At 39.5% G+C, this 63,454-nt stretch overlaps 1 protein-coding gene across 1 annotated transcript; it reads right to left on the minus strand.

Annotated features, from left to right (window-relative positions):
• Positions 1–55,794: 55,794 nt before the first annotated feature.
• Positions 55,795–60,354, minus strand: LOC149259473 (uncharacterized). The gene is made up of 2 exons (XM_089418331.1): positions 59,428–60,354; positions 55,795–56,959 (listed from the first exon to the last, which is right to left on the minus strand). The coding sequence occupies exons 1-2, from the start codon at positions 60,045–60,047 to the stop codon at positions 56,248–56,250; spliced, it is 1,332 nt and encodes a 443-aa protein (XP_089274457.1). The 5' UTR covers positions 60,048–60,354; the 3' UTR covers positions 55,795–56,247.
• Between the last annotated feature and the right edge of the window lie 3,100 nt (positions 60,355–63,454).

Below are 63,454 nucleotides of genomic sequence, written 5' to 3' on the forward strand. Positions count from 1 at the left end.
ATGGTAGATAAGGTCGCCGAATTGCTCCGTGAATACTAGGATTTATTCCCTACCAAGTTTACAGAGTTAAAGGGGATAATAGGGGACCTGGGCGTTATGAAGATCATGTTAAAACCCGACGCAAAGACGGTTAAGCAAAGACCTTACCATCTCAATTTGAAGTATAAGGAGAAGGTCTGCTTAGAGTTAGATAAGATGCTTGTGGCAGGCATCATTGAGGCCGTAGAAGAATCTGATTGGGTGAGCCCAATGGTGGTACAAGAAAAGAAGCAAAATGATGAAATAAGGATATGCGTAGATCTCAGGAAGTTGAATGACGCTTGTGTGCATGATCCTTTCCTGACTCCGTTCATTGATCAAGTATTGGATAATGTAGGAGGCCAAGAAGCGTAATCCTTCATTGATGGGTTTTCTGGGTACCATGAAATCAAAATCGCGCCTGAAGATAGAAGCAAAATGACCTTCGCGACTGAATGGGGATTTTTTCAGTACATTGTAATGCCTTTCAGATTAAAGAATGCGCCTGCGATTTTTTCGCGCGTAGTCATTACTGCATTCAAAAACTTCATTCATAAGTTTCTGGAGGTGTACTTTAATGAATGGACTGTGTTTGGGTTGGTAAAACACCATGTGGCTAGTTTGCGCTTAATGCTAGATACTTGTTGAAGGTACCAGATTGCGCTCAATCTGAAGAAATGTCTGTTTTGTGTTCCTTTTGGGACTCTGCTGGGTCATGTGGTTTGTAGACAGGGACTGATGGTAGATCCTGCGAAGATCGTAGTGATACTTAACTTGGAGGCACCGAGGAGTGTGAAACAGCTACGTGCAACCTTGGGACATACTGGGTACTATAGGAAGTTTATCAAGGGCTATGCCTAGATCACCGCGCATATGGAGAAGCTGTTGAAAAAGGATGTCACGTTCTGTTGGAACGAGGACTGTCAGAAAATCTTGGATGTGCTGAAGGGAAAAATGGTCACCGCGTCGATTTTAGTCTTCCCGGATTGGAAGAAGAAGTTTCATGTACATGTAGACGCATCATGTATAACACTGGGAGAAGTAGTGACACAGGCCAGCGGAGGAGAATCAGACCATCCTATAGCGTTCACAAGTAGGAGGTTATCCAAGGCTGAGAAGAACTATTCCACCATTGAGTGCGAAGGATTAGCCATGGTATAGGTGCTCCAGAAGTTTAGACATTATTTGCTGGGTGGACATTTTAAGATGTATACAGAACATTCTACGTTGAAATACCTGGTCAATAAGGCTGTGTTGGGGGGGAGAATCTATAGGTGGTTGTTATTGTTCCAGGAGTATGATTTTTAAGTTATTGTGAATCCTGGATGACTAAACGCGGGACTAGACCATCTGTCATGCATCGAAACGTGGGAAAAGCCCACTAATTTTGAGGAGGGATTGCCTGACACGCAGCTCTTTACAGTGCTCGTTGTGGATGGTCACTTTGAAGACATCATACACTTCCTAATGACAGGAACTGCCCCGGAAGGCTACACCGTCTAGCAGAAAAAGGAATTAGTGGTGCGCACAACAGACTTTTCTGTCATTGCCAGACATCTGTACAAAATGGGGTTTGATGAAGTATTACGATGATATGTACCAGAGTTTTAAAGGAGCAGTACCCTCGCGGATGCTCATGGGGGCGCCGCGGGAGGGCATTACGTAGGAAGGGTGAATGCACAGAAGATTCTACGCGCAAGATTGTGGTGGCCAACCCTCCATCAGGATTCAAAAGCTTACTGCAAGGCATGCGACATGTGTCAAAGGACTAGCATGCTATCACGAAGAGATGAGCTGCCTCTGAACCCATAGATGATGTTACAACCTTTCGAGAAATGGGCAATAGATTTTGTGGGACCCATTTAGCCTCAAGGAAAGAAGACAGGAGCCGGTACATTATCACCGTGACTGAGTATTTGACTCGATGGGCAGAGGCACAGCCTGTGAAGGACTGAATAGGTGCGACCGCTGTGAAGTTTCTCTTTGAGTATGTACAAATGCGATTTGCGTGTCCAAATTTTTTGATGAGTGATCACAGTACGCACTTTCTGAATGAAATAATCAGCGTGCTGACAGGAATTTTAGGTATATCACCAAAAAAACATGCCTTATCACCCAATAGGCTAATGGGATGGTGGAAGCATTCAATAAGGTACTGGAGAATGCACTAGCCAAGGTTTGAAACGCTCAGCAAATTGATTGGGACTTGCGCATACCCATAGTACTATGGGCCTATCAAACGACATGAAAAAAGTTGATTGGACAGACACCCTTTAGGCTTGTATATGGTGTTGAAGCAGTGATTCCCATGGAATACATTATGCCTAGTCTACGCATAGTGGCACTCACGGGTATGACAGATCGTGGAGCCCTAGAAGAGAGGCTCGCGCAACTTGCTGAGCTTGAGGAAGAAAGATTTTTGGCTGGATTTCACCAACAGGTCCAAAAGCAGCACGAAAAAGCATGGCATGATCGGCACATTAAACTGCGCACCTTTAAGGTAAATGATCTGGTTTTGTTATATGACAACAAGTTTGATAAATTTTTAGGGAAATTTAGAATGCACTGGCTAGGGCCCTATGTCATTAAGGAGATTACTGATGGTGGAGTAGTTCAGTTGGTTAAATTGAATGGAGATCCCTTCCCAGGAAAGGTGAATGGCAGCTGATTGAAGCCATACACCGGTGATCCAACCAGGTGACTATATGAAGGTAGCATAGTCTTAGCACTCCAGGTAGTTGAAAGGAGGTGCGGGACTATAAACTATGCTGCCCGGGTTGGGTAACTGCGCGATTGGAGGATTGTGCAGAAGAAGGAGATGTCAAAGGGTTCAAAACAGCGTGGAGTGAGCTGCGCTACCTGGGGAGAAATCGCGCAGGTTAGCCCAGAAGTGACCATTAAAGTCATTTTTCATGATTTGACAATAAGAATGCTACCAAATGGAGCAGGTGATTGGCATTTAAGACAAAATTTATGGGTAAGATCCTTGGAAATCTGCCGCTAATCCGGCATTAATGAACCAAATGTGGGGGGAACGGTCGGATTTGAATTCAAAATGGCATATAAATTACAGGTGGAGGCCCAACGAAAAACACTTGGCATTTTGAACATTGAGTTGGTGAGCTCTCAGATGTGCATGATCTGCACATTCTTCGAAGAATTGCTTGACTACCCAGTGTTTGATCGATTTCCAGAGTCCAACCATAATTTCATCTGTGATTTTATCCCAGGATCCAAAGCTATGGATGTCGAAGCAGTGATAGCTGAGGGGGCTATGTCGGAGGTTGTTATGGAAGCAGAAGGAGCTGCTCCAGAGGTTGTAGAAGTAGTAGCTAAAGTACCAAGGTCACCACAGACACCTAGGCCGAAGCCTACCCCAACCAAGGAGAGTGTGAAGGATAAGAAGGGCAAGCAGGCTACGATACTGATGCACGTGTCGCCTAGAAGAAACCCACAGAAGGACAAGCCCACCGCATAGGAAAAGGGAAAAACCATTAACTTGGAGCCGGAGGAGGAAGAGATTGAGGACATCCCGATGGATGATGAGGATTTGGGGGTGGAAGTGGAGGACATTGAAGTCGAGGGTTCTGACCCTATCACTAAGTTGCCCGAATACGTCCCTCCGCGCAAAGGCAAGACCAAGGTGCCGAAGGACATCGACGAAAGCAAGGTCGCCCTACACATACCTCTACTGTCGGATGAGATTGTCTTTGAAGGACCGTGCTTGGGGCAGGTTCCGCTATTGAAACTAGAAGATTGGGACTTAAATGACACTAAGAAGTTCCCGCACATGGCGACATAAAGGCTAATGCACAGCGTTGTTCACACAACCACCGGGATGGCTGCATTGGAATCAAGAAAGTGGCTCATGGGAGTAGACAAGGTAGGTTTGCTCAACCTGCTATGGGTGCCACACTACAATCGCACACCCATTACAGTATTGGTCATCAAGAAGCTACTATGCGTGGTGCACAATGGGTGTTTGTGGCTGGAGGAGCCAATACCTATCACTGACAGGTTGATCCATAGGATCATGCGACTGCCCTATATAAGGGAAAATCTGTCCATGATGTTTGACAAAAAAGGTGGCGAGCAGTCCCTCGCGGAGGCCATGAAGGAGAAATTCAATATCGTGAAGTAGATGGAAGGCTATGCCATCTCGATTATCTGCAATCCTACGATCAAGGTGGCCACTCAGATCTTGGCAGGAAAAGTTATGCGGAAGTGTCGCGCAGATGAAGTTCCGACACTGGTCATTGCTCTAGCAGCCCAATGCGCCGAAGGAGTCCAGTTTAATTGGGCATGCTCTCTCTGCGGTGAGTTCCTTGTGAACTATCGCGAGACACAAGAGCTCAGTAAGACCTTCCACTATGTGTGGCTCTTGCTGTCCATTGTGCTGGTAGCTTGGGAGCTGTTGGAAGACAGTCAATTCCCCTTGGTCACACCGGATCTGCCAAAAGCAGCGAAGTACGCTTCGCTGTGGGTGACCAAGGATGCTCAGTGCATCAAGGATAGAAAGATCTTCTAGATCTTGATGGAAATGAATATACACCTGGCTATCAATTGCAAACTGCGATTGTCGCCTACTGTGTTTTCCAAATTGTAGGAGTGCATGGAGTTCAAGGTCGAATTTCAACATGTCATGATCAGGGCACGAAATGACCCTAAGCAGAAGTGGCATGACTTGCCTTACTTAGAAACGGACGATGCGATTGATGCAGTTCTTGATTTCTTGCTGATAGAGTGGCACAATACCTCAGACTCGGCGGTGGGATTGAGCAAGTCCACCATGTAACACAAAAAGGAGGAGGCCAAGCTCAAGATGCCGCAGCTAGCCGAGAAGAGGAAGAAGGAGGTTGCTGACAAGGACCAGGTAGAGCATGATGCCGCACAGCAGGAGGGAAAGCAGACAGGCGAAATAGAGCATGACTCTGACAAAGGTGTGAGGTCGCCTTCGCCCGAAACAGAGGAAGAAATGGACGAGCAAACACAGCAGCATGGAGCGACCCGAAGACATCGTCGTACCACATAAAACGTCCAAGAGAACAAGAAAAAGTGGGGTCGTGGAAGAAATCTAAGGTGAGTAAGATGTCATTGGACCCAATCACCCTAACAGAGGGAGATTTGAATGACATTGGATACATAGTGCAGGATGTCACCGTGGAGTTACTGCAGTAGTTCAAGCAACAACAATAACAAATATTGGGGGCCATCCAGATGGGTTTGCATGAGCTACAAATCCATGCATCACAGGCTGGCGTGGTGCCCACTAGCCTCACCATTGGTACTTCAGAAGCCGCCAAGATGCTGCGTGCGAAGGACTCCTGAGCGATAGTGTTGACGGATGGAGCATTGACCATAGAAAATGAAGCTAACAGTCCTGCTGTCAGTGCCCTCAAGGGAGTGGGGTTGAACTTGGCAGTGCTTCCTGGCGAGGTGCTCCACCTACTGTAGGATGGGGTGATCACGGAGATGAGGGCTCGCGAACTACGTGCTTTGCAGGTAATCAGTGAGCAGAAGATTAATAATGTAAAAATGGCCATACAACGAGACACCACCCTCACTTCCATGGTAGAACTTACTAACACAAATCAAAGAATGATTAAGGCTATGAAGGAAGCCTACTGAATGGTCCCCGAATTGGCCATTCTTGAGGATGCAGAGGTAGATGAATAGGCCTACAATATTGCTACAAGGGTGCGCGATGCTCGCATAGAGTTGGCTAAGGTTCAACTGGAGCTGAACCTACAGATTGTAGATTTGCAGTTGAAGGCCCAACCTTCAACTCTGTCGGAAGTAAAGGAGCAGCGCGCAACCGCTGTCACAGAGGTGATAGCGGTAGTAGACAGTGCAGTAGCAGACTACACATGGCTATTTGAACAGTCGTTCGAGGTCCTGACGAGTCTGCAGGAGGATCCTAATGTACAACGGCTGGAGATAGAGGTATGAGAACTGCAACAACACTATGACGAAGTAAAAGGTACAACGTGCACTGTCGCTCTCACACAGAGACTGGCGAAGCTGCAGGAGGCCAAAACATTGAAGGAACAGGTAGATGCAGCGCAACACAAAGAGGCAGTGTTGAAGGCGTGCTTGAAGCCTTGGTTGGAAAAATCTTATTCGATCACAACCTCCATTGAAGGCAAGCTTGCTAATCTGCAAGCGACTTAGCAGAAGCTTCAGGCTGACAGTTCAGGACCAGTGACAGAGCAATTGGTTGAAGAAGTGAAGCAAGCAGCCGCACAGTGCACCGTTGAGGTTGTCGTCATATAGGTCGAGCTGGGAGGTCTTCACGCCAAGATATTTGCGCTCGCAGAGTGACTCGAGGGCGAGTCACCATGTTTGTGTTGGGGGCCTATTGGGAACGAGTTCCCCCAAGAGCAGTTTTGGGGCTAAAAGCCCATATTTTGGGACAATTTTGTAATAAAATTGTAAAGTCTCCGCATTTTGTGGTTTCGGAGCGCGAAGGTATCAAGATTCATAAAGGGTTGTCCACCCTTATTTTGTAAAGTGTCAAGTCGAATGTAAAGATCTACCCATGGTCCGTGGACCATGGGATTGTATAAAAAAGAGCTAAGTAAGTAAGCTCTAGGGAGAGAGGGAAGAAAAGCATTGGAGTTTTGGTAGAGAAGTCTAAGTGTTTTCGGGTCTTAGCGTAAGTAGAGGCTCTGTAGCTGAGTGCACATAGGCCTAGGGTGGAAGTCCGTAGTTGAGTGCGTGGACCCTTGCAGCTGTGTGCGCAGGGCAGATAGAGTCTGTATTAAACTGGAAGATATCAATAAAGAGAAGTATTATGCAATTACTGTGTATTTAGTCTCTGTTAATGCATCTGATTATATTGCATTTTGGGTTTAATTTACAATGTTTATTTGATGCACGAATATATGTGATTATATTTGTTAATTGAATGCAAGTAAAGATATTAATTTACGTGACGCTAACTGTGATTGATTAGTAAGATAAGTAAAACACTTGAGATAACTTGGGAACCTATACAATACATTTTCATAGCTGCGTGAAAGTACCTGAACCACGAGTTAGGGTTGTGGGAATGTCAATCATACACCTTCGTGGAGGTACTGAAGGGTGGAGTAAAGGGTAGACTGATAGAGCCCTAAGGCTTAGTGACTTGCGTGAAAGTAGGGGCAGAGGGTATAAACAAACATCACCTCCATCTCAAGGTGTGAAAACTTGGTTCCAGAATCCCCCATACTGCTTCGGGTGAGACTTCGGTCCGCGCTCCACGAGCTGATGCCGAAAGGGCGAGTAGTGTAGGGATTTGTTTAGCTAACTAACGCTGAACCTGGGTTAGGGCCCACAAAGCTAACAACGACAGTGAAAGCACTTGATTCTAGACAAGTCTTTCTTCTTTCCCCCTTGAGAAGATTTTGTTTTGGGTTGTGATTTCTTCCCTTTCCCCTTCTTTGCCTTTCCATCCAAGGCATAGTTCTCCTCATCCTCTCTCTTGGATGAAGTCTCATCTTTGGTATTATGCCTTATTTCCTCCTGTACCAGGTTGGACCATAAGTGCTCCCAACTTGGTAGTTTATCCCTACCATTTACCAAATCTTGATAGCTATGCCAACTCTTGGGAAGGCCCAAAAGGGATAGAGCTACCAAGTCTTCTTCAGGGACATTAACATCGACCCCACCAAGTTCATCACGACATTGTGTAAAATTGCTCAGACACTACAGAATATTGTCATTCTTCTACATCTTGATACTTCGAAGCTTGTCCTTGAGTGCCATCTTCTTGTGGTCACTACTATTCTCAAACAATTCTGTTAGTGCTTTCCAAATTTCGAACAAATTCTATTTTCCATGGAGATTCGAGACAATATGATCCTCTACTCCCTCAAATATGATTCTCCTTGCCTTGGCCACATCTTTCTTCCACCGAGAAAGGTTCCGATCATTAGATGCTTGGGGTTTTGCAACATCTGTCTTGATGTATTCTAACAACCCATTGTCATCCAATACTACCTCCATGCGGTCCTTCCATGCAACAAATTTTGAGGTGCCTTCCAAGGCATACTCTAGCCTTAGTCCATTGAAATCCATCTTCTCGGTCCTGAAGAAAACCTGTAACATTGATCTTCAAATTCGAACCTGCTGCAATGACAATTTCGAAATCTCTGCTCTACAGTGATTCCAACTTCGATACCATGTAGCAATTAATGTGTAGATTCAAAATTGCTCATGAAATTAACTAAATCACAAGTCTTGAAGCTACTCTACTGATTTTTAGAATTTAATTCACCATCTAGAACAAAAATCATAGACATGCAAAAGGAAACATCACACATGCAAAAAGATTTATCTAGGGGAAAGCAACTACTCAAAACCCCTTACTATTTGTATTGCATTAATTAGAGAATAGAGATGAAATACATATGCTTGCTCAAGCCTGAGAAAAACCTGCAAGTGTATAGTCTATCCCTCTGCCTAACTCACTGACTCTGACCAACACTTAGCCAATTTTCAATCCCTCCAAGCTCCTATTTCCTTGTGTTATTCCTCTGAGAAATTGGCCCTTATTATTTAGTAATTTCCCACTATTGAATTTCACAATTCCTCTAGGTCCTTCCTTTGACTACATGCACCACTTGTACGCATTGGAATATGCGACAACTAATAGTACACTACCTTGGAATATCCATCTCAATTGGGTAACTCGAAATTCTCTGCATGAAAAAATTATTTTGGGCTGATTGATCAGTTAACTGGTTGATCACTAAGTGTGGTTGAAGTTCCACGTCCACAACTCTGACAGTTGGAACTAGTTTAGCTGAGAATAACTCAAATTAACTAAAATAGATTGCTAAAAATTAGAAATCAAACATACTGAATTGAACTAAGGCATCCCCAACTCGAATTAACTGAGTGGAAAGTGCCATGTCACCTAAGTTAACTACCTTCAATATTTCTGCTGAAATAGAAATTCAAATTTTCTCTAGTTTGAACAAGGCAAAGTCAAACTGAGATTTTCTTGCTGCATTTTCAACATTCTCACTTCTTAGTGTAACTTCCTTCCTTGTGCCATAGTGCATTACATAGCCTCAAACTGCACTAATTTATTGTGTTGTGCGCCAAGTTATTTTTTCTTTCTAATTCATCTGTTATAATGAGTAACTTTGATCTTCTAGGTTTAGTTGATATGTATTGTTTTAGCATATCCTCATCTAAATAAATGGCTCCTCCAAAGAGAAGACCTAGAAAAGAACCTGTAGAGGAAGAATCATAAGAAAGTGCCGCAACTTTAGTGCCAACATATGCAGATATAAGGTGCTTTATTGATAAGTCTATTTCCTTCGGTTGGTTGGAGATATATCATGGATTCATAAGGAGAGAATACCCTGAAGCAGAAGAAGATATCAATGTGTATCAAAACACTAGAAGATCATGGTTACATAATATGGATTCTCACTTAACAATGCTCCCATGTGGGGAAGCTATTGAGTGTATAATCAAATGCACTTACATCCGAGACCTGACTATCAGAGACAACCATATCAGTGACATTACTTCACTTACTTACCTCAAATATATGAATATTATAAATTTCCTAAACATCAAGTTCCCTTCACAGTGAGCTGGTATAACAAGTTCAATTTGAATAGCAAAGATATTTTAAAGAGTTGGTGGAAAGACCCAAACAAATTTAGAAGTAGGTCAAATGGGATATAAAACAAAGTTACTCATAAAAGACTATCAGATGGTTACAACCATGTTCTATAGAATTTATTGCAAATCCATAACAAAGTTATTCAAGGAGAGTTGGATTTCACTTATGTATACATACGCCCATGATGGAGTCGTATTAACTAGGCCGAAATCATTGCATATTCCATGAGGCCAAGGTGACATAGGCTCAAAATATAATAGATGGGAAGAAACCATAATTATACATGGCTTCATACTTACTTGAATGTATATGTGTCAGATGCAAGTTCAAAATGATGGCATGGAGGTGGACTCTCACCCTCGACATTCAACCAGTGCATATTTATTGCAAGGAATTGCAGGATAGCCTACACACAACATAATACATGAGAATAGTCGAAGATTTTCTTTCATCGCTATTCCACAATCTATTTGACCTTGATTCAACTTGTATGTCAGATTGTGATAAATAAGCATTGCAATAAGTTGCTAATAGTTTCACCCCATCGGACTTAACATACATTAGAGTTTTCGGGAAGCCACCACACCAGCTCCAACTATTTGTGACATATAAGGTAATTTTGCAAGAGGTTACATATCAGATAACCACAACAGTTGGTGGGATGCTAGCATGGTTGAAGAAGGCACCATGGCCTACATACCCATTCTATCTAGGCATGTACAATATAAAGAATTTCAAAGAGGCACATGCAGAAGCTGCAAACCTAGAGCATTTCAAATTTGAAGAGATTGACTTCCATAGATATGACCCAAGGGGTGTGGTCACAACACATTTCTCCCAATGTAAGTGCTAGTTTATTTACTCATCACAAACCAAGCAAGATGAAGAAAAAATAAAAAAATTCTATAATGTTGTACAAGCCCTCAGAAACATAAGTGGTTCTAAACCTACAATAGGATAACCTTCCATGTAAAGGAAAAGAAAGTTGCACAAAATATGGAAAGAGAAAAGGAATTAGTTGAGAAAGAGAAGGAGAAAAATCTCAAAGGGTATATGAGACTAAAGAAAGAGAGAGAAAGAAGAAAGAGAAGGAAGAGATAGAATAGAAAGCAAGGGAAGACATAGAAAGGTTACAAAAGTAAGAAGAAGAAAATAAGAAATAATAAGAGGAGTGGATCAAAAGGGGGATATTAGAGAAACAAACCCATGATGAGGTAAGATTGAAAGAACAACAAGAAAAGGAAGCCAAAAATACAGACACTGACGGTTTTACCAACATGGATATTGATCCATCGACCTTGGTTTCCATGCCATTTATAAGAGTCCATTTTCCAATTAGAGAGATGGGCATCACTATAGGTGATGAAAATCAAGTTATGAACTTAGCAAGCTTATGCTTTGACATAAATACAAATCAGATTGTCCAATAAAGGAGGAGATATTTGGTCACGAAACTAGCAAATCCTATCTCGGTGACCATGAAGAGGAATATAGTGTCCAACACCTTAGACAATCCATTGGCCATAACCTCAACATGGGTAGTCTTTTCCTCAAAAATGGAAAATAATATTGAACATTTGTTAGAAAAGGTGAAAGAACAAGACAAAAGCCTAAAAAAGGCACATCGGGAGATTGAAAAACTAAGAAAGTAAAATCAAGCTTTATTGGACTCAGTGCTTATGAAAAAGAGTATCAGAGTGCAACATTAGAGGCAAATAAATCATTGGATTACATTGTAAAGCAGTTATACTAGGAGCTCGGGACAATCTAGAAGATGGATTCCATACTCATCTCGATTCAAAATGTGGTCAAAGGGAAATGTGTGCAACTTAAGGATACCTTAGAAGTCATTGATATAATGCATGATTGGAGTACAAATGATCAAGATTTATGTAGGAAGGAAATGAAATACATATTTAAACAAAAACACAAAGCTACAACAAAAGTTGAACTTCAATTAATTAATAATAGATATTTAAAATTTTTTACATGCAGGATGGAAATAAATTAGCTCAAGCGATGGTAGATTATCTTTGAGATGAGATGTGACAACTACATGCATTTTGAAATGTGTTACAATGAGGCTCAAAGGAATTTTTATCATTGAGAAACAATGGAAACCCTAAACATCCAGAAACCTAACCATAGTAGATGAAGGGGAAAAAGTTTATGGGTCGCGTTAGGATTAGTTGGAATGCCAACTTCTCAAGGTCGTAATTTGGGCATATGATCTTTGTTTGGCACACAAGATACCTTGTTAGAAAAATCCATCCAAGGAAACAACTTTTTTTGGCAAGTGCCTACCTACTAGTTTATGGGCTTGGCATATTTTCCAAAAAAATGCAGTTTAGGGCCTTAAAACTACTCCAGAAGTTTAGGACCTGAAAAACTGCAAAAAATATAACATTGTGCTAGAATTAAAGAAACTTAAAGGAAACAATGTTGGGGGTCTAAGTGGAATAGGCAGGTGGCCACCAATATCCAGTTGGATCAACAAAACACCCTAAATCACCTGAGACTTTACTAAGAAAAGATGAACTAAGACTAGAAAGAGATAAAGCATAGATTAGGCTTGCCATCTGAGCTCAAGAAAAGCTCAAAAAATATGTGATGAAGAATATGGGAACTTATTAAAAAAACCACATCATGATTGAGATACTAATTAAAGCTCACAGATTAGTCTCCATAAGAGCTCGAGGAGAAGTGAGACTTGAGCAAGAAATTGAATATGAGATACAAGAAATGATGCATGCACCGCAATTGGAAATCACAAAAACGGACACGAAGCTAGCCAAAGAGGCATTGGAATAACACTTGGTCGAGCCCAAGAATTTGTGCACCATGCTTACTTCATTATTCCACAAAATCCAAGCTAACCTAAAGATAGTGGTGTTGAATACCTATGAATATGAATTCATCAATGAAATGTTGATCTGAAGGAAAGTTTTATCTATTGAAACATACTACAAGGCTTGACACACCCATATGACTCAAGGTTACAAGTTCCAGTGCAAGCCTTGTCAATTTTTGGGTTAAGCTCATGATAGGTGTTTATTTTATTTATTTTGAATTTTGATGTAATTATGTAAAATAAAACAAAATTAGAAAATAAAGTAAATTAGAAATTAGACATGAGGGTAGGTGAAGAGTCATGGAAGGTGAAAAGTCACCTTACTTTGTATAAATGTAACCCTCTTGTAAAGAGAAATGATCTTTTAGCTTTTGAAATCTTTGATAATTTTGAAAGGGAGAATCTTGTAACCACCTTGAAGATTAAGTTTCAACTTTATGCACTCCCACTATTGGGATTCTTGAAGATACTTTGCAACTTGGAATTGAATGATTAAGCTCTAACACTTAGAAGCCCGAAGGGACATGGCAAGGATTTTCTACCATGTGTTATAAACTATTGTAATATTTTTCTTCATTGCTATATGGTAATATATGATTTCTATAATTTTGTGGCTGGTTAACAAACTATTTCGTCACCTGTAACTTTTATCATTCCAAGAACTTCTTGCTGATTTTTACATATGTTAATACTAGTTGTTGATTGCGAATTGTTTTACAATAATAACTAGTATAATTTAGTCTTCATGTATCTTAATTAGAGATTGATACCACTCTTTCTTTGAGATTCTTATTATAAACATGTTGTAACATTCTTTGTACAATATCATTTAAAGTATTCTCATTAAAGTTGATTTCCCTTACATTTCATCAAGGGCTTTATTTGGGTTTCCCTTTCATATCATTCATCCAAAATCCAACTTTCACAAAAACATAAGATGGTAGCTGAGCCAATAATCCTGATCGGACTCTCATCCCAAATAGTGTGAATCCTAATTGGGGCATCATACCAGAGAGATCCCCTTAGGATTGTAAGCAATGCATTCAACCCTTTCAATTGCCTTTTTAGCACTAGAAGGAGGGAAACCATTGTATGGATAGTAGGTTTCCTCATCTTTATCATTCTCAAGTTTCAGGTCAAGAGAGTAATCAACACATTTCCTCTCAAGATAACCCTGAGGTTATTGAAAATTCCAATCCCAAAGACTTTCCTCATCCAAAGAGAATTGAACATTTATATGTGGTCTTAGAGACAACTTCAGATCTCTTAGACCTTTTACTCGTGCTTACACAAAACAAATCGATAAGATTCTCGTTGCTGGTATGCTACCTCATAGATGTGTTGTGAGAAGCTGAATAAATTCTCAAGGTATGTTAGTGGATTATGTTGAAGATTTGGTTGATTTGTCTCTAGTAGATCTAGTGGAATCTATTGAACAACCTCGTTTATTTTCTCCTCCTAATGAGGAAGACAAAAAGTCACAAGGTGGTAATCACTTTGAAAGTGAAGCAGAGCATAACAAATCAGATAGTGAAGAACATCCGGATAAAATGAAGGCTAGTAATCAACTCACATGGATGGATCGCCTTGCATATTCAAAGTATTCTACATGAATTGCCTCAGCATCTTGAAAAGCTTCTTCCAAAGTTTGATCAAGATAAATCTATCACTCCAGAAGATCATATTCAAAATTTTTACTTGGCCTTGCATTTAATGAATGTCCAAAACAAAGATGTGGCATGTCGATTATTTCTGTTTACATTTGAGAATAAGGATGCCTCTTGGTATTACAATCTTCCTGCAAGCTCTATTGCTAATTGGGATCAATTCCAAAGGGTGTTTATGAGAAACATTTGAGAGGAGAAAATACCCACCACATTATTAAGAGAATTGTTCTCCTTGAACATGGACAAGAAATAAAAGGTTAAGATTTCAACCAATGCTTTACAACCATCTTGAAATTTTTTCCACAAATTATATCCCTCAAGATGCAACAATTGTAGAATATTACACCTCAATCATTATTTCCTTTGTAGCAATGTTTGTTAAAAGGGAAAATAAGGCTCAATAGCAGAGAACTTTACCAAAGCATTGGAAGTAAAAAAAAAAAAGGTCTCTATTGGCATTCACCACTTGCAAGAAGAATCAAAGAGTAGCAGGAAGAAGCATCAACCAACCACAAGTAAAGTCTCTGAGAAAGAAACCCATTATCTAGAAAGTGTGGTTAAAATGGTAAAAAGGTTAACCAATGAAGTGGTATATTTGAAAAGAAGTGTTGAAGAAATTTCTACAAGTAATCGATATATTAGACTATTTCACAAATGTAACAACAACCTTGTGACTAAATTAGTTGAAACCTCAAATGTCAACTTGAATGTTGAACAAATTGGCATGGATAACTTTTGTTCATACCATCAAGCCGGTCACTCAGAGAAGTCATATCCCAAATGGATAAATTCTATGAGATTTATAATCAATTCATTGTTAAAGCAACAATTCCTTGAATATCAAACATAACATACACTAGAAGAAGAATCCCCTCCAGTAGATGATGAATCCACTATAGGGTCGGTCGTGTTTCTATATTATGTGGTGGTTGATAGTGAAACATAGATGGTAGGAGAAGTATCACTATTGCTTGGAGAGACTCAACCAACTAAAGTTGCGAAGTCTTATAACTTGCGAATTAAACGACCGATGCCTGGCCCTAGTCCTCAAGAGAAGAATAAAGCATTGCTTAGGAAAATCCTTCCTCCTTGGACTAAAAATAAAAATTAAACTTCTTAGCACTCAATCAAAAAAGAGCATAAAGGGGAATAATAAAGCAAGTGCAAGAGCACTCGAACAAATCGTGAAGCCTAATCCAACTCCATATCCAACTAGTGCGACCAAGGTGTTGTAGTGGCTACAACCACCCTCCAAAATTTTTCCTTAGCCTGTTTTGGAGCCTCCCTACCAACCTTACACAACACTTTGTCTTGCTTCGTCAAGTACTCAAGCTTCAAGTGTTTTCCTCACACAAAGGCAGCTTGTTGATCACATTTGATCCATTCCCCTCACAGGCTGCTCACTCGGACTTGGTCCAGCTGCAGGCTGAGCAACTTCCCCTTGAAAATTGTGCATTTCTGGAGGGAAACCAGACTTCCCTCTAGGAATTGCGCAATCCTCTTTGACAGCCTGCTGGGCTCCAGGATTGTGTAATCCTGCCAGCCAACCCTCCCAGCAGGATTTGTGAAAATTTTCCCAGCAGCAGGTTGTTTAGCCCAGGATTTGCACAAATCTGGGTAGTAGTCAGCTGCTATGCCCAGAAATTGCGCAAAATCTCCTGGGCATCCAGCCCAACTCCTAGATAGAAATGCGCATTTTTATCCAGCCGTCAAGCAGTCTCTTGCATGTGCAACTGAGTTGACTGGTTCCCTCTGGGACTAAGAAAAATAGACTTGCATGCATGGGTTGCTTCTCCCAAGGTAGCATCCAAAGGCATCCCTTGTTTCAGGGATCTATGTTTAGCAATTGGAGGTTACATGCAAGGAGAAATTCTAAAACCTCCCACCAAGTGTCACTTCCCCTAGATTCATGGCATGCACGTCACAACCTCGATGTTATCAAAACTCATCAACTAGATGCTACAGAGCTCATTCCTCACATCAACCTTGCAGCTTTGACATCCCACATTACATCTAGGAGCAGTCGGCACATTCAACTCAACTGTTTTGGGGTAAGCCCATTTCCCATGCCTTGTGCTGCATTTCTGTCGCTTTTTGTGTTTTCGCTTGTGGGATTACTGTTTGCTTGATTTCTTTGAGTGCTTGTTGTTGTTTAAATATATATTAACTTGTCCTAGATATGTTTTAGTTTTTGTTGCTATCTCACTACTGCCGCATGCATGAAATTGTTTTGCACAAATGTTTGCCCAACTGGAGAACTGCCTTACCCACATGCATGTTGATCTGTTTGTTGAATATTTCATTCATGTTTTTCATGTATTGTTAATCCATTTTGGTATCACTTAGTGTTTCCATGCATTCACTGACTTACTTTCTTTCAGTCTCCCGTCCGCGAGTCGGGCCAACCTTGGTCCGGGCTCTGCCTTCACCAAGGCTGCATTGCGTAATCTGGGAAAGGAAGGCTCACCTTCCTCTCTAGATTTGCACATTCTCGCCCGACAATGGCCTCCAGGACTGTTTTGCGCATTTTTGGAGGACAGTCGCTGCTTGGCCCAAGAAATTGTGCAAATTTGTCCCTGGGCCAGCAATCCTTCCGAGCTGGAGTTGCGCAATGCGCAATCCGAATAGTCAACAGCGAGACTGGACTATGCATTGCACAATTACAGTAGTCATTTAGTCTCTCAGCAACCTGGACTGTGCCTTGTGCAGTCTTTGCATTGGTCTCCCGGCCAAAATTGCGGAACCTTCATGATCATTCACCCAGGTATGTTGCAATTCAGTTCTCATGTTCATTTTGGTTTTTGACTGATAGATTGCTTGTTATGAGTGTTTCCATGTCTCCAGGAATTGCAAGTGTTCATTTGCTTCTCAATAGTACAGGTACAATGGTTTCCAAGAAAGTAGGGTTGAAGACATCATTCAGATCACGCCTGGAGATGCAGTCAATCAAGTGTCTATGAGCTTGCCTACTCACGAAGACATCAAGATGTTCGTAGATAAGGACATCAAGCAGCAACATCACAATAAGTAGCATCATGAACAACAGCTGAAGGCAACATATCTAATGCAGCGAATGAAGTGAACGTAGCGAATGCAGCCAATGCAAGAGGAAGGTTGTTGACAACACAGAGGCAGAGCAAAGTTGCAAGATCAAGCAGATCCACTGATAGTGAAAGAATCTTTGGAGACTCAGGCTATGAGGTGACAACGCGACGTGAAGGTCGTGCAAAGAAAGAGAATGGAACAAAGAAGGAGTGCATGTGTTGAAGCAGCAACTCAATGAAGAACATGAAGCTGCATAGACATACGAATGAGGTGCAGCGGGATCAGGAACATCAGTGAGCACAACGTGCACTCACGGATGAAACTGCACTCGTACAAGTTTAAGATCCATTCTAGAAGCTAACACGGAGTAGACATGGTGAGCAGTGTTTTTGATCACATGCAAGAGATTCAAAAACATGCATGTCATTGAGTGCATGCATGCAACCCAATCCATTCAGCACACTCACCAAGGCAAAGACAAGAAGCAAGTCCAACTGGAGCTGAGCATGTACTTAGGAAATTTGATGCACATGACCACCAACACACACTTGAAGATTAGCATGGACACTATGGATCATTGTGTTGCTAGTTTAGCTGCACCCAAGAAGACCATGCGCATGTTAGCAGACGAGCAAGACGAAGGAGCCGAACCAATGCACCGGTTGCAATGGAGGCAAGAGTTTGCTTCAGCTAGATGTCACCATGAGGTGCATGCACACCATCATGGACGACCAAGATTGGCATCATCTCACCACCTTCACCCTCAGAAGCATGTCAAAGTGTTGGTCTCATCACAGCGAACCGAGTGTCAGTGATGTCTTGCAAGGCTTGCTCAAGCCATGTTGTCTCACATGAGTACATGTGCATTGTAATGTTGAGTCATGTCAAGTGTAAGTCAAGTGTCAACAATTGGATGTAACAATCATAGAGTAGGTGAAGATTCATGAGGGTAGTTGAACTGTCACAAAGGGGAATGTCAAGGGTCACCCCACCCTTTGCTATACATAGTCCCTCTTAACTCATTGTAAGGGCTTTTGGTAAGCCAAGCTTCTACTAACACTATTTTGAAGAAGGCTTAAACAGTATTGTAACACGCCTTGGCTTCTCCACTGCACGGAGCTAGCACATCTCTTTGGAGGAGAAGGCGGATGTGGATGTAACATTCCACTGTTGGGGCTAGCAGGTTTACATGGATGTATTGTATGATTGTGACTTACACTTCTTTATATAACAAGAGCCAGAAAATTTTCATGCATATGTTGTTATTGTAGTTGGACTACTCCAATTGCTTTAATGATATGTGTTGTTTAACTTATGTACTTGTGTATGAACTGGTTCACATGCAATTATATGAATCTTGTTGTTAATGTGTTGCATATGTTTTTAATTCTATCACTTTTTGTGTCGAGTGCTCTGCTGGACATCAGACAAACCTTTCACTTGAACCTTTCTATAACAACCACCACACTTGTCTCAGACTGATCCGTGAGTGTTATACGTGTTATCTTACCTTGTATGATGTGAATGTCGCATCTGAGGTGACTGCTCTACCGGAAGCTGTGCATGTCCTTTGTGTTGTGTGTTCCTAGCCGAGTTGGGACTGATCCCTTTCAACCTGGAACTCACATTCACCTCCTTCCCCCTTCGAATTGTTGGAACCTCTCATACACCTTCCTTAACTCACTGCATCAGTCACACCCTTGCCATTGACAGAGTTATTCCACTTTCCTTTGTGCGACATCGCGGTCAAGGCATTACCTTACGACCCAATGTTGGGACTCCTACACCAAACGGTCTGAGGTCTAATTGGGACTTCTTATCGGGGATATCCCCTTGACATATTGGCAGGTCCAACACTGTCAACATTTCTGGCGCTAGAAAGAGGGCCTGATGACAAGCTGTGTCCTCTCATCCAGTTTTGAACCTTTTCATATCTTTCATGGAGACTCACATTCTTCTTCCCTTGAGGTGTTTTTTGAATCGTGAAGATGTCTCCATCTCGGGGAAGCTTTTCAATCTCTTGCTCACTCACACGTATGATGGTGAAGGCGAAGTGGCCTGGCCTGAGCACTTACATAACTTTCTTTCCATGATTCATGAGGAAGATGAGTTTACTGATGAATATGCCGGTTTGCTACTTGCATTCACACTTCGCGAATCTCCATTTTGTTGGTTGCTCAGCCTACCAGCTGACACTGTGCACTCATTTGAGCACTTTTGTGATCTTATTGAAGACATGTTCTATAATTTTGATTCAAACCATCTTGACCAGAAACTGCTACAGCAATGGAGGGCTTCGCATGATTCTGTTATTGATTTTTGGCAGCACATCCGTGACTTGTAGTTTCAAGCTCCGAGGAGCTAGATGAAGTTTGCCTATCTCTGGGACTTATTCAAGTATTGTCTTAAGAAATTTTCCCATCCCAAGAGAAATCTTGAGATCAATCCCCGCTCAACCTTCTTCACTGATGGAACTGTGCAATCCCATGTGGGAATAGGCACTGTCTCAACTAACTGTTCGCATCCCTCCCATTCAAGAGTTCCACCATTGCCCAGTGATGTTGAGGATCATACTTGTACGCCTATTCAACCTTTACACTCGCCCAACATCACTCCACTCAATTTTCGCGTAGATTTGGTTGTGATTCCCTCGAGTTCTCATATGCATTCTTTTTTTTGACCTCTGTCTTCGCACCTGCGTTCCTCCGGATGATGTTGTCTTGTGTTCATCCATTTTGGACTCTTCACTTGTTATGAATGAGGAACAACCCACTGACAGAGTTGGTTTTGCACAACCAACATGCGTTGTCATCAATGAAGACTAGGAGTGGGAGCTTGAGCATCAAAAATCGACGAAGGATGGCTCCCTTCCATCCGAGCCCCCTCTGTTCTTTCCTAACATCGTTGGTGAATCTGCCATCCATGATTTTGCATGTGTGTCTTCATCCACGGATGCACCCATTGTTGATCTTTCGTAGGACACACTGTATGTTAGCCCATCTTCCAACATTGGAGAGGACCAATCATTCACTAAAAATCCACTTGATCTTTCATCTGCTCTTTTTAGAAACGCAGAGGGTGAACATCCTTCCTTCTCATCTACCCCTCTGTGTGATTCGTGAAATCACGAGGATGTCGACCAACATCCTGAATTTTCTGATCTTGGTTGTCATGATCCCTTCACCTCATCATTTGATCACGATGTTGATCCACTCGTTGTTAATCCATCTAGGCCATTGGTCTATGAAGATCCATCAGTCAACGAAGTCCAAACCCCATAGACCATTGAGGCACTTCAGCCTGAACTGATGGTTATGTCAGGCACTCGCTGTCCTGAGGTTGGTTTCACTTCTGATCAGGAAATTGTTCAAACACTTAAGGATCCTCATCACTCATCTATATGCACTCAAGATCAATCTAACACTTAGATTTTACTTCCTCCACTCAAACTACATGATCCCATTGCTTATGCATTGGAGGAGTCTTACATTGCAAGCACTCATGCGCGACACAATTTATCTTTATTTCTTTCATTTGCTTGCATGTCACAGTCAAGAGTGTTCTTTTGCTTCAAAGTGCACATAGTGTCACACAACACCATGATAAGTCCATGGACTACCCGTCATGCACGTGCACTCACTTATGCCCCGTGGGCACTTTGAAACACAAAGTGTGGTTGTCTCCATTGTTATTACTTTCTTGTTTGTTGGTCCGCACAACTGGGTTACTCACGGACCAAGCCTTCACCAACATGGGTTTACCAATGCGCCATTGGTTGCATTGGAAATATCACTTCACGTGATCAGGCCCATGCACCGTTAGTGTAGGAGTAGGAGTAGTGTTTGCTTTCATTTGTTTGCTTGCATGCTTGTTTTCTTACATGCTTTGTTTTCTTGTTTGTTTGCTTGCTTGTTTGTTTACTTGCTTCACTTTCATTTTTGCTTCTGCTCTTGCTTTGCTTTGTTGATTGTTAGTTCGTTCATTTTTTTCGTTCATAGGTTAGTTTTGCATGAAACCATGTATGACTCTTGAAGCAAGCTGGGTAAAGTACAAGAGGGCTTGTACAACTATCACTACTTGGTTATCTATCATATTGCCTCTGTATGATGAGTTTGTTACTTTTAGTCCATGATACGTTGAAGGAAAATACGCACTGTTCAAAGTGAACCTTGGTGTAAATACAACGCTTGCGTGCTAACTAGTGTCACCTTCTCTAGTCGATTGTTTTTTTTGGGGTAACCCTAGTCAGCTCAGTCAAGTAGAGTAAGGTGAGGGGGGAAACCTTAACAAGCACGTCAGAGATATAATAAACTACTTCTCTGCTGGAAAAACATCTTCTGCTCTCAATAAGTTGGGATCCCTCTACCGCCTCTGAAATGAATAAGTGAAATGCACAGTGAAAATGAAAAAATGAAAAGTAAAAAAAAAATTCAAAATGAAAAATGAATAAGGCGAAAGAAGAGAAAGGCTTCCTACACAGGGAGGTGTTGCAAGTAACTCAGTCAGGGTACTGACCAAGCTCATTGGCAGCAGATCCATGCTTGTGTTCCTATGTGACTCCACTGGGGTACTGTCCAGGCCTACTAACAGCGGAGTAACACCAGAGATGAAACTAAGACTCTGACGACTATACTGCTTGTGCACCTATATACCCCTCAACCCCAATCGAAACAACTAGGTTGCCTTGGCTTGGAATGTGTGTCAATTGACTAAGAGTCTGGTAGATGCTACATCTTACAATCAAAATAGTGTGAATCCAAGATGAGCTGAGGGCTTAACAATACTTCTGGAGGTGTTAGACTTGCTTTTCACGAACAAGGTCCATTCAGAGAGTTGTAGTTCTACCAGTGTGTCGCCAAGTGTTGTAGCAGCTACAACCACCCTCCAAAATTTTTCTTTAGCCTTTTTTGGAGCCTCCCTACCAACCTTACACAACACTTTGTCTTGCTTCGTCAAGTACTCAAGCTTCAAGTGATTTCCTTGCACAAAGGCAACGTGTCGATCACAGTTGATCCATTCCCCTCACAGGTTGCACACTCGGACTTGGTCTAGTTGCAGGTTGAGCAGCTTCCCCTTGAATATTGCGCATTTCTGGAGGGCATTCATTATTCCCTCCAGGAATTGCACAATCCTCTCTAATAGCCTGCTGGGCTCTAGGATTGCGCAATCCTGCCAACCAACCCTCCTAGTAGGATTTGCGAAAATTTTCCCATCAGCAAGCTGTTCAACCCAAGATTTGTGCAAATTTGGGTAGCAGTCAGCTGCTCTGCCAGGAATTGGCAAATCTCCTGGGCAGCCAGCCCAGCTCCCAGCCAGAAATGTGCATTTTTCTCCAGTAGTTGAGCAGTCTCTTGCATGTGCAGTGGAGTTGATTCGTTCCCTCTGGGACTGAGCAAAGCAGACTTGCATGCATGGGATGCTTCTCCCAAGGTAGCATGCAAAGGCATCCCTTGTTTTAGGGATCTAGGTTTAGCAGTTAGAGGTTACATGCGTGGAGCAATTTCGAAACCTCCCACCAAGTGTCGCTTCCCCTAGATTCGTGGCATGCACGTCACAACCTTGATGTTATCAAAACTCATCAACCAGACGCTACAGAGCTTATTCCTCACATCAACCTTATAGCTCTGACATCCCACATCACAACTAGGAGCATTTAGCACATTGAACTTAGCTGTTTTGGGGTAAGCCCACTTCTCATGCCTTGTGCTGCATTTCTGTCGCTTTTTGTATTTTTTCTTGTGGGAGTAATGTTTTCTTGATTTCTTTGAGCACTTTCTTTCGTTTACATATATATTAGCTTATCCTAGCTCTGTCTCAATTTTCATTGCTATCTCACTGTTGTCACATGCATGAAACTGTTTTGCATGGACATTTGCCCAACTAGCGAACTGCCTCACCCACATGCATGTTGATCTGTTTACTAAATCGTTCATTCATGTTTTGCATGCACGGTTAATCACTTCTGCTATCACTTAGTGTTGCCATGCATTCACTAACTTACTTGCTTTCAGTCGCCTGTCGGCTAGTCGGGCCAACCTTGGCCCAAGCTCTACCTTCACCAAGGCTGTGTTTCGCAATCTGGGAAAGGAAGGCTCACTTTCCTCTCCAGATTTGTGCATTCCTACCCGAAACTGGCCTCCAGGACTGTTTTGAGCATTTTTGGAGGACAGTGGCTACTTGGCCCAATAAATTGTGCAAATCTGTCCCTGGGCCAGCGATCCTTCCCAAGCTGGAATTGCGCAATGCACAATCCCAACATTCAGCAGCCAGACTGGACTATGCATTGCGCAGTTCTAGCAATCATCCAGTCTCTAAGTAGCCTAGACTGTGCCTTGTGCAGTCTTGGCAGTCAGTCTCCCGACCTCCCGGTCGAAATTGTGCAACCTTCATGATCATTCACCCAGGTATGTTGCAAGTCAATTCTCATGTTCATTTTGGTTTTTGAGTGTTTCCATGTCCAGGCATCGCAGGTGTTCATATCCCTCTCAGCAGTACAGGTACAATGGTTTCCAAGAGAGTAGGGTCGAAGACACCATTCATAGCACGCCTGGATATGCAGTCGATCAAGTGTCTATGAGCTTGCCTACTCACAAAGACATCAAGTTTTTCATAGACAAGGAAATCAAGCAACAACATCACAACGAGAAGCATCATGATTAGTACCTGAAGGCAGCATACTGAAGCAACGAATGCAACCAATGAAAGAGGAATGTTGCTTACAACATAGAGGCGGAACAAAGTTGCAAGATCAAGCAGATCCACTGATAATGAAAGCAACTTTGGAGACTTAGGCTACAAGGTGACGGTGCGACATGAAGGTCGCGCGAAGATAGAGAATGGAACAAAGAAGGAGTGCATGTGTTGAAGCAGCAACTCAAGGAAGAACATGAATCTGCACAGAAAAACGAATGAGGTGTAGCAGGATCAAGAATAGCAGTGGGTGCAACGTGCACTCACGGATGAAACTACGCCTGTACAAGTTAAAGATCCATCCTAGCAGCTAACACGGAGTAGACACGGTGAGAAGTGTTGTTGATTGTTAGGGTCCCACCCTAACCCCCTTATTTATGTAATGGGATCGAGTCATAGTCAAGAGTCAATAAAGCCCATATTAATAATTGTAAGTGGTTAACCCGCAATTAATGACGGGACCACAGTTAGTTGCAAATGGGCCGTAGTATTAGATATATGGTATTAATAAAACCCATGGTATTGATCCATGGTATTTCATGTATGAGTCATATATAAAGGATAGAGACTCCCTGCGAGGAGCATCGTGTCTTATTTTTGAATCGAGCTCTGCTCTATTGGAGGTTGCCCCCTTGAAGAGGCCAGTGAATATTGCTTTCTGAATAATAAAATATTTGCTGTTGTCTCTCACTATTCTATGTTCTGGGTATCTTTCTTCGCATATTCTGTATTTGGGTATCTTTTTGCAGGTTAAGAGCATAACAAGTGGTATCAGAGCACTTTCCAGGGCCGGTGGGATCTCCATTTCCTAGAAAGAAAAAAAAAATTGGCTAGAGACGTGTTCCAGCGTCTTTAAACCACGGGATCTGTCGTTGAGCGCATAAACCTGCGGATTTGGGGAGGCATACACGCAGGAAATACAAGAGGTGGTCACGCTTGTTGGACTCCCTTGTAACCCCTGTGGGTACCCCTTCGAGTAGTAGCGCATTAGATATAACCGCGTATGGACTGTTTTCCAAGTACCTTCTGGGTATATCGGAAGCCCCTTAGCTCCTCCGCAACCTCGCCATAGATAAATCGTCGGTCGTCTTGCTGCTATAATACACCGAGAACATCACTCAGAGAGATTACTCGCCTGTACGATAAGGTAGTCGGGTTGTACGGCTAAGGGTACGGTTGATCCTCCTTAGTTAGAGCCCTGAAACATTGGGCCAAGTACTACTGTCAGACCCTTATGTATATTGCGATCTGTAGCACCTGACACTCCTCGAGACCATAGTTCCTTTTTCTATCTTGGGATCAAGCATCATCTCTGCCAGATCCGCTCGTGCAAAGGGGTGCAGCAGCAGCAGAAATCAGTCCCGCAGTTCCGAGTTAACAGACCAGCCATTCCGATCTATTAGATCCATCAGATCTGCAGCAGCAGTCTGTTCCGCCGCCAAGAGCTATCCGATTCGCCATTCAGATCTCTCAGATCCACCAAATCTGAGTAGTTGTGTGGGGTTCCTATACCGGGGCATAATTTTCGCAGGACTTTTGGCAGCATTGACATTTTGAGGATTTGGCGACTGCAGTATTCATAAGGAAGGAGTAAAACTCCGTTAGGAGTTTTCAGAGAAAAAAAAAAGGTCTGAGATCTCCCGGGGCGCTTATTGGTGATCTAGCCCATCAAAATCAGGACGACGAGCTGAGCATGTTGGTACCATTCAATTCTTACTGAAATTTTTTTTGGGCGGTCCCAAATCTCAAGAACATCTGATCAGTGCATGGTAGAAACTAGAGCTCAAGCTATGGCCAATGAGAGGATTAACAAACTTGAACTAACCTTGCAATCCATCCAAAGTCAACTTGACAGACTATCTACCCTAATCTCGAAGGGCAAGGAGGAAGCCCACGAGGAGGCATATAATGGCAAGGGACACAGTGAGGGCGAGTCTAGCCACTCTCCTCACGTCTGGGGCACCCACCAACAATCCTGTCAGCGACCTCCCAAGTTGGATATGCATAAATTTGACGGTTCTCACCCAGCAGCATGGATAGCACAAATGGAGCAGTATTTCAATCTAAATAACATCTTAGATAATGAGACTCAGCTTATGGTGGGGAGCATGTACTTGGACAATGAAAGGTGGCAATGGTGGGAATGGCATCAACGTTGCAATGGACCTTTTCTGGCTTGGACCAACTTCAAAAAAGCTCTCATAGACCGCTTTGACCAGGAATCTTCTTTTTTGGGTCATCTTACTAAGCTCCGACAGACTGGCACAGTGGATGAATATATTACAGCCTTTGAAGCCTTAGCCTTCCGCACTAGGGATCTCTCAGATGTGTTCTACACAGAATGTTTTATTAGCGGTCTTAAAGAAGCCATAAAAGCCCAAGTCCTACTGCACCACCCTCCCACATGGACGGAGGCTTGCAAGGTAGCTCGTAACGTGGAACGTGCGTTAGCAGCCCAGTACAGTCGCCCAAATTTCTCCGCTAAGGGTCGACCCCCACAGGCTCACAACATGACTCAAACACTTAAGGTCCAAAAGGTGTCACCTGCAGAAATGGCCGAAAGAAGAAATCAAGGATTATGTTACTACTGTGATGAAAAATACTCCCTGGGTCATAAATGCAAGGAGCCCAAATTTTTTCAAATTGATGCCATTGACTACAGCTCATCGGAGGAAGATCCACCACTTGAGGAACATGAGGCGGTAGAAGAGGACAACCAAAAGGACAATGTCCCTGATGAACCAATTATTTCGCTGCATGCTTTGGCAGGGATTTCTTAACCTCAAACTCTCAAAATCAGAGGTTTTATTAAACATCGCCTAGTAGTAGTCTTGATTGATAGTGGAAGTACACATAATTTCATCCATCACAAAGTCGCGGAAGCAGTGCATTGTTTTGTACGAGCAGTTTCTAACTTCCAAGTCCAAATTGTGGATGGGGGCACAATGAAATGTGAAGGCCGCTGTGAAAATGTCAAACTTCAAATGGGGGATTATCAGTTGAAGACCCACATGTTTGCCATACACATGGGAGGGTGTGACATTGTCCTCGGCGCTGAATGGCTCTGCACTCTTGGGCCAATCACAATGGATTTCCAGGAGTTATATATGAGTTTTAAGCAGAACAACTCCACACATACCCTCCGTGGACTCCAGGCGGGAGCTCCCTCTATCATCAGCTCGCATAGGATGGAAAAATTGCTAAAAAAGGGCCATCATGGAGTTATAGCTCAATTTAATGCTATCCAGGCAGCCGCAACCAAGTCTCTGCCGATTCATCTTGAGATGCAAAAAATTTTAAATAACCATCTGCCAGTCTTTGACAAGCCTCATGAGCTTCCACCCTCGAGAGGGGAACATGATCATAGCATCACCTTGGTTCCAGGGGCCCAACCCCCAAATGTGCGCCCATACAGATATCCGTTCACCCAAAAGAATGAAATAGAAAAAATAATCAAGGAACTTTTGGAAGTAGGTGTCATTCGTCCCAGCATTAGTCCTTATTCATCACCGGTGGTCATGGTGCTCAAGAAAGATGGGGAGTGGCGGATGTGTCCAAAATTTAGGGCCCTCAATAAGTTGACAGTCAAAGATAAATTTCCCATCCCGGTGGTTGATGATTTGCTGGATGAACTCAATGGGGCTCAATTCTTCACTAAGCTGGATCTGCACTCAGGCTACCACCAAATTCGCATGAAGGAAGTTGACATTCCAAAGACTGCTTTCCGAACTCATGAAGGCCATTATGAGTTCCTGGTCATGCCATTCAGCCTTTGTAATTACCCATATACTTTTCAGAGCCTTATGAACCACCTTCTCAAACCATATCTCAGGAAATTTGTCCTTGTCTTCTTCGATGACATCCTCATCTATAGTTGCACTTGGGCCGCACATCTTCAGCATGTAGATCTACTCTTGCAATTGCTCCGCAAGCATAAATTATTTGTTAAGATGTCCAAGTGTTCATTTGGCATGGAAGAAGTTGAGTATTTGGGCCACATTGTGGGGCGTGAAGGTGTCAAGGTGGACCCCAAAAAGATCCACGCAATGCAGGATTGGCCTCAACCTAGGACCTTGAAGAGCCTAAGAGGATTTTTCGGTCTCACAGACTATTATCGCAAATTTGTCCGCAATTATGGTCGCATAGCGAAGCCCCTCACTCAACTCCTGAAGAAAAATTCATTCTTTTGGAATGAGGACGCAAAACAGGCCTTTACAGCTCTCAAAAATGCCATGTGTTCCACTCCAGTCTTAGCACTACCTGATTTCACCAAATCTTTTGTCATTGAATGTGATGCTTCGGGTACGGGTATTGGGGCGGTCTTAATGCAGGAAGGACGACCTTTGGCCTTCACAAGACAACAACTAAGTGGGAAGAATCTAGGCCAATCTACCTACGAGAAGGAAATGATGGCCATATTACATGCAGTAGAGACCTGGCGACCTTACTTATTGGGGCGACATTTCCAAATCCGCACAGACCATCACAGTCTTAAATATTTTTTGGAGCAACACCTATCCTCCCCACAACAAAATAAATGGCTCGCCAAAATGTTGGGATATGATTATGAGATCATTTACAAGAGAGGGCAAGACAATAGTGTAGCAGATGCATTATCTCGCCAATTTGAGGAGGAAAGTACTATGCTAGCAATTTCCCTCCCCATTCCAGAATGGATTGAAGAGGCTCGCAGGGAATGGTTTTCACATCCCGGGCTCTCCCAACTCATTTCTCAATTACAGGCGGATCCAAATTCCACCAAGGGCTACTCATGGCAGGATGAGATTCTTCGCTATAGGGACAGAGTCGTAATATCACCAACATCCACCCTCAAAAGTCACATTTTGGCAGAATTGCACTCATCCCCCATTGTAGGACATTCAGGCTTTCAGAAGACGTATGCTTGCACCAGAAGATCATTTTTTTGGACAGGCATGAAAAAGGACATCCTTACTTTCGTAGCAGAATGTGATGTCTGTCAACGCCACATAGGGGAGACCGTCAACGCACCAGGTACATTACAACCGTTTCCCATCCCGGCATCAATGTGGACGGAGGTTTCTATGGATTTCATTACAGGTCTTCCAAAGTTAGGAAACAAGTCAGTCACCATGGTGGTTGTGGACAGACTTTCGAAGTATGCTCATTTCTGCGCCCTACCCCACCCGTTTACACCGACTTTGGTCGCTCAATCTTTCATGGATCAGATCTTCAAATTGCATGGCATGCCCACTTCTATTGTGTCCGATCGCGACCCGATCTTCACCAGTAATTTTTGGCAGGAACTCTTCAGGCTACAAGGCACTCAACTAAAACTCAGTACTTCCTATCATCCACAAACAGATGGTCAAACTGAAGCTGTCAACAAATGTCTGGAAACCTACCTTAGGTGTTTCACTTCAGAAAAGCAACATCTTTGGGTACAGTGGTTACCTCTGGCTGAATGGTGGTATAACACCAACTATCATGCCACCACCAAAATGACTCCCTATGAAGCAGTATATGGTCAACTCCCTCCTTCCCCTACTTCTTATATCAAGGGGTGCTCAAAGGTACAAGCAGTGGATCAACTCCTACAACACCGCGCAACCATGCTCGCCCATCTTAGAGAGAATCTTCATCAAGCCCAAAACCGCATGAAGCAACAGGTAGACCACCATCGCTCAGAGCGCCAATTTCAAGAAGGGGATCAGGTCTTTTTGAGGCTGCAACCATATAAGAAAACATCACTCAAAGACAAGGGTTGTCAAAAACTATCTCCAAAATTCTATGGACCATATCAAGTACTTCAGCGCATTGGAGAAGTGGCTTACAAGTTGGCTTTTCCACCTACTACAAAAATCCATCCAGTTTTCCATGTTTCATGCCTCAAGAAAGTGATTGGGAACAATTGCAGAATTCAAACCAGTCTACCTGAATTGGACGAAGAAGGGTCAATCTGGCTCCAACTTGAACAGGTCTTAGACACACGAGACAGACACCTGTGGGGCCGCATGATTAGGGAAGTCCTCATCAAGTGGAAAGACACCTCTCCAGAAGATGCAACTTGGGAACCAGCCATTATTCTTCAACAGTTTCCGCAGCTTCAGCCTTGAGGACAAGGCTAGTCTTAAGGGGGAGGGCATGTTAGGGTCCCACCCTAACCCCCTTATATATGTAATGGGATCGAGTCATTGTCAAGAGTAAATAAAGCCCATATTAATAATTGTAAGTGGTTAACCCGCAATTAATGACAGGACCACAGTTAGTTGCAAATGGGCCATAGTATTAGATATATGGTATTAATAAAACCCATGGTATTGATCCATGGTATTGCATGTATGAGTCATATATAAAGGATAGAGACTCCTTGCGAGGAGCATCGTGTCTTATTTTTGAATCGAGCTCTGCTCTATTGGAGGTTGCCCCCTCGAAGAGGCCAGTGAACATTGCTTTCTGAATAATAAAATATTTGTTGTTGTCTCTCACTATTCTATGTTCTGGGTATCTTTCTTCGCATATTCTGTATTTGGGTATCTTTTTGCAGGTTAAGAGCATAACATTGATCACATGCAAGAGATTCAACAGCTTGCATGTAATTGAGTGCACACATGTAACCCAACCCATTTAGCACACTCACCAAGGCGAAGACAAGAAGCAAGTCCAACTGGAGCTGAGCATGTACTTAGGCAAGTTGATGTGCATGACCACCAACACACACTTGAAGATCAGCATGGACACTATGCATCAGTGTGTTTTCGATTTAGTTGCACCCAAGAAGACCATGCATATGTTAGCAGATGAGTTGGACGGAGGAGCCGAACCAATGCACCAGTTGCAACGGAGGCAAGAGTTCGCTTCAACAAGATGTCACCATGAGGTGCCTACACACCATCACAGATGACCAAGCTTGGCATTAGATCACCACCTTCACCATCAGAAGCATGTCAAAGTGTTGGTCTCATCATAGTGAACCGAGTATCAGTGATGTCTTGCAAGGCTTGCTCAAGCCATGTTGTCTCACATGAGTACAAGTGCATTGTAATGTTGAGTCATGTCAAGTGCAAGTCAAGTGTCGACAGTTGGATGTAACAGTCATAGAGTAGGTGAAGAGTCATGAGGGTAGTTGAACTGTCACAAAGGGGAATGTCAAGGGTCACCCCACCCTTTGCTATAAATATTCCCTCATAACTCATTGTAAGGGCTTTTGGTCAGCCAAGCTTCTACTAAGACTATTTTGAAGAAGGCTTGGACAGTATTGTAACACACCTTGGCTTTCCACCGCACGAAGCTAGTACATCTCTTTGGAGGAGCAGATGAATGTGGTTGTAACGTTCCACTATTGGGGCTAGCAAGTTTACATGGATGTATTGTATGATTGTGACTTACATTTCTTTATATAATAAGAGCCATCACATTTTCATGCATATGTTTTTATTGCATTTGGACTGCTCCGGTTGCTTTAATGATATGTGTTGTCTAACTCGTGTACTTGTGTATGAACTGATTCACATGCAATTATATGAATCTTGTTAATAATGTGTTGCATATGTTGTTAATGATGTCATCGCTCGAGTCGATTACTCTGCCGGACATCAGACAAACCTTTCACTTGAAACTTGCTATAACAATCATCACACTCGTCTCAAACTAATCTGTGAGTGTTGTACATGTTATATTACCTTGTATGATGTGACTGCTGCATCCGAGTAGACTGCTCCACCGGAAGTTGTGCATGTCCTTTGTGTTGTGTGTTCCTAGCTGAGTTGGAACTGATCCCTTTCAATCTAGAACTCACATTCACCTCCTTCCCCCTTTGAAGTTTTGGAACCTCTCATACACCTTCCTTGACTCACTGCATCAGTCACACCCTTGCTGCTGACAGAGTTATTCTACTTGCCTCTGTGTGACATCGCAGTCAAGGCATTGCCTTACGACCCATTGTTGGGACTCCTACACCAAACGGTCTGAGGTCTAATTGGGACTTCTTACCGGGGAGATCCCCTTGATATGTTGGCGGGTCCAGCACCATCAACACAAGGATAATACCAAAGGAAATGTGATGGAATACAATTTGATTGATGACATGAAGAAAACAAGAGACAACATTTCTCTCTACGATTTATGCAACTTTCCACAAAAAAGAGAGTGGTTGCTCAAAACATTTAAATCACTTGCTACACATAGTAAGTCCACTTCAACCTCGATTAATTCTAGTAATGCAGTATTAGAAAAGGCTATAGACAGTGACAAGGAAGTAATTAATGTTGCAATTATCATAGTTCACTTGAGGTATCAAACAACACCCTATTGAACATGTTATTCCATAAAAGGAACAACTGATAAAATTTAAAGAATCCTAAACAAGAAAAACATCAACAATGCATTCACTCCCCCTAACACTATTAGGAAAATCATAGACTCCGCAAAGGACCCTATAAACCCTAGACTACAAAAAGGGGTGTACATAGTCCCTTGCTCATGTGGAAAACAATACATAGGCGAAACTGGAAGATCGTTAAACATTAGGCTTAAGGAGCATGTTGCTGACATATCTAGGAACATAACATCAAAATATGCTCTTGTAGAACATGCTTTCTCCTCCTCACACTACATTTGTATGGAAGAAGCCAAACTTGTCATCAAGGAAGAGCATTACCTAAAACGAAAAATTAAAGAGGCCATAGAAATTGAAAAGAGAAAGAACAATATAAACCATGATGAAGGCCTTATCATCAGTAATACCTGGAAACCCTTAATAAATCATACCTCTCATAACAACAAATCTAATAATTTTAACATTAACTTATAATTTTTAATAATATTAACTTAGTTTAATTATTTCAACTCATAATAATTTTACATTATTAATAAAAATTAAGCAAAAAAAGTTATTATAAAATAGTTTTGATAAAAATGTTATGATAAAACATAGTAGTAATGATATAAATGATTATTATTGACTTCAACCCATTAATGATAAGGAATCATAGAACTCTGAAACATTAGGTTTAATCAAAAACTCTGAACATGTTATTCCACAAACATTTTTTAAAACACCCTTCTTGCTTATGTTTGATATTTTTAATCATAATGTCCATAATTGTTTAGTAGAATCAGGTGCTTCAATGAATTTTATTCCTTTATCAGTTTGCAAGAAAATAAACGTTATTCCAGAGAAAACCAAGGCTAAGATTATAAAACCAGATAGAACCAAGGTGAAAGTGGTTGGAAAACATAATAATGTGCTTATTTTATTGTCATCTGACCTGAGAGTTCACCAAGTTATTGACATTGTTGCGGTGGACAAACTTGAGGCCTATGGTTTTCTATTGAAAAAATATTTGTCAAAGAAGATAAAGGGTTACTTTACAATTGATTGGTCCCATTTGTGGCTTCCTTACAAATGGAATAATAATAAGATAAGGGTGGATAGTGAACCTCATATGATGTATATCGTCACAGAGTTGGAAGGACATAATGAATCGATAAATTTTGCTCCGGCCCTTGGGGGAATTTTTTTCTTCGAATAAGATCTTGGATGTAATATGGCCCAGCCATCACTAGTACCATCTAATACACAATTGGAACTCCTTCCTTGTACTTCGACTAGTGCTAATGAACATTATATAATATATGAAAATAATCCTAGTGTAGATAGTAATACTCTTGTAAATAACAATATTTGGACTCTTTACTATGATGGTTCTAAAACACAGGAACAATTGGTGCAGGCTCTATTTTGTTAGATCCAACAAAGAACAAAACTATTATCTCATACTGCTTGGAATTCAACTTCACCAACAATACAACTGAATATCAAGCTATGATCTTTGGATAGAAGAAGGCCATAGACTTGTAGGTATAATGTATCAAAGTCATGGGTGATTTTGAGATCATCACTAGACAGGTATGAAACAATATTCACTATTTATGTCCACATTTAAAATCTATTAGCAAGCTGTATGGCATCCTATTTCCTATTTAAAGCTTTCAATATTATTTCAAACCCTAGATCTAAGAATGTTGCAGCTGACACCTTGGCAACGCAGTAGCTCGTTTTGCTCCTTTAAGGGATGGTTTTTCTATTGAAATAGTTTATAATATTTCGTACTAGATAATGTAACTAATTTCGTAGTGTTTAATGATGATGAACAAATTAACGAATTCATCACAAATTCATAAATGTATAAAGTTGTCGCCATTAATGGATATGAGCATGAACATTCTTTGGAGGATGAAATAAATATATGAAAATTAAATTTGATGCCTAAAGGAGTAGCCATGTTGGAAAAGTAGTATGATTTACAGAACTACTTTAAAGCCCCCCCAAACACCAAGACTCAAAGCTCTACATTGAGGCATGAACAAGTAAACCTTGGTACAAAACAAGATCCCAAATATGTAAATCTCAGTACCTATTTCACCAGAGCAGAATGCCAATTTTTCATTTAATTATTCAAGAATTATTGAGATGCATTTGCTTGGACTTCTAATGATCTAAAGACATATGATACTCAAATTATTCAACATGTCATTCCCATCAAAGAGGGTGTCAAGCATTTCCAACAAAAGTTGTGTAAAGTGCATCCATCTCTAGAACCTCTTATCCAGAATGAGTTGAATAAATTATTGGATGCATGTATCATCTTAAAAGTAAGACACTCTACCCGGGTATAAAATTTGGTGCTTGTAAGAAATAATTTAGGAGAGATTCGACTATGCATAGATTTTTTTAATCTAAATTGAGCCTATGATAAAGATAATTATCGTATCCCATCTATGGAGTAGAATTGTCAAAAAATATCAAACTTTCATATTTTTTTTCTTTATTAGATGGTTTTTTAGGATACAATCAGTTTTATTTTCTGAGTTGGATCACTTGAAAACAACTTTCATAACCAAATGGGGTACTTTCGCTTACAGGCGCACCCCTTTCGGATTGGCGAATGTTGGAGCTACTTTTTAGCGTGCTATGGACATAACATTCAGAGGATTGACCGGAAAAAACATATTCATGTATATGGATGATGTCATAGTTTTTTCCAAGAAGTGTTCATATCACTTACGTGATCTCAAGCAATTTTTTGGGCACTATCATAAATGCAAAATATCACTAAACCCCAAAAATAATCTTTGTAGTATCCAAAGGACATATTTTGGGGCATACTATTGCCACAAATGGAATCACCATAAACCCTGAAAGAGGAATGATATAACACATATATCATACCCTAATGACAAAAATTCTATGCAATCTTTCTTGTCTAAGATCAACTTCGTCAGGAAGTTTATATCCAATTTCCCGCAAATTGTAAAACCTTTATAGGATATGATCAAGAAGGATGTTGTGTTTAGATGGAATCAAGAAGATAAGGAGGCTTTGATGAATATTAAGGAAGCCATCATTGTGGCTTCTTTCTTTTAAATTACAGACTTCAATAAATAATTCATGTCATATACATTTTCCTCTGATTGCTCTCTAACAGTTGCACTGATGCGAGAGGGCGAATAAAGGAATGAATGACCAATATCTGTTATGAGCACAAGGATGCAATAATATGAATTAAAATATATAGACATTGACAAATAGGCTCATGTTGTTTTCAAAGCAGTGAAACATTTCATGCCTTATATTCTAAAACTCCATGTCAAGGTGATTGTTCCCCATCCTGCGGTTTGGACGTTATTCGTACAAAAGGAGATGGGAGAACGAAGAGGAAATTAGATGAATTGACTGCAAGAATATGAACTTTAATTCAAACTTGCACACACCATCAAAGGTCACAGGTTGCGTAAATTGGTTGAACAAGCATTGGATCCCAAACCAGAAGACAATGAAAATTGAGATAATGAAATCAAAATATATAATTTAGATTATATGCACAAGTTTATTGTTGAACCATATTGGTATAAAGAACTAAGGCAATATTTGGAACATGGCACTTTTCCCTTCGAGTTATCAACCAAGCAGAGACGTGTGATCAAAATAAAATATATTCATTAATAATCCATAAATGATAATATTTTTAGAAGGCATCATAATGTAGTCTTATTGCGATGCTTGCAATCATCAGAAGCAAATAAAATTTTAGTTGAACTTCATGATGGACTAGCAAGACGTCACTTCGCTAGTGACAACACAGTGCACAAAATCATTTAAGCAAGATATTATTGGTCTGCTTTGTTCAGAGATGTGCATGCTTATGCCAGAAAATGTCCTATATATCAAAAGTAGGCCAGGAGAGAAATAAGAGCATGTTATCGATGAACTTTGTTTGCATTCTTCCAAACAACACCAATATATTCTCGCTCCTATGGATTATTTCATACGTTGGGTCGAAGCCAGACCACTCAAGCAAATCAATGATCAAGTGGTAATGCAATTTATTGAGCAATGCATTCTGTCATCTCTTGTTTTTGGCAATGTTGCTTATTTCTCATCAATGAAATTATTTGAATTTGCCGTTGGATAAAGGTATAATTTTAAGACATTCTTCCAATTATTATCCATAAGAAAATGGTTTAGTTGAGTAAAGTAACAAGAATTTAATCTGAATTATTAAAAAAATCATAGTTAACCAACAAAACAACTAGCATAATGCCTTATCCAATGCTCTGGGGGATGAAAGGGTGACCCCAAATTCTTCGATAGGAGCTTAACCATACTTCCTACTATATGGGAAAGAAGTTATTCTCCCTTCAAATCCTTATCTACCCATATTGGAACTTTATCAAGATTTTCGTGGTCGGTCTTGCGCCATTTTTCAAAGCCGAATCAATACTTTGCTTAAGCTTAAGGAGGAAAGGCAAAAGGAACTCTCCAAATTTTCCACCCATCAAAAATAATCAAGAGGTGGTTAAAGAAGAAGTTTGCAAGTGACAGATAATTCGAAGTAGGTGACCTTGTGTTGAAATGGGATAAACCCCATTAAGACAAAGGAAAACATACCAAGTTCTAATCCATCTAGCTAAGTCTGTTTTTCATTCACGAGAAACTTGGCCTCAACACTTATCAATTGCAAACCTTACACGGGGAGATAAAGTCCCTCCTTGTCAATGGCCAAGATTTGAAAACTTATTTTAGATGACAAATCATTGAGTTATTTTACCTTGTACATATTCTAATATATGTCTATTTTTTATTTTTATTTTGCCAGATTGTTCCTTTGTTTTGCATTCAAATGTGAAACCCTTGTACATAAATAACTCATGCATAGAGATAAATAAATGATGCTCTACTAATGCCGTGAATGGGTTTGTAGTAACTTTTCATCAGTTGGATAACATTTAATCTCTGTCAATAGGTTAATTTTTAAACATCTATATGAGATTGAATGGTTCAATTGGAAAATAAGAATTGACTCTTGCGGACAACTCTATTAAGCTAGTAAAGCCTGGAATTTTATTAGAATCTTCGCAACTTGATTGGTCTTGAATAGATATATTATGTGTGCGAATGTGTCAACCCATTAGTTAGAGAAGAAATGGAGAGAAAAGTGCAATTGTGAGAAAACCCATTCTAGAAAATATTAAAGTCTCTGAACAATGAGGAACAATTTGTTTCTTTCACAAAGCTAATTCGAGATCCCTCATCCACCCAGGCATCAAATGCCCAAAAAATAATAATGAAAAAAGAATATTGCATACAAATAAAATAAATAAAAGGGTAAAGGCATGAAAAATGATTCTCGCACAGAAAGGTGATGCAAGTAACTTCGTCGAGGTTATTGATGCTCATTAGCGGCGAAGCAATGCATGTGTTCTTTGAGTGACTCTATTGGGGCTATGGATGCTCGTTAGCAGCTGAGCAACACTAGAGACTCATCTTAATTTTAATAATTTTGAGCTTGCTTGCATAAAATCTCTATTACTCATCAAAGTTTTTGGTATTTGACTTTTGTTGAAGTTGGTGTGTTATGTTCCAATACCATGCTAGTTTATAGAGAGATGAAAGATCTTTAATCATAATTAAATAGCTACAAAGTGGTACCCACCGAGTAAGATCAATACTTCCCAAAACATGTTAAGTTATATCATAACTAAAGGCTAAACTAGAGATACTAAGGTTCTAATAGTGATTCGCTAATTATTGTAGCAACTACAACAACCCTTAAAAAATTTGATAGGAGCCAAATTTCAGGGTCCCTTCTTTCAAAATATTAGACATCTATGTGATCAAGCCCCTAAAAATATTCTCCATACCCTTAAGTTGGGAATGGAAGGGAAGGTGAAAGTCACATCTCAACATTGAAGTGCATCGCATCGCAACCTCGCAATACAATCCTCTCTCACAACTCTTTTTGTGACAACACAGTAAATGTGCATTAAATGTGCTTCCATAGTGAAAACTCTATGTAAACTCCGCCCCTTCATTCATTTTCATTGTGTAATTTTATCATAAGTCTCTTCTAATTTCTTGTGATGCACACTTTGCTAACACTTCCCCATGATCCGAGGTTGCACTATGCCACTTGGAGTGTAACAACCATACCACATTATAGGTAGGTATTCCACACCTTACTCCTATAAGCTTTTTTTTTTGTCAGCGAACTAAGTGTTACCTATTTTCGCATAACCATCCACCTACCCAACCCTCCACCTTCCTATATAAACATTCTAACATGAACACCACTTACCCCTTCCAACACTCTGCCACTTTTCAATCTTCTTGCCAGCACATCACGATCTTTTCATATACATTGTGATCTTTCATTTCATCATGAATCCTCATTACATTGTTGCATTACCATTATAAGAAACACATGCCACATTTCATATTAAAGTGTCAAACCTCTTTCTACATCACATCAGAATAATGTTTATCAATATAAGTTTTGCAATACATCAGAATAATGTTTATCAATATAAGTTTTGATATTGCACAAAGTGAAAACCATCTACTCATCATGCAGTGAAACTTTGCACTCTGATACAAAATCACATTGCAACTCATACTACATTGCATTGCATATTTGTTTTTTATCCTAGACCTCAGTGTTGTGTTGAGACACAATAGGTTTGCTTAGTGTTTTGTATCATTTTGCAATGCATTTCTAAGTCACCAACTATCTGCACTATGATGCATTACTAAGACACATCACATTGCATTCTCGCTTCCTAGTCTAACTTCCTTCCTTGCGCCATCACACATCACATAACCTCAAATTTCACTAATTTATTACATTGTGCACCAAGTTATTTTTTATTTCTACTTCATATGTTAAAATGAATATCTTTAATCTTCAAGGTTCAGCTGATTTGCAGTGTTTTAGCATATCCTCATCTGAATGAATGGCTCCTCCGAAGTTTACAAAGTGGTATCAGAGGGGTGGCAGAAAGGGAAACTGAAGGAGGGACTTCAACTCTCCACCCAACCTTAGGCCAACCACATTACAGTTTTTCTTGTAGCTGACCAACCTCGAGTCGATATCAGAGGGGTGGTAGAAAGGGAAACTGAAGGAGGGACTTCAACTCTCCACCCAACCTTAGGCCGACCACACTATAGTCTTTCTTGAGGCTGACCAACCTTGAGCCGGATCCAAAGTCTGATGGGATGCTTATTCATGGAATTTCATACCCAAGGCTTAATTACATAATTAGGAAAAGGGGTCCATTGTCTAGGTGCTTTATCTATTTCTCTCCAATAGTAAGCACCATAATGACCTGCTTTCTCTCTGGTCTAAAACATAGGGCTTTTCCCAAGATCAAGGGCATTATATCTCAGTTCCAAGAGGTGATATCAATTTCTTTTGGTGTTTTATCATTTTCCTATACATATAGCAGGGGTCCATAGTCCACCATCATAGGTGGTTTATCAGCGTCACAACAAGCACCATAGTGACTCATATTGTTATATATCGATGGTTTATTTGCAAGGAAACAAGCACTAGGTGGTTTATCATTCTCACAACAATCACCACAGTGATCCAATTCCTCCACCAAGTTCCCAATGGTCCTCTAGGCTTAAACACATGGTTCATTGGCCTTCATACATTCACGGTGAATACTTTCCTAGTTCATAAATCACAGGGTTCAGTTGCACCCAACTTTTTGCTTGCAACCTTCTCACCAATAACTCGACACAAAGTTCCTCACCAATGTCATCCCCATAGCTCCCTCATTCCACAATATATGGCATTTTGCATGCTCTCTGCTCATCAAGCTTCTACACCAATCGTGTTGTGCCTCTTTCGCACTTCGACCACACCTCCTGATCAATTGTCAAAATATCGACTTCTCTTCCTTCACACCTTTGGTATTTTTTGTTTGCAATCTCCTTTCTCTCTCTCTTCCATGTTCCATGACAAAAGGGGTAGTATGGCACTGTCCTTCACCTAGGCTGCCCACTCAAAAACTTCATTTCCTATCAACGCATGACAATTTGTGGCCAGGTGAAAATTATGACAATTAAGGGAGGTTGGTATGGCCTTCTCTCGACATGCCATAGGAAAACCATCAAGCACACAACATTCTCTCAAGGGAACACAACATCTTACCATAGACCTTCCCCCTCAGAACTTTGGATTCGTATGTCCCTCCCTTTAGCTAGTCATCAGTTTATTTGCCACATAGATTTCCATATGTGCATAATCCACACAATTGTGTTTACATACATGGGGTGTTATGAAAAAAGGATGTTACAAATAAGAAGGCATTTCAAGTTTAAAATAGATTGCAATAGTTTGAAGTAATTCTTGGAGCAAAAACTATCTTTAGAGGAGAAATGCCAACAATTACAAATATTCTAGGTTATGTATTTTAAGTTATCCATAAAAGAGGGAAACAAAGTGTGGTTGTAGATGTACTTTCAAGGAAATAAGAAAAACATTAAGGATTTACTTTGTGTTATTTCCATTCCATAAGCTGACTTGGTGGGAGAAAAAATGACATAATGGTAGTAGGACTAAAAGGCATCAAAGCTCATTCAACAACTACAAAATGACCCCAGTGCATCAGATAAAGTTGTTTGGAAGAATGATTCACAAAATAAACTGCACACTTCTCTTGTAGCAAGTTACTAAGGATTTTTGAAAACTTACCACAACATCGAGATAATTTTTTTGGAAAGGTATTAAAATTGATGTTCAAAAGTCCGTGGTAGAATATTTGGTTTGCCAACATAACAAAGGAGATATAATCAAGTCCCTAGATCTTCTTCAACTGTTAACCATACAAATCTAGTTCTTGGAGGAGGGCTTAATGGATTTTATAAAAGTTTACCAAAGTATGAAGTAAATAATTTCATCATTGTGGAGGTGGATCAACTCATAAATTATACCCATTTTTTCTCTCTTTCTCATCACTTTAAAGAAAGTACAATAGCTACAACATTCATTAAAATAGTTTAAAATCTTCATTCATCTAAAATGTCCCCATGATGGCACTCTATTGCTATTATCCTCCATCTATTACATCACCCCTGAAAAAAAATTAAGGTTCAAGTAGTGGAAGATCACATAGCACCAACATGTGGTTCAAAACTTTTGAAGGACAACTTGGTTATAGCACAAATTGCAATGAAACCACAAACAAATAAACATTGCAGTGAACATATCTTGAAGTAGGTGACTGCGCATTTCAAGTTGCAACCGAGTCTCTTAAGCAACAAAAGGAGGACAATGTTTTAGTAACCGAGTACTATGGGCCCTATAAGTTATTACAAAGGATTGGTAGTATGGATTATAAATTGGAGTTGCCTCCACCTTCATGTTGACATTAGGTATTCCATGTTTCTTTCCTAAAGAAGCTAGTTCAAATTATTTTTCTAAAGCTTGACGACGAGAGAAAAATCATACCAGAACTTGAAACAATCACCAAAACAAAAATCAAGCAACCATGATATTTAGTAGTTACTAAGTACCTTATCAAGTAGAATAACCTACCAATATAAGAAGTGACATGGGAAGATGAAGTTTTGATACAAAAGCATCCATAACTAATCCAATGTTGAGGGAAACACGTATTACAAGGGGCGTGGCATGTTAAGCCTTAGTCCTTAGGACATTACATTGATATTGTTATATTATTGTCATCATTATTGGTTAGGTAGGATATTTAATTATAATTGTACAATTTTGTATCTTATATATACCATGGAGACCTAGTCGTAGACATTGTCTTAATTTTGTGTATTTCATATATTGTAAAAGGAGGTAATTGAGTTAGGTAAATGATGCTAAAATGATTTGCAACACTCAACCTTTATAACCAAAGACAATCTTGAATGAACAAAGCACTCTAAGAGCAACATTGAACAAATAGGGTAACCCTCATTCTCTCCCATAGAACTCAAGAATGAAAACAAGTATAAGCTTAAATGTATACCATGTGTCATCCACAACAATGATAAATTACTTAAATCTGCCTCTCCTTTTGACACTTTGAGTTTGGGAATTAGGAAGAGAGGAGCTAGAGGCCATCATATATGAATATGATGACGCACAACCATCAATAAAAAATCTAGGAATATAAATTCCCTCACTTCAAGAAGTCTTACCACTTGACACTTCCTAATTTGACTTATCAAAGTAAGAGGCTCTAATATTTGACTAAAGTTGTGTACTTTGTCCATATGATTGATGGATTCTAAAATAGGGCATAACATCTCAGGATCTATCTTAGAGTCAACCATGAAAGCATAAATTTTGGCAATCATTTGCAAAATTTCTCACAAGAAATCACAAGGAGCACCAATGCCATGTCATATCACTTCAACACTACTCTATATTAAAGCATTCATTGTCCCGTTACCTTAAGAGTGATGACCCATTATTATGTTGAGCGTGAGGAAGATCTTGATTCCTCTTATTGAATAAGTTGTTGTTGTCTATCCCTTTTATAGCCCAAATATTCATCTCCTTTTGTATTTCAAGCCAAAGATATCCCACTTTGAGCTTCAAGTCTCAAAATTATTATTGTAGGTATATGCCGAAATGTTGAAGCCTTGGAAGCGCCTCAAGGAAATGAAAGAAATTGTAAGACAATACAATCTAGATAGCCAACAAATGCTAGTTGCAATAAAGAGGATAATATTGCAGATGCAATTGAAAAACAAAGATGTGGATACATTGTCTTACTACTAGAAGGAAATGAACATTAAGAATAGTGTTATTCCAAGGGTAGGAGAATGTAATACTCCAAGTTTGACCCCTAAATTATAATATGTAATAATCATGTATCATTTATATGATGTGGCATATGCGATGGAAGTCAAACCATGTGGGTTGAGATCTAATGATCTCGTGTTCTAAACATGTGAAATGCATTATAAACCTACCTAATGAAGAGCTCAAGGCCAATCTTTGACTAGTGAATGCATAGAGTTCAAGTGGTGGGATAGGTTTAGAATGTGGTGGGTATAGTTTCCATGATATGCTCATGGTTTTGTAAAAGCATGTATGAAGAGAAAAAAATACATAACAATATAATATCTACCAAAATGGTTGATTGACAGAGGAACAAGGGGACCATGATTCCACAAGAGGGAAAGAGGAAAGGTTGTTGTTGAGTAATTTGACCTTGTCCTTTTTCCTTTAGAAACATTACCCTTTCACCCCCATGCTCTCTTACAAGTTGTCTCATCAATGTTTGACTTAGGGATGCAATCTACGTGAAAGTGTCATATCTATTAAATCCTTGGGAAGAGAGAGGGGCCCCATGCAATAAAAGGTCTTCCATTTTATATTCCATTCATTTTATGCACACTCTATCATGTGGGAAAGGAGGTACCATTTGTAGGCATAGAGAAGAAACAAGATTACATGTCATGGGAATGTTTCTTCTCAATTTTTCATAGTTGCAATGATGTTTGGAATTAGCAAAAGCTTCTCTTGTGTTTGTCACTAGTAAGAGGTCATAGAGATTAAGGAAGCTTGATTTTGTGAATGTCAGAGAGAATAGGATGGTTGGAGAGGAATATCATGTCCATAATGTCCATACCAGCTAAGACAATACCTTCAAACTAGCAACCTTGTTAATGTTGTTCATTCTCTTCTTCTTTTTTGTATCTAAAGGAATTGGCAACTGGGTCGAGCTTGTACACACGTGACATGAGGTCGATTCCAATTGCTACAACTATAACCTCTAGGTGAACTCAAACATGCCCCAACACGACCCATATGATAAATCAGGGGATTTGAACCTTGAACCTCAATTTTTCACAATGTCTTCATACCACGACGATCATTAAATGAGTTCCACCCATGGAGGATGCAGTTCATTGACTTTAGAAGCCAAGTGTTTTTGGCTTGTGTTATTACTAGAAGGTAGAGAATACATTGGACTCTTTCTACACATGTTGAAGTGCACCATGAGGGAAAGGGCACTATAAGGCATTTTGAAGCAAGGGAGTGGGCCTTCCTTGTTTTATGTGGGATAGTGGAAGAGAGTACCATGGTTGGTTTAATAGCTAGGTGAGGGCTTGGAGAGCTCTACAATATACATATGGCTTGTCATGAGTGATGGATTGGGTTGAGTGATTTTATAGCCCCATAAGAGGTTCCTTTTCCTTTTGGTTTTGGGGTGGAATCTACCCTTTGTTCCTATGGTCGGGGTATTTTTTAAGGATTCAAATATTATGTATATGTATAGTATTATGGGCAACTATTCTGATTTGAAAAGTCATACATATAGAATGTGTGTGAATATTCGATAAAAAAACATGTAATCTATTATTAAAATTAGTAAATTTTTGGCGAATATTATCCATTTAATCATATATATGTAAAAAATGGGAAAAATTTCAACCAAATGAGTGAATTTGTTTTTTACAAAATGTCCAAAAAACAGCTAATTAGCGAAATTCCGCCCCTAAAATTTTCCAAGCTATGGTTGGGTAGAGAATCACCTCTCAATGACTTTCATTGCATATAAGTATTCATGCTTGTCCTTTGTGGAATGCTTTAATGCATTTGGTCAATGAATGAATTCTTAATGAAAAGGGAATGAAAGTAAAATCTAACATGTCACTTTTTAAGTCTCACTAAGTATGTGCAAAAGCTAGGGGAAATTGCATGTGTGCTTTTTAAATAAATGGGCTCAACGATCTTCTTCAAGATTTTAAGACGACGTTAATTTTAAAGGACAACCTCACCATTCACAAAAGTTCAAGCATTTATTAGAATGCCACTTCAATATGTTTGTCTCCAACCTTATGTACAACTCTTATTGAAAAGGAAAGATGAACATAAATTGACAACTCGCTTGCCCAAACTTACTAGGTTTTAAAGAAAATTCAACATGTTTGTCTCCAACCTTACATACAACTCGTCTGAAAAGAAAGACAACCAAATTTAACAACTCATTTTTCCAAAACTTATTGAGTTTTAAATAAAATAAGGGATATTTAAAATGGTCACATGAAATAAATATAATCGAAGATCCTCTACAAACATCAAAGACACCATCAATCTTCTAGGACAACTCCACCATTAACAAAAGTGCATGAAGCAACATGTAAATGAACGTTTGCTTGGATGTCACTTAAATATCTCTTCAACCTTCAAGTAACTCTTATTGAAAAGGAAGACAAAACTTAGCACCTTACTTTTCCAAAATGTACCAAATTCAAATGAAAAAAGAGAAAGTTGCATATGTCTTAGACTTTCCCCAGTGGGGGTGGGATATGTTTTAAGTGTCAAAAATGGTTTGTGTTCCATGTAAGACATTGACACTCACCCATTCCCAATGAAGAGGCACACTGTATTTGAGGCTTCAAAAATGAATTAGATACCATCCAAGGTCTTGATACTCATCCATTAGTTTTGATTTTAGTTTTGTTGTGAAACCTAAAACATGTACTCCTTATCCATTATTTGATTCATTTAAAGCAATTTACATAAATAATTTATAGACTCTAAATACTCCAGGTAAATAAAAAGTCAATGTTGGGGAAATTATATGTGCTATAATTCGAACATTAAAGTATCAATTCGGGTCTCGTAAGCTCCGAGGCACAAGTGCAAGTAACGCAGGATCAGAGTGTCTAACCTAAATTAACATTATGAAATCTGAAATCTATTCCTAAATTAAGTATGGAATTTTTATTCCTAGTTTGAAACTAATCTATTGATAAAAACATGCTCAAACAAATGAATAACTATAATCAAATGATGAACTAATTAAAACTTATAAGAACTAATGAATGATCTATCTAAATGAGTGCTATTTGATTCAAAACAACTCAACATGTAAAAGCTAAAGCTAATTGTTCACACAACGCAATTTATTAACAAACTGTGAAAAATCAACAAATGATTAACTATGACAATTATTATATTCAACTTAAGAAATCATGACAAGCTTAATTGAAATCACACATCTTACACTTCCAAACTAAATTCTACCAATCAACTAAAACAGAGCAATTACAGGAATCCCGAGTACAGAATGTGGCATGAGTACAGAATGTGACTATGTGTGTACTCCACAACCTGCAAACAGAAACCAACAACAATGCACTCACTGCCCTCTACTCAAATTGTTGCCCTCTACTCAGATCTACAAAAAAAGAAGAAGATAAATTTAGAATACAAAATGAAGCACTGCAATTCTGAAAACTATTTAGCAAACAGCTTGGAAATGAAATGTAAATCTATTCACTGAAGCAAAACACAATTCTTACATAAAACTATTCCCTGGATCACACCATAAATCAGAAAAAAATTACATAATCTAGAATGCAGAAATAAATTGACAAAGCAATTAAATCTACTTCAAACCATTTGCAAGAAATAAAATATAAAATGAAATAAACACACTTACATAATCTATATTAACTCTCCAAACATGATGGATTCAGGCAGCTTTTCTTGTCTGTGCGCTGCAAGTGTAAGTTCAATTCATAAAATGGGCACCAAGGCTACATCAATTTCATCACCTTCTATTAATTCTTCCAAAAACAGAGTTCAATGTACAACAGTGGTGCTTCCTCTCTTACATAACTTCTCTGTGTAAATTGTAATTCCCTCTGTAGTACTAAGTGATTGAAACATATACTATGTTTTTACAGTTTGAAACCCCAAACTCAAGGATCTGATCTTAACCATATGCCAACAAAATTACAAAAATGCATTTCAATTGATTTTTCTGGAATTTGGTTATGTCAAATTTGTCTTGGGCAATCTCATGATCCATGCATAGCTTGATTGAGATCTAGAATATCTGATTGCAGCTCCATATAGCTTGAAAAAGAAATGAATAAGTCTTCAACCCGAAATATCCAAAATCGTGGCTGATCCAAAACCGTGAAACCCAAAATTTTTGTACTTAAGATTCCGCTGACCATAACTTCCTCATGGTGACGAATTTTGACAAATGGTTTTTGGGTTACCTGAATGAAAGTACTTTGAACAAACCACGTCTCGGAATCCCGAGATTATTCCTCATTTGATCACAAAATGAGATTTTAATCTACAAGAATTCTGTATTTAACCTCTAACAACTAGTTTAATTGAATTATGAAGAATTTCGACGATGGATCCCTACAGTAAATGAACTTAGCAAAACCATCATTGGAAAATCATAGCAAAGTCACTTCTGATCATTGAAAAGTTAAGAAAACTAATGATAATCAACCACAAAGTGTAAAATGTGAATTGGTGACAAGTTGTGGAATTATGGTATGAAATGAGTTAAAAATATAAGAATTGAAGTTATGAACAGTAGTATTGTAAGGTGGAAAAAAATGACATATTTGAGACCCAATAGTTACCTCAACCAGGTACTTGATTACCAATTTACACCCCTAAAAAGATATAACATTTTAAAAATTGTCTTGATTGTTGATGCATTTAAAACAAAATATTTCAAGTGAATGACCACAGCGCTCTGCAACTCCTCTAGGGCTCGTATCAGGTAACAGTGGCGGTGATTAACCTATTCCGCACGGCGCTGGTTAGCAGTGGCCTGCAGATCTGCTGAAAGCTGCAGCACCCTCGCATGGGGGCTTCGTTTACAGCCTAACACGGGTTTTTTTCCTCCTTGAGGGCGACCTCATTCGACATGGAACATGGCGATGGCTCCAAAGACTCCCCACCACCACCTCCTGAACTGGAAGCGTTCAGGTCTCTTGTTGCAGCCTCAGGAAAACATCAGCCTTTCGGACCTCAGCTCAAGTTCGTCAAAAAACTGGGAAGTATTCCAACGGTGTCTTTGCCGGTGGAAGACACTTGCAGATCAGCATTGAATCTCGTCGAAAGAGGACTAATTGGTCAGTGTACAGGGTTATGGCCCTCCCCGAAAGGCGTTGAAGAGTGGGTAAAGCGCAACTAGATCCCCCTGGTCAAAGAAGGAATAAAAAGTTATTTCGTAGGCAAGGGTTTTTCTGTGTTCGTGTTCGAAAATGCAGAAGATAGAAGCTTGATTTTCATAAACGGGCCATATTTTATGGGCCCTCAAGGACTGTATTTGAATAAATGGTCCCCCGACTTTGACCCAGCTCAAGATGTGCCCACGGCAGTGCCAGTCTAGGTGCGCCTTCCTCACCTCCCCCTCCACTGCTGGAGCCAGAACTCGCTGCAATCCATCGGAAATGCTCTCGGCAGATATATAGACCAGGCGCCAAGGAAGGATCAATACTCCTGTGCAAGAATCTGCGTAGAGGTCGATCTAGAAATCGGGCTTCCTGAAGCCATTAAGCTCTCGGTGGCAGACTGGACGCATATCCAAGAACTAGACTACGAGCAGCTTCCATTCAAATGCCGATATTGCCACGAATACAGACACTTTGCAAGATATTGTAAAAAGAAAAACGAGGAAACTACAGAGAGAGAAAAAGGAGAGCAATGGAAGCAAGTAAAGAAAGCAGCAAATAACAGGCAGAACAACAAAAACAAAGGCAAGGAGACAGGGAATAAATCAGGACAAGAAACTGAAAGTCATCAAAATGTCCGGAACAAGGAAGTCACCAGCGCAGTGGAGGACAAAAACCCCTTCGAATCTCTCACACCACCCTCAGAGCCTCTGGAGAAAGAACAAGAAGATCCACCCCAGCTCAACGACAGCGACTTCCAAGCTCCAGGTAACACATCAAATCCGAACCCAAGTAATAACTCTTCTCCTTCATATGCAGATATAATTAAACAGAAGAAGAAGAAGACAGAAAATGCTGGCTCCTCGGATGATGAGACCTTTGAAAGGCCATCCAAGCGAGCCGGAAGGAGATCAAACAAGGAAGCTAGGGAAGAAGAATCAGAAAGGCAAAAAACCCTCGGAAGTCAAGCTACTATAGAAATGACTCTGGGAAGGAATACCAGGCCAAGGGTACCCAAGGGAGGAGGTCCCACACCAACAAGCTGTAAATGATGAATCTGGTCTCTTGGAACTGCAGGGGTTTGGGAAATCCCACTAAGGCAGAGGCCATCAAAGATTTAATGAAAATGGAACCCATAGACGTACTCATGCTCCAAGAGACCAAAATAGAAGGGGAGATCCTTCTTAACACCAGCAATACTAAATGGAAATTTGATTCGGGGAAGGTAATCAGTGCAAGAGGCTCGGCTGGAGGAATAGGCACATTCTGGTCTAGGAACTTATTCACTCTAGGCAGATTCCACGAGACCCAGCATTGGATATATACAGAACTATGGCACACAACAAGTAAAGTTAAACTAGATTTGTTTAACATGTATGTCCCGGTGCATTATGAGGAAAAAAAAGAGTGCTGGAAGACCCTATCAGATTACTTAGAGCAATGCAGCCCTACGAATATAGTCATAGGAGGAGATCTGAATATAATCCTAGATCCTAAAGAAAAGCGAGGCGGATCCTCTACAAGAGATCCCTTCCTCCCCACTGTGGAAAATCTCATCCAGTTATGGGACTTAGTTGACTTTAAGCCGGTGAAAGGAGCATACACCTGGACAAATAATAGAACAGGGGAACACCATATTTCAGCAAGGTTAGACAGATTCCTCGCCAGCAGTGCAATTATGATGGACAACAGAATAGTCTTCTCCAAGATCCTACCTAAACTAACATCGGATCACAAGCCAATTCTCCTGCGCATAAAGGAGGAAGAAGATCTCGGTCCTCTCCCATTCAGATTCAGTCCTCTCTGGGTCGAAAGAGAGGGGTTTCTTGAAACTGTACAAACAGCATGGGAAAAAGATGTCTTAGGCTCCCCAAGCTATGTATGGGAGCAAAAAATTAAGAACACCAAAAAGGCACTCAAAGAATGGATAAAGAAAGTCGCCAACTCCCCCACCAGCCAGAGGAAAGAAGCAACAAAACAGTTGGAAGAACTTCAATTTGGGCTGGAAGAGAAAGCCATTTCAACCATGGATCTAGACAAAGAAAAATATGCCCAAAGGAAAGCATACAGCTCCTTTAGAAATGAGGAGGAATACTGGTGATTAAAATCCCGCAGCCTGTGGCTCAAAGCAGGGGACAGGAATACTACATATTTCCATAGACAATACAGGGCCCGGATCTCGCGAAATCACATTGCAGAAATTACTACATCCAGTGGACAGGTATGTAGAGGATTTGAACAAATCAAGGAGGCAGCCGTTAAGCATTTCCAAAACCTTCTTAGCGCTGGAAAAGATGGGAGCGAGGAGGACATAGAAGAATTCCTCACAAACATTCCCCAGCTAGTAAGTTCAGATGACAATGAAACACTTCTAAGGCCAGTCTCAGAAGAAGAAATATCAAACATAGTCTGGTCCATGGAGCCAGACAAAGCCCCCAGGCCCGATGGATTTTCAATTCACTTTTACAGAATATGCTGGGAGATAATCAAATCTGATCTCATGAGAATGGTTCAAGGTTTCATGAGGAAGGCAAAGGTCGGAGGCGGCATAAACTCAACTTTTCTCGCCCTAATTCCAAAGGAAGCAAATCCAGGCACATTCGATAGATACAGACCTATCTCATTATGCAACTCATCCTACAAGATACTGGCCAAGTTGATGGCAAATAGAATCAAACCATTACTTCAAAAATTAATTTCTCCAGCTCAAGGAGGTTTTGTGAAAGGGCGACACATTCTGGACAACATCATCCAAGTTCAGGAAGCTTTGCACTCCAGTCAGTTGCGAAAAGAACAAGGTATGTTAATCAAACTGGACATGTGCAATGCCTTTGATAGAGTTAATAGGTCTTTTTTGTACAGGGTTCTATTATCTTTTGGCTTCAACCAGGACTTCATCAATTTAATTAAAGCCTGCCTGGAGAAGATATGGATAGCACCAATGATAAATGGCAGACCTGCAAACTTCTTCCCAGCCACAAGGGGCCTGAGACAGGGTTGCCCCCTTTCACCCTTTCTCTACATCCTGATGGCAGATTCTTTAAGTAGAAAGTTAACTATGGAAAAACAAAAAGGCAGTATACCAGGGATCAGAATTGAGAAAGGCATAGAACCAGTGAACCATGCATTATTCGCTGATGACTCGCTCTTGCTGGGGGGGGCCTCTTCAAGAATAGCAACAGCCTTCAGAACCATACTACAAAAATTTTGCAGCATCACGGGCGCACTGGTAAGTGAAAAGAAAAGTGCAGTCTATGGTTGGAACATAGACCAACACTCAATTGGGAAAATCGCAGAAGACTTGGGATACACAGGGCACGCAGAATGGGAAAGAATCAAATATTTGGGTCTTCCTATAACGTTGGGCTCAAATAGAAATCACCTGTGGGAGGAAGTAATCTCAAAATACAAGAAGAAGATAGCAGCGTGGGGAGGCTTCTGGTTATCCACAGGCGGAAAACTCACCTTAATTAAATCTGTCCTCTCGGCTCTGCCCACATTTCAAGCTGCTCTGATGATGGCACCCAAATTCATTTCAGATCAAATTTCCAGATATATACGCAACTTTTTGTGGAACGGTGGGCGAGGGAACAGCAACCGATTTCACCTAATCAGCTGGGACACAGTGAAAAGGCCGATAGTGGAAGGAGGTCTCCAAGTTCGCGATCCTGTGTATGCAAACGTGGCTCTGGGTTGCAAATTGCTATGGCAGTTATGTGCTGAGCCCAACCATCCAGTAAGCCAGATCTTTAAAAAGAAATACCTCAAGAATCGGACCATCACGAATTACAAGCCGGAGAAACATCCAAAAGGCACGCAGGCCTGGAAATTGTGCGTCAAAGGAATAGAGTTCTTCAGAAGTCACTTATACCGCATTCCTGGTAATGGGAAGAAAACCAATTTATGGAAAGACTGTATAATGGGACATCAGCCTCTAAACGAAAAAACGGAGATCGCTGAGATCAGAGACTGGCTCCGAGCAAAAGGTATCAGGAAAATAGAGGATTTATCAGAATGGGACAGCAATGGCAATTGGCAGAGATGGAAATTGCCCAGAATTCCAGAACAATTAAAAAATCAGTTGGCTGTCCTCATTGACGCAATCTCTGATTTTGCTCCAATCCACATCGATGAGGAAGACATTTGGGGCTGGGGCAAGAACGGAGTGTACACAACAAACCAGGGATATTATCAATTGCAAAGCAAGCAAGATTCACCACATCAGGGAATTGTGTGGAAGCAGATTTGGGACAGCTTCAGCATCCCTAAAATCAACTTCTTTTTTTGGACTCTATTTCATAACAAAATCCTTACGGGTGAAAACTTGTGCAAAAGGGGTATAGCAGGGCCACACAGATGCGTCCTCTGCAAAAGAGATCTGGAAACAGCAAACCATATGTTCATAATGTGTGATTTCGCGAAGGAGGTATGGTCCATCTTCTTCTCTGGACTGAACGTGAGCCCCCCTTCTCAAAGCACGATAGTCTCCATGTTTACATCCTGGAATGCCAGCTACCCCCACCGAATTGTCAGCAAATCAATTTGGCACAAAGTATGGACAGCTGCACCTAAATATGTTTGCTGGAAAATCTGGTTAGCCCGGAATGAGATCATCTTCAATAACATTGAGCTGCCAGCAGTGAAAGTGGCGGAACAGGCAAAGAAGCTTCTCCTAGAAACTCTCAATCACCATACTGCAAAGGAAGACAACTCCCTAAGAAGAGAAGAAAGCGCGTGGTTGGAAGACTACACAGGAAAAGACAGACATCCAGCAATTAAGTGACCAATCCACAAGGAAAGATGGCAGATCCGTGAAACTGAAGACAACTTCCAAAAGTGGTGGAAATCTCAGGACAAATGCACCATTTTCTTTGACGGAGCCTCAAAAGGCAATCCAGGGAGGTCAGGAGCAGGAGGTGTGATCTTCTACCGGAATGGGAAAAAAGACGAATTCAGCTGGGGCCTGGGATTGAAAACAAACAATCAAGCTGAAATTCTCAGTCTCTGGAAAGCTTGCCAAATTGCAAGTAAAGAAAACCCAAATGAAATCTTAATAATAGGCGACTCAGAATTGCTGATAAAAACAATGGTAAAAAAGAAAAGACTCAAGGATCCGGCACTGAACAAGCAGCTAGCAAGAGTAAACAGAATGCTGAAAGACCTCCATCCGGCTCAAATATGTCACATTCTTAGAGGATTAAACAAAGACGCAGACAGATTGGCAAATATTGGATGCTCTCTTCAGGAAGGAATGATCAGCATAAATGCAAGAATTCCAACCAAGGCAAACATTCCTTAAGCAAAAAATGTGTTGTAACTATCAATGAAAATTGTAATGGTCGTTTAGGCTATGCCCGATCAGCGTTCTATCAATAAACATTAACCGTTTCAGTTTAACAAAAAAAAAAAAAAACATAGATAAAATATTATTAATAGTTATAAATGATTAAAATTATATTAATCAAATTAATTGATATTTTTTTTATGTTGTATTTGAGTTGAGAAGAAGTGATCCTTTGGAGTAAATCTATCTAGTACAAATATTTCATTTCATGGACATAGCGATCACCAATCTCGAAGATCCACATCTACATAGAAAAACAACATTTATATCTTTTAAAAATGTAAAACGATTTCAATTATATATATATATATATATATATATATATATATATATATATTCGAACCACTTACTATGATTTATCATCAAAACAAGATGCATAACTTAAATCAAAACACCAATAATCTTCTAGTGATGATAACTACGCTAAGTGGTTTGAAACAATTCGATCTATAAAACTATATGTAATTGACCTAGACGAAACTCAAAAAAAGCAAAAGCCTACATTTAGTGAAATTCAACACATATTTTAATATTTTATTTTTAAATACACCCTTTCACAATAATTATAATTATAATTTAATGAATTAAGCCAGTCAATGATTTCACTTATAAATACATTTTAGAAATAAAATACACGTTATATATTTTAGTTTTTAATAGTATGTATTTTGATTTTTTTTTAACTTTATTATATATATATATATATATATTAAAGCTTGGTAGGACTACATTATCATGTCCAATTTCTTCAATTTCTTGAGACTTGATTTGAACCCAACGCTTCCGTTTTGGTGAAACTTCATTTCCACGACCATTGCCAATTGATTCTTGAGACTTGATTTGAACCCAAAGCTTTGGTTTCAGTGAGACTTCATTTCCACAACCAGCTTTGGTTTCAGTGAGACTTCATTTCCACAACCATTACCAATTGAATTATACCCAAACTTATTATATATTAATTTTTAAAATAACATCATTTTATTTAATTTAAATTCTTTTATAATTTTTAAATAAAAAATAAATATTTTTAAAAAGATTAATACCTCAAATAGCAATAACAGGGAAAAAAATAAAATGCTGAAATGTTAAATTGCTGCGAAGATAATAATATCATCCAAGGTAGCATTACATGTTCACCTAATATAGCTTTGTTATATAATAATACCATCCAATAAAATGTTATAATGTTAAATTGCTGCGAAGATAATAGTATCATCCAAGGTAGCATTATATGTTCACCCAATATAGCTTTGTTATATAAAAATACCATCCAATAAAATGTTAAAATGTTAAATTGCTGCGAAGATAATAATATCATCCAAGGTAACATTATGTGTTCACACCCAATATAGTTTTGTTATAGTCTTTAATGTGATTGCATCTTTGCGGTAAAATACAAAATTTCAAGATCAATTATATCATTATTTAGTATAGTGAACTTTCATATATACCAAGTCAAATGATCAATTGATCAATTATATCATTACTAGATTCGATGACTAATTATATCATTATTTAGCATAGTGAACTTTCATATATACTAAGTCAAATGATCAATTATATCATTGTTTAGTATGGTGAATAATTTTAAATTTATGGGAAAAATAGATTTTTAAATTAAACAAGCACTGCTAATTATGATATTAAAATAAATAGAACATATGAACCTTTATTATATCATTACTAGATTCGATGACTAATTATATCATTATTTAGCATAGTGAACTTTCATATATACTAAGTCAAATGATCAATTATATCATTGTTTAGTATGGTGAATAATTTTAAATTATATCATTGTTTAGTATGGTGAATAATTTTAAATTTATGGGAAAAATAGATTTTTAAATTAAACAAGCACTGCTAATTATGATATTAAAATAAATAGAACATATGAACCTTTTCTTGCTGGTAAAAAAAAATCGATAAAACACACTTTAAATACAAAAAGCTGGGTATTTTTTACTTATCAAAAAAAGCTTGGAAATTTTCATTAAAAATCTTTACCCAGCAAAGCTTTTTAATATAAAAGTTTTCGGAATTTCGTTTAAAACTTTGTACAGATCCTTTTAGAAGTAAAAAAAACTTTAAATTCCCTGAAAGAAATGCACATTTTGTGCATCGAATGGAAGTAGCCACAAAACCAAATTTGGGTCATGTTTAACCTCTTATAACTTATGGGTTAGATAGGTTAGCTTTCTGTGAGCCTCACTTTAACTAAAAATAAGATATAATGAATTGTTACGCTGCTTAAACGTGATTGCTGGTGATTTTTAAAAAAAGGTCACCACAAACCAAAGAATACTCGTTGAAACACCGGTGAAGATTGAATGATGATTTTTTTCATTTCAGCCTCCATTTAATTTTGGTTGTTAACTAAAACAACTTCATCATCTGTGAAATAGGAGGAGAAGAGCCTAACATTATATTAAATACAGAAAAGCCCCCTCTCCCTGTCACAATTATCAGATTAACTATATGCAGTGTGGGATTTGCTGCCCTTCTTAGAATCTTCCATAGAGCTCCAAGAACGAGCCCGCAAAGGAAAGTATATCGATGATCTCGAGTAATGATCACAGATAAATGCTTATAACTGGCAGCAGCACCACGTACAATTCACAATAACATGTGGTAAACTGAACAGCAGCAAACAAACAAACAATACGCTTTTGGGTTTGTGGAAAAATCTCAAAGCCCAAATGCAGAGAACATGGTGCTATCCCATGACAAAATCAAAATAAGGATCAAAACTTGTTTATACAACGTCTGACACAACTAAAAAATCCCATCTTCCTGACACAGTTCCTTTCTCAGCGTCCGTGAGAATAGCTGGCAAGCATCCATGCTCAGATCTACTGCTGCTGCCAAAGCCACAAAGACTGCAGCATCTTCCATACAATTAACATGTCTCATGGCTATTTGTACAACGGGCTTGCTGCATTGACGTTCTCCCTGAACAGTAGAACTCATCACAAAGCCTTTATAAACAGGATAGGGGAACTGGCTGAAAGAAAAATCTCCACTGCTGTGAGGACTTGCAACAGGAGAATTGAGGGATGAACATCCTGACCGTCCATTACCCATGTCAATCAGAAACTTCCCCCCCTTTTGGGAACTGATCACTGATTCTGCAAGCAATATCCCATTATTCATGCCAACCAATCCACAGCCCTCTGCCACAAGCTCAAATCTGCAGCCCAAACCGTCACTACCGCCGCGTTCTCTCCAAGCTTCCAGTCGACCCCATGGCGTCCAACTGCCTTCTCCCATATGTCTAAGAATAAGCCAAGCTCCAGGGTTAGAGCGGCTAACCCTATCTGTACCAACTGAAGGAACAAAAGGAGTTACCATTGATGCAGCTGCAACTGGAGACCCAGAAAGATCATGTATCATAACCAACCATCCTTTCCGTACCCTTATATCTCTCTCCCGACTACTACTGCAGGAGCTTAACCAGCCCCTATTACTTGAGTCACATTGGATCGATCTGTGACAGATAAAAAGGTGTAATCAGAATCAAAAGAAATCAACAAATACAAAATCAGTCTCTAAACCCCTGCTAATAAAACAGAACAAGAACATGCAACCATCCACAGAAACATCTACATACAAAGGAAAAACAAAAAACAGACAACAATCCCTTCATACAATCCAAAACATGACAATCTCTTTCCACAACAGAAACGCACTCTCATGGTACAAATCCTTAAAATCCGCTAAAGCAGTTCAACTTTCAAATTTCAAACAAACCACCTCCAATATCCTCCACAAATTTGACATTAAAAAACATATAAGACATCACCAGGTTTGCTACGGTGGTTAGCTCTTAGAATTTAATCTAAGCTGCAGGACAGTCTGACATTAAATATCATAATGGGCACTCTCAACAACCCATTTCCTTAAAATCTGCTAAAGCAACTAAAATTTCAAATTTCAAACAAACCACCTACAGTAGCCTACACAAATTTTTAAAAAAAAGGACGACATCACCGGGCTTTGCTATGGTGGTTAGCTCTTAGAATTTAATCTAAAGTTCTAAACTGCAAGACAGTCTGACATTAATTTTGATAGCATATATACAAATTTTGCATGGGTTTTGATAATGGGCACTCTAAACACCCCATTTCCCACAATCTACGCCAGAAGACAGCCAACATTCCACCTGATCCACTCATTTATTCAAATTTTAAATTTATAGTTTGATTGGGAGTGGACCACTGGATTTATAGATCAGAAAAGTCACTGGAAATGGGGGCATTTGAGTGTCTAGTATAAGGGCTCGGTTAGATGGTGAAGTGGGAGTGCTTCATATCCCTGTCAAGGTTCACATCCGAGTCAATGTCATCCCTCATGCGCTGTCTTGCTCAAGAAAGCAGGCTGCTTCGAGTGGTTAAGACCAGTTGCATGTTTGGATGACTTTGGCAGAATAAGATACCCACCTAGGTGAAGAATTTCTAAGCCATCTACATTCAATTGGAATATTGTCAGATTGGGAAAATGCACACTTGCCACATATTGATACCAATAATAATAGAAAGTCAATTGTAATATTGCCAAACTGGGAAAAGTGCTCTTGCCACATATTGATGGCAACAATAATAGAAAGCATATTGTGATAACAAATAAGGGATTTAAATTTCACGCTAGCGTCCTTTTTTATTCAATTCAAAAGAAAATCCTGTATACCAATCTCTAGCTACATACAAAGGAAAAACAAAAAACAAACAACAATCCCTTCATACGATCCGAAACATGACAAACTATTTCGACAACAGAAACACACTCTAATGATACAAATCCTTAAAATCTGCTAAAGCAGTTCAAACTTCAAATTTCAAACAAACCACCCACAATAGCCTCCACAAATTTTTATGTAAAGCAGTTCAAATTTCAAACAAACCACCTACAATAGCCTTCACAGATTTTACATAAATAATATTTAAGACATCACCGGGGTTTGCTATGGTGGTTAGCTTTTAGAATTTAATGTTAACTGCAGGACAGTCTGACATTAAATATGATAGCATATATAGAAATTTCGCATGGGGTTTGATAATGGGCACTCTAAACACCCCATTTCTTTAAAATCTGCTAAAGAAATTCAAATTTCTAAGTTCAAACAAACAACCTACAACCTACAATAGCATACACAAATTTTACATTAAAAAAAAATATAGCAAAATAACAAACAGAAAAAAGACACCACCGGGTTTGTTATGGTGCTTGGCTCTTAAAATATAATCTAAACTGCAGGACAGTCTGACATTAAATATGATAGCATATATACCAATTTTGCATGGAGTTTGATAATGGGCACTCTAAACACCCCATTACCCACAATCTATGCCAGAAGACAGCCAACATTCAACCTGATCCACTAGTTTATTCAAATTTTAAAGTTATGGGTCGATTGGGAGAGGACCACCGAATTTATAGATCAGAAAATTCACTGGAAATTGGGGACATTTGTGTGTCTAATATAAGGGCTTGGTTAGATGTTGAAGTGGGAATGCTTCATATCCCTGTCATCCGAGTCAATGTCATCCCTCATGGGCTGTCTTGCTCAAGTAAGCAGGCTGCTTCAAGTGGTTAAGACCAGTTGCATGTTTGGGTGACTTTGGCAGAATAAGATACCCACCTAGGTGAAGAATTTCTAAGCCATCTATATTCAATTGAAATATTGCCAGAATTGGGAAAATGCACACTTGCCACACAATGACACAATGATAACAATAGAAAGTCATTTGTAATATTACCAAACTGGTAAAGGCACACTTGCCACACATTAATGGTTGATAACAGAAAGCATATTGTGAAAACAAATAAGGGATTTAAATTTCACGGTAGCGTCCTTTTTCATTCAATTCAAAAGAAAATCCTGTATACCAAGCTCTAGAGATTCTGCACAATGTAGTTGAGAGTAAATAATGCGTAGCTAAGAATCAGAGCACCAACCGTGATCTAGAATTCCTGTCGCGGCTAAACTTGCAGCTGAAAATTGGTTGCCGAATATTGCCCTGAATCTGCAAGACCTGCGGACTGCACTCGGGCTCGCCGTCAAACTGGAAAACAAACCTTGGGTCAGGCTCTGCCCGGACGTTCAAGTGAAGCTGAGGTCCCGCTTTCGAATCTCCGGCTGAGCTTTTCCCAATAGACACCCACCCGTTGTGGAACACGACCAGCCTCTCGTGGGCTCCCTCCAAGTCCAAAGGAACCGAGAATTTACCCAGTACCTTTCCCAAGTTCATACCGCAGTTCGAACCCTGCCGACCTGTGTAAACCGTGATGTCCAGCTGCGGATTCGAAACCCCGAGGCAAGAATAATTCTTGGAAAGCTTCACTAGCTCCGAATGTTCCAGATGAAAACTCGCCACCAAGTTCTGGACATCAGGGGCGGGAGCGTCGACAGAAATGAGAGGAACCGCCGCTATCTGGACCGGGAATTTATCAAATTTGATCTCGCAAAAGCAAGGAAATCTTGAAGAATGAATGCCTGCTCTGGTGGGTTTGGAGGCCACGGGGATTCTCAGCGCCAAACCTCCCACCAAGACCTTCACGAACGGGCACGGATCCATTTGTAACAAAAAATAATACTCTCACAGCGTCATCAGATCGAATCCTGCTGAAAACACATGGTCTCGAGGCTTCACGGAATCGACTCTCGTAGAGATCTAACCCCCACATATATACGCGCCGGAATAGTTTTCAGGCCGACCTATCGGAGTGACCAGAGATTTGGTTGTCACAGGCTGGAGATGGCGAGGATCGAGAAAAGAGCGGACTAAGTGTCGAGGGTTCGCAACCTGCGGATGGATAAATTTGGCTTCTCCGCAGGGATGAGCCAGTGTGAGCTGTGAAGCATGATGCTACTTAAAAAATCTAATAATAATGCAAGGAAAATAAAGGAAAAGGGCGAAAGTAGGTCAGTGGATGGCATGGATGACTGGCTGCCTCGACCTGTCGCTTTCGTTTACTGTATGTCAGCTGTCTCCAGACTGTCAGCCCGTCCAGCTGTTCGTGACATTGACCTGTCTCGATAGCGACAATTTTAGTCATGAACTTTAGGACTGAAATTAGGAATTTATTAAAAGGCAGTATGGGAGTTGGTTGGATTTGCAAGCGTGTGGTGAGGGATAAATGGATTAGGGAGTGAGTTGTCATTGGGCATATTGTTTTGGGTGGGGTGGGCATGTTTTATTTTTGGGAATATATGTTGATTATGAGGAATACTCAACGAGCGAAATGGGGGCGATTGTCCATCTGGTGCTGCTGGGGGACTTTGACAGCTTGCCTTATAGTCACATTGATGTTATTGTCTATGAGTGGATGTTGTTGGCACTTTCAGTTGAATTTTAATATAAATTGTGATTGGAAAGTGAATATTATTTTTCACATAATTGTTATAATTGGTAAGAGTTTATTGTTTTTAAAATGTAAATGAGGGTTTTTTATTTATTTGAAAATTTAAAATTAAGATAAATTTATGTGATTTATTTTATTATAATTGAGTTATATAATGACGGTTAATTTTTTTTCATTTTAAAACGATATATTTCAGTCATATATAATTTATTAAATATTTTCTCTTTTGGGATGTCTTATATTTATAAGTTTTGGGTTCCATATGCTTGCAAGGACGCTAGTTTTGACCCTTGGTGTCTCTTATATGTATTCTTTATATAGATTCAATATAATATTATGAAGATTTTTTCTCTCTAAAATTTTTTTTATTAAATATTTAAGTAAATTAATATTATAAAATAATTTATTAAATATTTAAATAAATTAATATTATTTTTATGACTGTTTTAAAGATTATTTATTAGTGATCAAAATAATGTGAAAGTTAGAAAAATTACATTTCATTTAAAAAACAAATCATAAATTCCAAAATTTACTAATAATAACATATCAATATATGATTTTAGTTTTTTCAAATCTACTTAAACAACCGTTCTCACATTATTTCTAACTCTTATGATGTGGAATCCAACTACATGTTTCTTACCATCTCACCACACCACACTAACCATGCATATTGAGTTAACTTTTGTTGTTGCATGCCTCTTTTGCTTCTAGAATAGGGTAGTGTTAAATAATGAATAACCGTAGTGTTAAAGAATGAATAACATTGTTTTATGTTAGCGTGTTTTTTATAAAGAAATTTATTAAAAAAATATAATAATTATTAATATTAACGATAAATATAATTAATATTGCTCACAGGGTTTTGGATTGATGATGAATGGGTGCATTATTAAGGCACGCCTTGCCATAGGTCACTGGTTCAAATCCCCCGTGGGGCTTATCTATCACAAAAAAAAAAAAAAAAAAAAAGAATCTTCTCTCATCTTAGCCCTGATGATGAACCTTCATTATTTCAAGACCCTTTGTTCTCAATGTGATTTGTTCTCAATGTGATTTTTTTCGGAAAGTCTGAGAGGTTATATTTTATTAGATATCATTTTTTGGGATTCAACTGCGTTAAGTAAGTCATTCAAACGTATGACCATTTCCATGAGAGGTAGTCGTAACTGACTAATTTCTCATGATTTTTGAATAGTTCACTTAGCACTCATTGCATCAGGTGATGCTCACAGGGGTGAAGAAGTGGGATTGAAACTAGTGAAATGTGGAGAACGAATCACATAGCATCAATCATCACTTCCGGGGCTTGCACCCGGTAACCAGGACTTCGTAAATCCCCCATACTTAGGTTATATTTTATTTAAGATATTTTGATTAGATTATTAATATACATTTCATTTTGGATTTATTATATTATAAGGAAAATCTAAAAAATATTTGATATGCAAATCTCTTCATCCTTAAAAGACTTGAAGTTAAGATGGATTTAGGCGCATCTCTCTATATATGTGTCACACAAAATTATTTCATATTCTTTTTTAACATGATTGCACCAAGAAGCACTCTCCAACTCAGTGTGAGGGAGATGTTGTAGTGCTTATAAAATGGAGCATTAAATTAAAAAACAATAATAAACATAATAAAAATAATAAATTAATTCAATTTATGATATTGTAATTTTATTTTTATTAATAAAATTACAAACAATTTTTTAATTAAAAAACCATAATAGGCATATAACGTTAAAATAAATTTAAATAATAATGATTCATTCTGGTAAACATGATATTTCTCGACTTATAATGATTATGTGGATAGGCGTGTCTATTTTGAAATAGACTTTCTAGAATTTTGATTTAATTATCAATAATTATTAAGTAGATGGTAGAGATTAACACAAAATATTCTAGAATATTTTTAATGGTAGTTCCAGTAAAAATTTGAGATTTATTTTAAAAGTAGTTATGCCCTGTGTCCTATGATGATGATGATGATGATGGTGGTGGTGGTGGTTAACGTGCGCTGAGACCAAACATTGGTCTATCGGACCTAAAGAAACAAATTATTTATTTTGATTTAAGATTTTATTCATATGCTCAAAAAGCTTGGAGAGAAGCCTCTCGAGCTCACTATAATTTTGACATTGTAAAAAGGCTAGGAAGGTCAGTATTGTAACAAGGATTGTGAAACTGAGATCTAATGTGGTTGTAGGCGGGGCACTCTAAGAGGAAGTGGTTTTCATCCTCAATGTTCCTATTCTCACATATATGGCAGATCCTTTCCATCCATGGTGTTTTAGGAACTGCCCAACGACTTGTTTCACTATGGAGCTCATGAGAAATTGTTCTAATCTTTGCTATATTAATTTTCTTCTTTGAGCTAATTAAAATAGAGAGATACTTTTGATCTTCTAGGGTGGGGTTGATGACCTTCTTATAATAACTTAATTTTCTTTTATCCGCTAAATCTTTCTCACACCACATTTTTTCTTTGAACTGAGAAGTAACAATATCTTTAATGTTATTAACATTTTGCAATGCATCATTCTTGTTGATCTCCCAATAGTTTAACCAGGCCCTTGTGTCTTTATTCCACCCCCGATTGAGCCTTTAGG

The sequence above is a fragment of the Pinus tabuliformis genome, chromosome 6 (genome assembly GCF_031772625.1).
Source record: "Pinus tabuliformis cultivar Carrire ecotype Pingquan chromosome 6, CPIR1, whole genome shotgun sequence".
In the NCBI taxonomy this organism is placed as follows: Eukaryota; Viridiplantae; Streptophyta; class Pinopsida; order Pinales; family Pinaceae; genus Pinus; species Pinus tabuliformis.

Coding starts and splice junctions, on each gene's coding strand:
- LOC149259473 (XM_089418331.1), bottom strand. CDS start 60,047: ATGGATCCGTGCCCGTTCGTGAAGGTCTTGGTGGGAGGTTTGGCGCTG. Junction 56,960..59,427: donor GACAGGAATTCTAGATCACG/GTTGGTGCTCTG, acceptor TATCTGTCACAG/ATCGATCCAATGTGACTCAA.